The sequence below is a fragment of the Camellia sinensis genome, unplaced genomic scaffold, assembly GCF_055761805.1.
Source record: "Camellia sinensis isolate YWXY unplaced genomic scaffold, ASM5576180v1 Unanchor3, whole genome shotgun sequence".
NCBI classification, from domain to species: Eukaryota; Viridiplantae; Streptophyta; class Magnoliopsida; order Ericales; family Theaceae; genus Camellia; species Camellia sinensis.
This window is the reverse complement of record NW_028129178.1, coordinates 12,013,543-12,085,631: the sequence shown is the minus strand read 5'-3', so window position 1 is coordinate 12,085,631 and position 72,089 is coordinate 12,013,543. Positions and strand designations below refer to the sequence as shown.

At 33.3% G+C, this 72,089-nt stretch overlaps 3 protein-coding genes, 2 long non-coding RNA genes and 1 pseudogene across 20 annotated transcripts in view; all 6 read left to right on the top strand.

Annotated features, from left to right (window-relative positions):
* The window catches only part of LOC114292688 (delta-1-pyrroline-5-carboxylate synthase), a 9,692-nt gene extending 6,459 nt beyond the window's left edge, over nt 1–3,233 (top strand). For 6 of the 10 annotated variants that reach the window (XM_082912429.1, XM_082912427.1, XM_082912426.1 and 3 more), the window contains 6 exons: nt 533–580; nt 1,453–1,536; nt 1,672–1,836; nt 2,114–2,191; nt 2,581–2,670; nt 3,042–3,233. In XM_082912429.1, the coding sequence (XP_082768555.1) occupies nt 533–580; nt 1,453–1,536; nt 1,672–1,836; nt 2,114–2,191; nt 2,581–2,646 (441 nt within the window). In that variant the 3' untranslated portion in view covers nt 2,647–2,670; nt 3,042–3,233. Of the gene's footprint in view, nt 1–532; nt 581–1,452; nt 1,537–1,671; nt 1,837–2,113; nt 2,192–2,580; nt 2,803–3,041 lie in introns of all 10 variants that reach the window. The other 4 variants (XR_014358606.1, XR_014358605.1, XR_003639823.2 and 1 more) reach the window with 1 other exon arrangement.
* Nucleotides 3,234–16,380: 13,147 nt separating this feature from the next.
* On the top strand, nt 16,381–38,641 carry LOC114292700 (uncharacterized). Of its 3 annotated transcripts, XR_014358601.1 has the most exons (5): nt 16,381–17,068; nt 17,707–17,878; nt 20,537–20,633; nt 29,238–29,448; nt 38,409–38,641. It is a non-coding gene; the product is annotated as an uncharacterized LOC114292700 (long non-coding RNA). The 3 variants fall into 3 exon arrangements; XR_014358603.1 differs by lacking the exons at nt 20,537–20,633; nt 29,238–29,448; nt 38,409–38,641 and adding an exon at nt 20,307–20,530 and having other exon boundaries at nt 16,393–17,068; XR_014358602.1 differs by lacking the exons at nt 20,537–20,633; nt 29,238–29,448; nt 38,409–38,641 and adding an exon at nt 19,063–19,339 and having other exon boundaries at nt 16,393–17,068.
* Nucleotides 23,752–25,599, top strand: LOC145816166 (plastidic glucose transporter 4 pseudogene; annotated as a pseudogene).
* Nucleotides 38,642–45,193: 6,552 nt separating the features above from the next.
* On the top strand, nt 45,194–48,089 carry LOC145816137 (uncharacterized). 2 transcript variants are annotated; one of them, XR_014358558.1, is made up of 3 exons: nt 45,194–45,998; nt 47,586–47,800; nt 47,914–48,089. It is a non-coding gene; the product is annotated as an uncharacterized LOC145816137 (long non-coding RNA). The 2 variants fall into 2 exon arrangements; XR_014358557.1 differs by having other exon boundaries at nt 45,201–45,998; nt 47,586–47,754.
* A 3-nt stretch (nt 48,090–48,092) lies between these two features.
* On the top strand, nt 48,093–51,879 carry LOC114305001 (LIMR family protein At5g01460). Its single transcript, XM_082912386.1, has 10 exons — nt 48,093–48,157; nt 48,261–48,371; nt 48,886–48,984; nt 49,106–49,228; nt 49,719–49,781; nt 50,085–50,149; nt 50,632–50,741; nt 50,839–50,953; nt 51,053–51,118; nt 51,513–51,879. The coding sequence occupies exons 2-10, from the start codon at nt 48,306–48,308 to the stop codon at nt 51,679–51,681; spliced, it is 876 nt and encodes a 291-aa protein (XP_082768512.1). The 5' UTR covers nt 48,093–48,157; nt 48,261–48,305; the 3' UTR covers nt 51,682–51,879.
* A 12,944-nt stretch (nt 51,880–64,823) lies between these two features.
* LOC114292697 (uncharacterized) lies at nt 64,824–70,599 on the top strand. Of its 4 annotated transcripts, XM_082912383.1 has the most exons (5): nt 64,824–65,544; nt 66,876–67,116; nt 69,071–69,296; nt 70,110–70,155; nt 70,432–70,599. In XM_082912383.1, the coding sequence occupies exons 2-4, from the start codon at nt 66,954–66,956 to the stop codon at nt 70,132–70,134; spliced, it is 414 nt and encodes a 137-aa protein (XP_082768509.1). In that variant the 5' UTR covers nt 64,824–65,544; nt 66,876–66,953; the 3' UTR covers nt 70,135–70,155; nt 70,432–70,599. The 4 variants fall into 4 exon arrangements, 2 of the variants coding, with proteins under 2 accessions (XP_082768509.1, XP_082768510.1); XR_014358556.1 differs by lacking the exon at nt 64,824–65,544 and having other exon boundaries at nt 66,120–67,116; nt 69,071–70,008; nt 70,110–70,170; XM_082912384.1 differs by lacking the exon at nt 64,824–65,544 and having other exon boundaries at nt 66,121–67,116; nt 70,110–70,170.
* Nucleotides 70,600–72,089: the final 1,490 nt, after the last annotated feature.

Here is a 72,089-nt window from a genome sequence, read left to right as displayed (position 1 = left end):
AAATTAAGTAGATCCATATATCTATTTACAACGCTAGCCAACGTTAATCTAGGCCTATCCCGTCTCCTAACACTCTCATCTACCGTTACAGTATCGCATCTCTTCACTACTGCCTCCGTTGGTCTCTGTTGAACATGACCAAACTATCTCAATCGATTCGCTCTCAACTTATCTTCTATCGGTACTACTCCTACCCATTCCCGAATACACTCATTCCTAATTCTGTCTTGTCTAGTCTTGCCACACATCCACCTTAACATCATCATCTTAGCCACACTCATCTTATCTACATGTTGTTTCTTGATTGCCCAACACTCTATCTCATACAACATCGTTGGTTTAATAGCCGTTCTATAGAACTTACCTTTTAGTCTAGTGGATATTCGTTTATTGCACAGTATCCTAGACGCACTTCTCCACTTACACCATCTCGTCTTAATCCTATGGGCCACATCCGCATCAATCTCTCCCGCTATTGTGATAACCACTGGAATTCTTAGCATGACACTTAAGTGCTAGTGATATTCTGCAGGTACTGAACTGCAATACAGGATTGGACAGGACTTGCAATTTTGTGAAGGTGAGCAGTTTAATTTTAAATACAAAGTTCATGGTTTTGTGAGACTGATTGGAGGTCTGAAGTTACTAAAAACGTTAAAAAGCCTATAACCTATACCAAAAAGTCAAAGATTCTCTTTTTTCTCTACTTTTTGCACATCTTTTCGTAAAAAGTTAAAAAATCACCCCCAAACATACTAGTTTTTTTTATCTCATATTTTAGCCAAAAAGTCAAAAAGTTACTAAAATAGCCTATTCCCAAACGAGGCTGTGTTTTTACTAAGAAGGTATATAATTTTGTTTAGCTAGCTTCAATTAACCACTTGATATGGCTACTGGTTTTCTTTATTGTCATGGAAAATGTATTATAGTTGGATTGGATCTATACATACATAGGTGCTATGATCTCAAAGGTTCATCACAAAGCAGAGCAGAAGACCATGAGAGAGCCACATTTAAGGATCTGGATTCTGGATCTTGATTTTATGTTTTACCCTGACCCCTTGACCCGTCATCGATTTTTAGCGTAAGTTCATCACTCTGTTGGTCTCACTAATCATTACCCTCATTGCAAAGTAAATACTTTGTCAGTTTGGTCAGGGAGGAAATTATTTGGAAAGTGAGATTGATATGGAGAATAAGGAGAGATTCTTGGCTAAATTTTTGGAGTTCTAATGTTTTAGATTGGAAAAAATATTCTATTTATCTCCATAACCCCCTTCACTCTGGCAATGGAAGTGTTTGCTATACCTTGTGACATGTGTAGGCTTCTGCTGCTATTTTTCTGAAGCACACTATGTTGTTTTTTTTAAATAATTTTTTTGAAATGGCTATGCTACTGATAATATCATAAAAGTACTTCAACAAGAGCGTATTGGTATTCTCTTTCATCAGGATGCGCACCAGTGGGTCCCACTTGGAGAAGTTGGTGCACGTGAGATGACAGTTGCAGCAAGGGAGGGTTGCAGACAACTACGGGTAAAAATCACGAAGATTTGATATCCTTGTATATATGAGTTGAAGCTCTCTTTGCCAGAAAAACTTGTGTATGGATTTATATTCTTGTTTGGAAGCATGACTTTTGTGAGTATTGTGATATGCTTTGCCCTGCAGGCCATGTCTCCACAAGACAGGAGTAAAATTTTGCTGAGCATAGCTGATGCCCTGGGAGAAAATGAAAGACTGATCGCCATAGAAAATGAAGCTGACGTTGCTGTTGCATATCTGGCTGGCTATGAACAATCATTGATTGCTCGGCTGACTCTAAAGCCTGAAAAAGCAAGACTTTGGTCCATTTGTGTTTAGTTTTTCTTTCTTTCTTTTAATTTTGATTTAGATAGCAGGGCATATTATTGAGCTAGGCAAGACTGTTGATTTATGGAAGTTTGGTTAGATTGGATTCCAATTTTTGTTTTACTTCATGATTATTTCCCAGCTATATTTACTTACAGAAGTGGCATTCCTTCTGTTAAATGTTCTCATTGGGAAACCCCTCTCTTTCTTTCTCCAGGCATTCATGTATTATTGTTTCTAAATTCAATCTTATGATATGTAGATTTCAAGTTTCGCAAACTCAATTCGTGTGCTGGCAAACATGGAAGAGCCAATCGGTCGGGTTTTGAAGAAAACTAAGGTACTGAAATGGAATTTTGAGGATTTAATTTATTCTGACTTTGGGTATTTTGATAAGGGAAAGGTACAGAAAGAACATTAATATGTTTAAAAGGATTTAACTAGTAATATTTCGCTTTATCTACTCAAGGTATCTTTTGTTGCACAATCAAATTCTGACTTTTGCCCCTTGAGTTGGAAATGAAGAAACTAGGTTAGCTTCTTTGAAAAGAATGTGAATGCACGTCTACAATTTTTATCAACACAACAGACCATATTCTTTTTTTCCATTTTTTTTTTGTTTCTCATTTCTGGAAGAGGTTATTACTTTTTGATTTTCTATTCATGGCCTTTGATCATCATCATCATTGATCTCATGAACTGATATTTTTGGACTACTTTCTTATCCAGATTGCAGACAGGTTCATCTTAGAGAAGACATCATCTCCCTTGGGTGTTCTCCTGATTATTTTTTAGTCTTGTCCCGAGGCACTAGTTCAGGTAAACTGGGCTTGCAAGTTTTTGGACGAGGTTGAAGTTGAGCTGATAATAAATACATAACTAAAGACTGAAAATTGAGAATTTGCATGCGTCTCCACATATGAATGCTAGTCTGTCTATGAAGTCATGGAGGTGATATACTTGTTTTTAATTCAATTATCCTAGCTTACTTCTTTATTTTGTTTGTTTTGGTGGTGGTGAAGTGGCAAGTTTTTTTGTGTTAGCAAGAACAATGTATTGGGTATGATAAATGAGACACTTAATACATGCAATGTGTTAGATATGAATTTTTACTTAATTGTCCTACAAATAGTAAGTTTATTCATATGTTTTTAGCCATTTTTGAATTAATTTGTATTTTCATTTTTCAGGTCAGGAATTGCTTGGAGAGATGCAAAATATGGCCAAAGAATTCAAGAACTTTGTGCTTGAAGTTTTTTCATTTTTTAATATATGTAATCATAGTTAAAAACTTTTTATTAATTCTTTTGTATATACCTTTTGAACATTCAATAGTTATTACACATACAAAATGTGTGATGGAATCATCTTTTAATGATTAATGACACTCAAAACGTGTGATTAAAAATGATCTTTTTTAATTACTCTCCCAAATATTACACTTTGACAAAATTTAAAACGTGTGATTAAATAACATACATCACACATAAAAAGTGTGATCTGTTTATGATTTTGTAGTAGTTTAAATTTCAACAGCATAAGACATATTGTGATATCATTTGGATTTCAAGTGTGTAATAAGAACTAGATTTGGATATTATTCAAATTTCTGATTATATTGCATATGCGAAATTTTAATTTGCACTTCTAGTTATGTTATTTTCTTTTTTAGTTATGATTAAATTTTTTTTTTAGTTGTGACATTATTTTAGTTATAACTCACGAGTTCTTTAGTTATGACATTTTTACTTATGACATTTTTTTTTTAATTATGGCTTAGAAAATTAAAATATGCCCTATAGTGTTTCCCATTGCACATTGTCATAAGTTGTAACGAAGCCATCTAGCATTTTACACGTACAAGTGTTTTTTCATTTCCCTAAATGAAAGGAACTTTAAGGGTTCGCTTGGAAAGTGGGTTGGTTTTTTAGTTTTTTGGTTTTTTTGACTATTTTAATCTGGGGTTAAAAAGTCTGATTTGCACAGCGGTAGCAGCGGCGGCGAGACGAGACGACAGCGATCGGCAGCAGCAAAGCAACCGGCGATCGGTAACAACACAGCCCTATACGGTTCTCTCTCTCTCTCTCTTTTTCAATCGATTGATGGCTCTCTGTTTGATTTGGCAAGCTGATCTATTAGTATTTGTATTCGTTCACTTTTTTTTTTGTTTTGCTTGTTTCATTTTTAAGTATAGTTGCTAACAAGTGAGTAGAGACCCAATTTGAGTTTTTTGAAATTAGATGTTGAACCTCCACCCAAATATCTACATGATCGGTGCTTTAAATCTGCATATGATTTTTTTTCCCCCTTCTTATTGTTGATAGAAAGCACATATGAATTAAAATTGTGTTTGATTTGTTAGTTATAGTAATATAATTTGAGAACAAAAAACCAGTGATAAAAAAAATGTTATCAGTCAACACAACTTTTTACAAATATTTTGGACATTTAAAAATAAAAAATATAATAATTTAAAATTCTGCTATTAATTTCACTTTTTGTGTGTGTGTGTGTGTGTATTTCCACCTTTTTAAAATCTTGCATAATTATTTTTTAAAAATATATCATCACTCTTAACTTTTAAATTCATAATCACCATGTATTGTGTGGTGCCAACAGATTTTGTTGCCTTTTTTAGTGCATTATTATGAGACTTAAATCTTAGAATGACCTGTTGTGGCCTTTTTTATTTTTATTTTTTTTAATTTTAAATTATTTTACTTATTTATTATTTTCATGTTGAAAATAGCTGATGCTTTTGCTAGAAAGCAAACAAATGAAGGTGTATGAGTGAATGAATGACGTGATGAATGAGCAATATATTATTATTTTTGACCCTTTAGCCTATAAAAACAGTGATGAAGTTAGATATGTTATTTGACTATTTATCCATAAATTTAATCAAAATGGTATTGGTATGGTATTGTATATGGTTTAGATTCAATTATTATACCATCCATGACTTAATTGTTATCTCATACTTTTTTAATTTTTTATTACCAGTTTGAATGGATAAAGATAACAATGCTAGTTTTGAATCTACCGGAAGCCCTATTGTTCCACCAGAATCATCTAATTCTCAAACTAATGTTTCCCCATCTGAATCTAAGCCTCCTAAACCCCCGAACAAAAGAAAGAGTGAGAGTAGTGGTGGGAGAGCACCATCCTCGGTTTGGGACCATTTTGATAAGGTTATAGGAGAAGATGGGAAACGTAGAGTAGTGTGTAAGTATTGTTATAAAGAGTATATGGCCGATTCTAGGACTCATGGGACTAGTAATTTGAGAAGTCATACCCCTAATTGCAAACAATTTCCAAACAATGATAAAGATGGGCAACAAACATTGAGTTTTAAACCAAAACAAAATGCCGAAGAGGGTGCTGAGGTTGTGGCAACAAGTTTTAGTTTTGATGCTTGTAAAAGGCTCTTGCCGAGATGGTGATTATTAATGAGTTACCTTTTCGATTTGTGGAGGGAGTTGGGTTTAAAAGATTTTGTAATGTTGTCGTTCCTAAATTCACACCAATCCCATCTCGTCATACCATAGCAAGAGAGGTGACAAACATATTCAACAACGAGAGGGATAAATTGAAGAGGTTGATGAAGGGTCGTAGAATTTGCTTCACTATGGACACTTGCACTTCTATTCAAAATTTGTGTTACATGTGTCTAACGGCTCATTTCATTGATGATAATTGGAAACTAGAAAAAAGAATCATAAACTTCCAACAAGTTGAAGATCACAAGGGGGAAACTTTGGGTAGAAAAATTGAATTGTGCTTGCTTGAGTGGAACATCGATAGTATCTTCACTGTAACTGTTGATAATGCTAGTTCCAACAATCTTACCATTCAATATTTGAGAAGGAATACCAAAGATTGGAAGGGGACCATTTTGGAGCATGAGTTTTTGCATATGCGGTGTTGTGCACATATTCTAAACCTTGTTGTGAGTGATGGATTGAAGGAAATGGATGATTCTATTGCAAATATTAGACTTGCGGTTAGGTATGTGAGGTCTTCTCCTAATCGACAAGATGCTTTTAAGAAGTGTGCGGCCTATCTAAAACTTGTGACTACTGCTCTTGTATGCCTAGACGTACCAACAAGGTGGAATTCCACATATTTAATGTTGGAGGCCGCTGAAAAGTTTGAGAAGGCTTTTAACTGTTTGAAGTATGCAGACTCCAATTTTGAAACTTACTTCAAGGATGTTGATGGTGGGATTAGGAGGATTCCAAATGAGGAGGATTGGAAAAAATGTAGGTTGTTTGTGAGATTTTTAAAACTATTCTACCTTGCAACAAAGAAATTTTCCGGGTCCCTTTTTGTTACTTCCAATGCATTTTATAAAGAGATGTTTAAAATTGAAAGCACAATTGATCAATTAATTTTGGAGAATGATGATGTTTTGTGCACAATGGCTATGAGTATGAAGCAAAAGTTCAACAAATATTGGGGGGTGGAAATAAGATTATTTTGTTGTTGTATGTTGCTGTTGCTCTTGATCCTACAAAAAAGATAGCATACTTGGAGTTTTGTTTTACAAATATATTTCATGGAGATAAGAGGAAGGTGGATGAGATGGTGAACAAAATTATTTCTTGTTTAACTCGTTTGTACAACCATTATGCCACAATTTATTCATCAAATGAGAGTGTCTCGAGGGTGACTGAAGTGGAGACAATGGTGATTGATGAGGATGATTTGGATTCTCAAATGGAATCCCAATTTAATTCATATTTGGAAGGGCGCTTCACTGGTGGAAGCAAGTCGGAATTAGACAAGTACTTGGGCGAGGTTGAACATTTTGCAAAAAATCAGACATTTGAGATATTGGAATATTGGAAGAATAATGCAACAAAGTATAGAGTGTTATCTCAAATAGCAAAGGATGTGTTGGTCATGCCCATTTCTACCGTTGCTTTGGAGTTGGCTTTCAGTACCGGGGGACGTATCCTTGATCCATTCCGTAGTTCACTTGCCCCTTCCATGGTTGAAGCTCTTGTATGTACACAAAATTGGCTTAAAAGCAACCTTTCAATTTCTCTTCGAAAAGCAATGGATGATGTGGAGGAATTTGAGCAATACGACTCGGGTAATATGTGAATATCTCTTCATTTTTAATTCTATTATTATTTTTACTATGCAAGTTTATTTATCTTCTCTTGTTGACTCATGCTTTTAGGTACTTTGGAGCCATGTTCATCTTCAACCCCAAAGTCTAATGTAGATGCTATAATTGAACTTTAATGTTCATTTGGCTCATGTGTGAGGTTTTTCTAATTAGTTGAGATCAGATTAATATTTATTTATTTATATCTATTTATTTATATTTATTCATTTGGCTCATTGAAATTTTTTTTGGCAGATTGTTGGATGAGATTGGACATTGAACATTAGACCTAAAGAGTTTAGTGAAGCCTTGGATACCACCTTTTGAAATTATTTTGGATGAAGTTTGTAGACAATGTTATTTTAGTTTGTAACTAATTTTTATTATTATTTTTTTTATTTTGGATAAATGTAAAATTTATTGGAGCACTAAATTTTAGGTAAGCTTTAGATTTTGGATGGATGTATGGATGGATGGATGAAAACTAATTTATTTTAGTTTCTAACTAGTTATTATTATTATTTTTGCATTTTGGATTAATAGGTAAGCTTTGAATTATGGATGGATGGTGATAACTAGTTATTATTATTATTTTTACATTTTGAATGAATGTAAAATTTAGGTAAACTTTGGATTATGGATGGATGGAGATAACTAGTTATTATTATTATTTTTGCATTTTGGATGAATGTAAAATTTAGGTAAGCTTTGGATTATGGATGGATGGAGATTGATTTTAGTGTGAATTTTAATGTTGTTTTAGTTTGTAATTAGTTTTATCAATTATTTTTGTATTTTGGAAGAACGTAAAATTTATTATATCATTATATGGGCATTTATGTTATAATGAAATTTAATTTATAACTTTTCCATAAATAAAAAAAAAAAAAAAGTGCTTAAAAAGTAGCCCAACATGTCAAATTTGTTCAAATTAATATCATAACTAAGCCCAATTAAAAAAAAAAAACCCAAACTGCAAACCGAACTGCACCCGCCCGCACAACCGACTGACCCACACGCACAAATCGCCAACCGCACCGCAAGCGGTTGCGGGTTTGTTTTTTTCAACCCGCACGTGTGCTGGTCGGGTCGGTTTTGACACGCACCCGGCCAAAATCGACCCGCAACCAGCCCTAATATAATGTAAGAAAGATGCCGTTATAGTAATCTTTATAATTTATGAATGAAAATAAAAAAAGTAAGATTTTATGTTATTTGTATATATAATATGTATTCAATATGATTTAATAATATAAATTACTTTAATATCATGTAATGACCAATAATTTATATATATATTTAATATTTTTATATATCTATATATGTATAATTCGGGTTTCGGGTTGCTCGGGTTTTTGACGTTTTTGTCCAAGCCCATCCAAATTTAATTCAGGCTTCTGAATTTTTGCCCAAGCCCGTACCAGATTTAAAAATATCTTCTCCAAGCCCTAAAAAAATTCAAGCTGGGTTCGAGTTGCTCGGGTTAAGCCCGCCTAAGTTACGCCCCTAGTTTTGAGAAGAATTTTGAAAAGTAATGACTATGGTTTGAAAAAGAGAAAAAGTTGTTTGAAAATTATAAAAAGTAATGATTATGGTTTGAAAAACTTGTTTGCAAAATGAGAAAAAATATTAAAAATTAAAATATTAAATATATTCCGAAAATTAAAATATTAAAAATATTTTGAAAATTAAAATATTAAAATATTACGAAAATCAAAACATTAAAAAATATTAAGATTAAAATATTAAAAATATTCCGAAAATCAAAATATTTAAAATTACAATATCAAAATATTTAAATTAAAATATTAAAATATTTTTATGAAAATTAAAATATTAAAAATATTCCGATAAAATAAAATAAAATATTTAAAATAAAAAAAAATAAAAAATATTTAAAATAAAAATTAAGGCTCTGTTTGGAACGATTCTCAAAATCGTTTTCTACTACAGAGTTCGCATATGGTGCTTGGATAGAGCTGTGGAATTAATTTTCTACAACTTTGCAGAAAACTCTGTCAAACAGCGCGCAATTTTCAATTTTTTTTTTTCAAAATTTGGCCTAACCGGTCGTCCGGCTGGTTGACCAGCCGATTGACCGAAACAATGAATTTTTTTTTTTTTTTTTTGCAATTGATATGTTAATTTTTATATATTAGAAAAAAAAAATTATGTGCTTTAAAATAATTTTGAGTTGTATGTTTGGTTATGAGTTGTAAGTTTTTGTATCAAATATCAAATGTTACATCAAAAATTATCCATTCAATTCAAAACTCTTTTCAAAACTATTTTCAAAACTCTTTCACCAAACAAATTTTTCACACTCAAATCATAATTCCAATCCTCATAAATTCAAAATACAACTCATACTCTCAAATCATAGTTACAAAACTCTACCAAATGCAACCTAAGTTGTTTTTGAGTTTTGAAAAGAGTTTTGAGTTGAGTGTTTGCTTATGAGTTTTGAAAAGTAATGATTATAGTTTGAAATGAGTTTTGAGAAATGGGTGTATAATTATGATTTGAAAGCTGCAACCAAACACTACACTCAAATCAATGGTAAAACTATGTTTTGAAATCTAAACCAAACAGAGTCTAGAATTTTCTGAAAAGTATTTTTGAAAAAATAGAACCAAACAGATTACAAAAACATTTTTTACAACAAATAAATAAATAATTTTCGATAAAAAAAAATTATAAAATGCTTTTCATCAAAACAAACAAACCTTAGGCAGTTGGTTTTATGGCCTAATAAGTCACTAGCACCCACTGCTACCAGTAGCACTACCACCACCGCTACCATTAATACAACCACCTAGCATTACTTTTAAGATTGCAAAAAAAACCTTTTTTTTAGGGGTGGTTTGGAATGTTCTAAATAAGTGTATTTTTTGACTTTTTATAAAATATGGATTGAGTATGGGTTGGGTTTGAAGTGATGTGGTAGAAAGGTAATGTGACTTAAATAAGATAATGTGACTTAAATAAGATAGCGGCTTTTTTACTTTTTTAATATATGCCAAACAGAAATTAATTTTTTGACTTTTTTTATAAAAAAAAAATTCATAATTTTCATCAAGACAAACAGAAATTAATTCTATCTTTTCATTTTAGTTCTTTTCTTCTTCTTTTAACTTTCTCTTGTTACGTGCGGAAAAGGAGTTTTGTCTACTCAGATAATATGCGTGATTCGATTTTATGCTTGAATGACCCTTTTCTTAATTTATTAATTAATATGCTCATCTGAATTGCATGATTTGAAGTCCTATCATTTACTAAATTTTGAACCCATTTATTTCATCTGACATCACTTTGCTTGGTTTGTATTTTCTAAAAACACTTTTCAAAAAATTTTATTTTTTTATTTTTTATATTATTTTTATTTCTATTGAATTTTTTAATATTTTAAGTAATTTTTTAATTTTTAAACACACTTAACATAAATACACTTAAAAAGTATAATTTTCTCTAAAAAATTCACTAAATACCAAAAATACAAAAAAAAAAAAAAACGAAAATTCAATACATTTTTTTGTATTTTTGTGTATTTATTAATTTTTTGAAATATTTTACTTTTTAGATACATCTAAGTAAGATGCATCTAAAAAAGTAAAAAAAAAATGCTTAAAATTTTAAAAATATTTACTAAAAACAAAAAAAACACAAAAAATAAAAAAAAAAACTCAATTTTCAAAAAACTGAATTAAAAAAACTCAAACCAAACACACTATGTCATCCAAAAAAATGGCCAATGCGATCCAAAAAGATTTTCTTTCTTTCTTTTTTTTTTTTTTATATGGAATTTTGAAACGGAATAATGTGACTTTTATGCTCATTTCATTTTTAATTAATATATCTATTATTATATTTTACTATTTAAAAAAGGAATTTTTTTAGGATCCCTGATATTAAGATTTTATAGTATAAAAGACATCCAATATTTTCATAATGTCTAAGGTCCCTCAAATTAATTCAGGGAAATTGGATCCAGAGAAATTCTCTAGACTTCACAGAGAAATTCTTGCCAAAGAAATTCTTTCTCTGGACTCCCAAAATTTCTCTGGACTTTCCAGAGAAATTCTCCTAGACCTAGAGAAATTCCCAAAGAAATTCTCTTCAAAATCAGAGAAATTCCATGTTCTATGATTTCCAATGGCAACTCTCTACTCATCTCTCAGATCCACTTCATCTTCTTCACTATCTTCATCACAGACCTTTAACCTAAAATGGCAGCTCTCTACTCATCTCTCATACCCACTTCATCTTCTTCACCATCTTCATCACAGACCTTCAACCTAATAATATTCAAATTTTAAGTTTTTTCCCATTTTACACATTTTCTCAGCAACCAAACACGCAACCACTGATACAAAGTCTAGAGAAATTCTTCTCAAAATTTCTTTGGGCTCCCAGAATTTCTCTAGACTCCCCAACCCAAAGAAATTCTCTCAAAATCAGAGAAATTCTCAGACAAACATTTCCAAAGAAATTCTCTCAAACCCAGAGAAATTCTCTCCAAAATCAAAGAAATTTCATTGTCTGTGATTTCCAACATCTCTCAAACCCACTTCATCTTCTTCATTATCTTCATCACAGACCTTCAACCTAATAATATTCAAATTTTAAGTTTCTTTCCATTTCACACATTTTCTCAGCAACCAAACACGTAACCACTAATACAACAATCAACTAATCAATAAAGCATAAAGAACCCAATTGTGCAATTTTCACAATGACCATCATCATCATCTAAAATAGCACTTAAATTCATCAATCTTCATAGTTACATATATATATGTATAATTCACCTGAAAATAGGGCAGAGGAGGGAGGAGGATTGGTGGACCCAAAGCTAGGGATCAAACAAAATCGCTGCTAATTCACTTGCTGGAAGGGTCATCGTCGGAAAAGAACCCAACGGGTGGTTCTGGTGGGTCTAGGCTTGATACAGGGCCAACCTGAACAGGGCGTTGGCCTCTCAGACCCATTTCACCTTCATCATCATCTTCATCATAGAGCTTCACTTCGTTCGTCTATGCAAAGAAAGATTACAACCGACAGAGATGGAAGTTCTGGTGAGAAGAGCAGAGATCGGAGACGAGCATGGGCATGGGCATGGCAGTGGAAATAGGGACAACTTGGAAGATCAAGATTGTTGCTTTAGAGAGAGAACATTTTAGAGAGAGAAAGAGACGCAGAGATGAGAGAGAGAGGGAAAGAGAGAGAGGAGAATAGATGAATTTAGCAGAAGAGTTTCGAGTGAGTGAGTGAGAGAGAGAGAGAGAAAAAAAAAATGAGGTTTGATTTGAAAATTTTCTCTGTGATATATAAGTGTGGGGGTTGAAGGACTTTAGACAACATAAAATAATATTGTGGATCTCTTTTATTATTAAATATGGGAGAGGGACCTTAGACTAATTTTTCCTTTAAAAAACGTCACTTTCACATTATTTAGATCATATTTTTCTATAGAAAAAAATTATTTGTATATTATTTTTTAATTAAAAAAATGGATGAAAGAAGAATAAAACATCCCAAGTACAGACATGCATTAATTTGCTATTAAAATCGAAATACTGTGACAATGGCACAGAATTGACAAATCCACGCCATAATGTGATGGAATCAAAACCCCTCTCTCACATACTATCAATAAAATTTGGTGAACTACTTGGCAACTTATAAGGTGAATTTGGACATCTCTTCGAATTCAAATATGATATTGATTGTGTTGTCTAAACTCATGAGATCTATTACACATATATTATCAGTAATTTGAACTGTTTATTTTATAAAATTCTCAATTTATATCATTCATTAAAAAATTTATATTGATTTAATAATCGTAACTTTTTTTAATTTTATATAGAAAGTTTTTTCATTAACCTCTTTATCTCGATGTGCTCTTATTTAATAAAATTTTCATTTTACTAATCTTAAAAAACAAGTATTGTGCTTTGTATGTAACTTTGGCAATTCAACACGAGCAGCCACCAGCATTTCCACGAGCTTGGATTGTAAATTGGTTTGATGAGCACATTGTCAAGATCTCATACTAATTATCGATATCATTACAACTTGTTTGAATTTTTGACTTGAAAAAAATAAAAATAAAACTGAAGAAGAAAAGAAAAGAAAGAAGATAAGAGGAACCCAAACGAACTAGGAAATTATTATTTTATATATATATATATATATATATTGATAACGAGAGATATATGGCGCAGGGGAGGGTTCACAACAATTAAAGCTAACCATGCAAAGAAAAACGCAAAATCTAATTAGCACAAATCTTGTTAATTATGTATATATTAATAATAGCTACCACTCTCACTTACATAACGTAACAAATTCAATAGCAACCAACATGTGACATGACACCTTAATTGTGATGTCCCGGGTATCGGACTTAAATAGCATTGTGTAGTAAAGTAGTGTACATTGCTTTCGGCGTTTTGTTTATCATATTGAGTTGTGTAATTTCCTTTCCTACTCTTATTTAACCTATCGTAACGTTTCCGGGTTGAAAACCTTCATCTTTGAGCATTGAAGCTTGTTTTGGATTGAAAAATCAAACTTTGGGTTCTGGGCAAAAACCACTCGTGTGGAATTGGTTACTGCCTAAGCGGATCAACACAGGGTTTTTTGGGTTTTTGGGTAGAAAACTACTCGAGCGGATTTTGGGTCCCACTTAAGCGGATTTTAGTGAATTTTCTAGGCAGCTTTTTGGAGCAAACCACCCGTGAAGGAAAAAATTTCGTTCGTGCGGATTGGAAATTCCACTTGTGCGGAATTGAAACCGCTTATACGAATTTCAGTGCATCTGTCTCGAAATTCGTACTCTTTTCCTCAAAACTGATGTCAAAAGCGAGATTTGCATAGATTTTCATTGCTCCCTCTCTCTATATTCATCTTTTCTCTCCCTTCTCTCTATAAACACATCCAAATCCAACTTCTCTCTAAGATTTAGCTCAAATCTTCAAGAGTTTTAGGGGACTTTTTATACCAAATCGAAGAGGGCGATGAGGGCTACGTTTATAATCAATTGGATCGTGTTTTCGTCAACTTTGATTTCTAGGATTTTCTTCCTCTTCATCTCCCAAGCTTGAGGTAGGAATAATCTTTGAGTTATATATATATATATATATATCATGTTTAAGTTATGATTTTGGGTTGTTGAATCCTAGATGATGTTAGAGGATGATTTTATCTATTTTTTCCAAAATTTTGAAAATATGAGCTATGTTTTAAGGTGTGGGAGTTGTTTGGGAAGAATCTTTTCAAAATGGAACAAAAACCTTATAGTGGTGAAAACCCTAGAATTTGGAGATTTTGAGAAAAAGTTGAGGTATTGTGAAATTTATGCTTGGTAAATTGTTATGTGAAGAAATGATGAAGAAATTCCTATGGTCGTATCAAATGAGGGAATTTCATGAAGGAAATAAGAATAGTTGATTTTAAAAACTTATCATTGGTTTGTCTTGAAAAATAGAGTTTAGAAAATGACGTTTAACATGCAGAGGATACATGAATGTTGATATTGTTACATTATCTCTTGGGAATATATATTATGTTGTTATATTGATAAGAGATATGTAATTTGATCACAATGGAAGATTGTGTGAATGAATTGAGAAATTGAGAAATTTCAAAGCATTGATATAGAAATACTTTGAATTGGCACTATTGAGATTATTAAATGGAACTTTAGTATTTCATTGGACATTTGCATTGTCATTCCATTTTATCATTGATGCAATTGATTTTAAATATTGCATTAGAAAAGTATTGTTTTGAGAAAGGAAATTGTTTCGTAAAACAAGATCATATTGATTTGTTTTGGGAGTAAATACATCGGTAAGTCAGATAGAGGGTGCAGTTGGTATTGGTTAGGTTAGCCTGAGTGTCCATGGTGAAAGATCGAAAACACGCGCGGAGGAGGTACCACGTGCCATCTGGTTAGCTACCGGTAAAGTGGAGATTTAGTAGTGCTAGTTATGCCTACTTGCAGACACCAACATAGGGATTACCTATGTTGTATTTATCACCCCTTTGAACTACATTGAAATCATTGAATTGTTAAATTCTCAAATTTGCATTGTGTACAAAAGTTTCAAAGATATAGATATATGTTTTGAACATGGCATAGCATTTGCATTCACATCAGGAGATTGTATAAAATGTATATGCTTTATTAAGATTTTTTTACTGGGCTTTGTGCTCACCCTATGAGATTTTGTGCAGGAAAAGATGCGGTGATCCCGCCGAGTTAGAGGCATGGAGTATATTTTGAGAGCACAAGGCTTTTCTCTTTTGTTGTAATTATTTTGACAAGCCAAGAGCTTTATATGTATGGGTTTAAGAAACCACTTTTGTGTAATCGGGCATAAGTCTTGGAATTTGTGGCCCTTGAGGGCGTTTGATTATGTTTGACTTATTGTGTTACATGCTATAGATTCATGTTCTAGAAATGTTGAATATATACTCGCATGTGGAATATGTTTTTGTAAATCTCTGGAGTTAAATGAATACACAAGATAGAGATTGATGATGATTTTTACGTTGAGACTTTATTTTTTTCCTTATACATGTTAAGCATTGGAATGGTTGATTTGAAAACAAGATAATGTAATTAAAAATTGAGGGATTTATATTGTGTAAATTATTCAAGGCGTGACATTAATGGCTACCGCCGGCACCAAATCCAGCTCCTCCAAAAAAACCAGTACCGTTGCTTACTCCATCACCTCTACCAAAGCCACCACCTCCATTACCTCCAACTCCTCCCTCTACTCCGAAACCTGCACCTACTCCAAACCCTACTCCTGCACCGCCACCTAAACCACCTCGGCCTCTACCACCACCAGGACCTCCACTAGCACCTGCACCCCCGCCAACACCACCACCTAAGCCTCCATCACCTCCGCCACCAAGGCTACCACCAAGTCCACCTCCACCACCAGCTCCTCCACTTGCACCACCACCCAACCCACTGCCGACATCTCCTCTAAGTCCTCCATGATGACCTGCACCACCACCTATACTACCTCATATTCCTTCACCATGACCTAAACCACCATTTACGCCACCTCCAAGTCCACCAACACCTCCTACGCCACCACCAACACCACCTCCACCTCTACCTCTACCTCTTAAGCCACCACCACCTTCTATGCCACCTCTATCTCCTAAACCACCACCTCCACCTCCCAAACCACCCCCTACACCACCTTCACCTCCTAAGCCTCCATCAGCACCACCTCCACCTTCTAAACCACCGCCAGCACCACCTCCTAGACCACCTCCACCTCCTACGCCACCACCTCCACCTCCTACGCCACCACTAGCACCACATCCTAGACCACTCCTACCTCCTATACCACCACCAACACCACCTCCTAGACCTCCCCCACCTCCTAAACCACCCCTAGCACCACCCCTTAAACCCCTCCACCTCTTAAACCACCACTAGCACCATCCCCTAGACCACCTCTGCCACCCAAACCACCACCTCCTATACCGCCATCAAGCCTATCGCCTTTACCAAACCCATGTTGAAACCCCTTCTTGTATATCCCATGCCCTAAACCTCCTCCAAGATGGTCAAGCAAGTGTTTATCATCTTTAACTCCATTAACATCTGTAACAACAACTCCACCACATATGACTAATACAAGAAACAAACCAACCACAACACTCATTGTACGTTAAACAAAAGAAAACCCACAAAGCAAGAGGAGCTCTCTAACAAAGAAAACCCTAGCTAGCAATACTAAGTGCAGTGCAGTGCAGTGCCATGAAGTTGTGAAGTATATCTATAACCTATATAAAAAGCATGTAATAGTGGTATAACGCTGCTGTTTGCAGTGGTGCAACGCTGTTGCTTGCTTCATTTCTAACGTTTTGCAACAGACAAATTGAACCGCTTGACCTCTGTTTGCGGGCTCAATGGTTTCTCTAAGAATTCTAAATGTGCTACAAACAAAAGCGGTGGAGACTTTAGCTTTTACATGTGGTTATTGCCTCTTCTCTGCCTTCTACCTTGTCTGAAAGAAATTGCATAGATATGTGTATGTATTCCACGTGATTGTAAGAGAAGAGGTAAAATTGATCTCTAAGATGTGGCTATGGTTTTGCCCCAAAATCTATAGATATAATACAGATTCCAGATTGCAGGAATTGGTTAGACCTCCAGATTGGACAAGTAGTGTGTCCATGTGCTTTATGTGCTTTGTATAAGATGCTCAAATGTAGAAAATTTTATATATACAGCTTTTCATTCTACAGTTAGGTGTCATCTGTAGCAAACCAAAAAATATAGTATGTTCTCCTCTGTCTCATCCTATCTTCAATGATGGGTTTATAACAAGGGCAAATTGAAGTTTTAAGTAGCCGAATTGTAGGAATAGAGACTAAGAACAACAGTTGCATGTTATTTTCTCATTCTCTGATGAATGGCTTTCTTACATCTGAATTTTGTTTTGTTTTGTTTGTGTAACTCGAAAAACGACGAGCGATGAAATTGTTGTCTTTTATTCCCTAGCTTGACTATTATTGCATTAGAATTGAAAGCTAATGTGATTCAAGATTTAGTGATTCTTGGTAATCAACAAACACTATGGCATAGTTCTGAGTGATCCTGCTGGAGTGGCACTGTGAACTATATATAGTTTTTATTGACATAGTGAGCAGATAATTTCTTAAACCACTTCACTAACCATTATTCTTCAAATGTCCAGGGTGTAGGAGGGCTCACCACATGGGTTCTAATTCTAAATTAGTTGTTGATTTCATAGAAGGTTCATCAGGGGTTCATTTTTCCTGGATTTCACTTGGATGGATTGGAGCTAAGAAATTCAGAGGTGGAGCAATCAGCACCTAAACATGCACATAAGCAACCTTTTGTCATTGGTGAGTTTAGGCACATCATAGAAGATCTTTTTTTCTTTTTTTTGATAAATATCATAGGAGATCATTTTAATCATTCCCTCATATTGTCTTGTTCATTGCACTACATAATGAATTTTTTTTTTGGATTTTGAAAATTGAGATGTTAGTCTGTTCTCTTATATGATTTGCACCCCCTTGGTGCCTCTTTTAGCATAATCTATTCTGTTGATTCTGGAGATCTCTCTCCCACCATTGGTACACCTCGTTCCCACTCTTTCCCTCTCTATACACATATATACAAACAAACACATGCGTGTGTGTGTGTGACTTGATTCTTCTTGGTTTATGAATATTTGTAGTTGGTTCTTCAATAAACATAGTTTAAATTATGGGTTTATAACAATTTTGAGTAGAACCTTTGGAAGATTTGATTGAAGGTTTGTGGGTTTAGTTGCAAATTTCTATGTTGGTAGTTTTAAGGTGAATTTAATGACATAAATAGGGGAATCAAATTTGATTGCTCTGTTTTTGGTTAGGCTAATAATGGAAGTACACCTTATGCTTGTGTAATGGGTCTCAAGCATTTTTTCATGATGGTGCTGAGGATCTTCGCTGGCTTCTTTATGATTTCAAACTTGTGCTCTTTGAATTGTCCATTTGGGAATCATAGCTTTTTGTAAGGGTTTCTCATACTGGGATAATTCATACTTTCTCGATTTTGTTTGTTTTTTTTTTATTTCAATTAAAATACCAAAAGGAAAACTCTTTCAGAAATTAGTTTTTTTTTTTTTTTCTTTGGGGGGGGGGGTGTGAAAATGATACATATTCACTTAACTCAACCTTTCAAAATATTTGAATGGGTGATTAGGGGGATAGATGGAATTAATATTGTTGTTAATAGCAACTCCTAAAAAGAAAAGAAAAGAGCCGAAAAGAATGGAAAGGAAAGAATAATGTATGTCATATTTCTATCGCTTGACATAATTGTTGGGGCATATATTATGCAGAGACTTCATACGACTTAGTATGTTATTACAATTTGTAAATTCCATTTTGGTGATTTGGTTTGGATGATCTAGATGTTGAACATTAGCAATGCAAAGCTCATGTACACTCAGAGTTGCATTTTCCTAATTTGCAGAACAATAGCTTTCAAGGGGCTTTTAGCATTGGTATCAGTAACAATATGCTTTCTAATTGTGTAGGAAGGCTTTGCTATCTTAATGGGCACTTTACTGATATAGAATATGCAATACATCCTTGATATACTTGGCATTCTCTAGATGTTACCTTTTATTGGATCAGTAGTCTCAGCAGTGAACATCCCCCATGCCTCACAATTTTTTATCCACTTGTGTTTTTTGGACTTCCACGCAACAATTTGGCTTAGAAATGTAGTTTTTGCTTGTTTAGTTAATATAGTTTTCATGTGAAGAATGAAAATGATATAAACTGAAAGATCAATGTGCATCTTATTTTTCTTTTGATGAGCTTTACTCATTTTTTATTTGAATTCATTAATTATTGAGCTTAAAGTCCTCAAGTTGCTAACAGTTGGTGGAAAAAGACTATAACTTATGATTTGGGACACAAGTAATTAACATAAATGACTTGTTATTTGGAACTCTTTTGTTTATTCAATGTGGAAAATTTCTTGGATCCCAATAGTATTTCCCCCTCATACATGTAACAGATTTTTTAGTTTTTTCTTGGATTTTTTTGTTATATATCTCCGACTCAAGGCAGGAATGTTTCTTTTTTAATATTGATTTTCATTTTCACAGTAACCTGGCTTGTTAAGCCTATTTAAGCTATTTTTGGGCTTGAAACGAAAAAAGCCTATAAATGGTGGTTTTTCAACTTTCTTACACAATACTTCAATGAATTTTTGAATTTCACAAATTGTCCTTGAGCAATATAATAAAAAATGCGGTTGGGTAATCTAATGTTCCATAAACGATTTTTTGTGCAGTTTTTTACACCTCGTGAAAATGGCTAAAATAGTTGCTAAAATAGCTACTTTCCAATACCAAAACCCTACGGCTGCCTTTATGAAAAATTGAGATAAAAAATAACTGCTGAAGTGTTTGTGCAAGTTTGAGTGGTTTTGGAGTTGTGGAAGGAAAAATTAGATATTGTTAGTAATGGGCGCCCATGTGGCATGACCATTTGAATTTGAATTTGAACCTTATCCAAATAGGTTTTAATTGAATTCAAACCTATTTAGGATAACCACTCAGGATATAGATATTATCTCCATTAACTGATATGGATAGATAATAATAACACATTATATATCTGGTATATGGGTTATGGGTGAAAAAGGGAGAAACAACATATGATCTGAGTTTTACCCATATACTGACTCTCTCCCAAAAACAACGATCAAGTCATTTGCACTGTGATTTGTGTGGGTGATATTCATTCTGTAATATCACTTCACTGCTAGGTTGGTTTATCAGATTCTGGAAGCATGTGATTTACCCACGAGGTTCTATAATCTAAGGTATGATCTAAATATTTTATCCGCTGCATTTTTTATACTTCGATTTACTGATATTGACATGTATCTATCCTTCAAAACAGAAACAAAACCAAAAACAACAATTTAGAAAAACTTTTTTCTGGACAAGCTTTACTGAACTTATTTTATTCAAACATATATTATTCAATATTCAGGTATGAGGCTATTAAAGTTTTTGGTTTGCAGCTGGACATGAGAGGTTTGGAACATTGATAAGCTCTTAGTATAGAGGTGCACATGGAATTATTCTTGGTAAGCTATTTACAAATGCAGAAAATTTGCATTCCAGTGTCATTTACATGATAGTTATGTTTTTTATGGTATATTTTTGGCAGTATTTCACATGGAATAGTTCTCTAATTTTTTTTTGGGGTAACACATGAGCTCTTTTGAAAATTTCTGCTCGGTCACATGCTTCTTCTTACCATTTCAATCAATTTAAATAGTTTTAATTATTGATGCTTTGCTGTCATCTTTCCTACCTAATGTTTAAGCATCACATGCTTCTTCTTACCATTTCAATCAATTTAAATAGTTTTAATTATTGATGCTCTGTTGTCTAGGGGTGAGCATGGTCCGGATTGGATCGGATTGGGATAAAACCAGGACCAATCCGTTATTTACGGTTCTTAAAAAATTGGAACCAATCCAATCCGTTTAAATCATGGAACCAATCCGAACCAATCCATTTAAATACGGATTGGATCGGTTTAGGACCACGAACTTACATAATTAAATAACAAAAATATATATAACACTTTAATTTTATAAAAATATAAACATAGCGCTATATTAGTTCCACAATAGCAACATATTTTTCTATAATAGCGACATACTGTTCTAAAATTTAAACAACCATAAGAAAACTGGTTTCACTATAAGTATTTAAACTATTACAAATTAAAACTAAAAACCAACAAATAAAAGTAATAAAACAAGATATTATACGGTTTTAGGTTTGAGTTTAGATTTTATATAGAATTAAGAGAAGATACTGTGGGGAGGATGTATAATAAAAATATAGACTATTTGTATACGATCCGGATCAGTTCCAATTCGGAACCGTGGGGTTCAATCCGGAACCAATCCATAGACTATGGATTTTTAATTCTTCAATCCGGAAACGAACCGTGGATTCAAAAATCCAATCCAAACCTATCGGATTGGACTGGACTGGATCGGATTACAGATTTCACGGATTACTTGCTCAGCCCTACTGTTGTCATCTGTCCTCCACCTAATGTTTAACCAACCACTTTTGTATTTACCTTTTGTTTTAGTTTATGATGTACCGGTGATGCCACCTTCTCATCGGTAAATGAGTTCTGTACTGTGATTGGCCAAGTACTAATTTTCCAACTGTCCCTCCAACGTACTCACAAATGAAGCCACTGTTTTTGCATGCAACAATGATAGAGACCACTAATTTTGGAACTCTAAAAAGACCACTAATGACATGGCACTCAATAAAAAAAGAAAAAAAATACAACACCAAGGCCAAAACATCAAATCATTCCTGGTGGGACCCATTGCCACATCATTAGTGATAGCACTAATTAGTGCTCTCACTCATTTTCCTTTTGCATGATACTTTTCTCTGGATTTGACTCCCGAGGAGGGGCACTTGAGGAAAATTATGAATTTTTATACAAAATGAATGATATAATGGTGGTATTTTTATAATTTTGAACAATATTGCTAGGTGTTTTGCTTTGAAATAAGACTATCACATGAGAATTTTGATCATCTCCAATATTTTCACTACATATTTAGGCTTAATTTGAGAACTTTACTTTTAATCTATTTTGAATCATATCATTTTTCTTTTTCTTTTTTTTACATATTTTTTTAAAAAAAGCTAAAAAAATCAAAAAGTCAATTTTTAACCAACTTCCCAAAATAACCTTTAATGGCTAAAAATATAAAATTATAATTATTTTAAATTAAAAGATATAATTGTACTCATCCTTAGATGATATAATGAAATTTCTCTATTACAAATATGTAATAGAAAGGATCACAATCCATCACGTGATGCCCATATTAATCTCTATAAATTTATTTATACAACATTACTGGAAAAGTAATTTATTTTTGAAACATGTACATTAACTTGTATTTTATTAGCTAAAATAATGAGACTTATAACTTTTATAATTCTTTACGAAAGACAAGCAGACAGGTCTTTCATTTGAGGATTGATTTTTTTTAATAATTTTTTATTTTTAAATTTTTATGAGGTAGAAAAAAAAAGTAATGTGTTTATAAATATTTTTTTTTTTGTTTTATTAAAAGTTATAAATTATTAAGATATTTGATTTTTATAAAAAAAAATTAACGTTTTAACTTTCCAAACAAACTAATGTGAAACATTCAAAATCAGCCAATAAGTTTTCACTTCAATTTAATTTCCCAAACAAGAAAAGGGTCAACTTGATCTCCTGTCTGAACTTGGTTGGCCTACTAGCCAAAGACAGTTCGAAAGCTCCAATCAATCTCCATAGCGGGAAATTGTTCAATACTTTTAAAATATCACGCCATCATACTCTAAGCTAATTATTAATTACTTACCCTCATATTATTTTTCTATTCTTAATATTAAATATGAGACTTTACGCCTCTCTACCAATCAAAATCTTATACAACACTATATATCCATACTCCAAAAATACTAAATAATCAATCCACTGTGACTTCTGATCCGTCTTTAATGTGATCATTTATTGTCCGTCTTGATTTTGATCAATGGAGCAACCAATCCCTGTCCTCGCAACAGTAACATCTATAATTTTACAAAAATGCTAGAGGTCCCAAAAATTCTATCAAAAATTTTACCAAATGTCTCACAATGTGGGTCCCACACCCATGTGAGACATTTGGTAAAATTTTTGGTAGAATATTTGGGATCTCTAGTATTGCTCATAATTTAATCTAATTATATTAAGGAGTCTTTTAAGGATTGGTTTGGGAAGTGGGTTAACTTTTCGATTTTTTGGCTTTTTTGGCTATTTTAGTCTAGGCTAAAAAGTTTGGTTTGGGAAGGATTTTTTGATTTTTTGACTTTTTGGACTTTTTTTGTAAGAGAAGAATGCAATGATTATGGGTTGGATGTGATGTTTTGTTTGTTGTGACTAAAATAGTCTATTTTATCTTTTGTGACTAAAATAACCAAAAAAATCCACAAAATTACTTCCCAAACGGTACTTAAGACTTTTTACTTAAAAATTCGATTTATAAATATTATAATAACTCAAGTTTTATTTAAGGTTTTTTGCTTCTGACCCATCTTTAATGTGACCATTTATTGTCCGTCTTGATTTTGATCAATGAAGCAACCAAACCCTGTCCTCGCAACAGCAACATCTATAATTTTATTGTTAAAACCTATCACCTACTTCACCCACTTAAACCTACTCCACTAAACCTAACCCACTACACCACTACCACCTCACCTACTCCACTAAACCTAACCCACTACACCACTACCACCTCCACTTCACCTACTCCTTACCTACTACACACTCACCCTCTTCTATATATAGGAATCATGAATCATTGTAATAAATATAACATTATATCAATCAATAATACAATCAATATCTATACAATTCTCTATTTCTCTTTATACATTAAAATTTCTACATGGTATCAGAGCAAGGTTGAGCCTAGCATTTTCGCTTCACCGGCGGGCGGCAGCCTTGCCTTGGCCGCCCGCCGGACCTCTCATCTCTCAACTGTTTCTGCATCACTTCCACTACGCCGCGAAGCACCGGATTCAGCTCCTGGATTCGGTTCAGGTAGAAGTCAACGAGCTGTCTTGATGTGAGCTTCTTGCCGTTTACTTGCTGGAATTGGAATTGGCATCTCATCTGCTATTGTGCCACTTTACATATCTGAGATCTCACCAACTGAAATTCGTGGCACACTTGGATCTGTCAACCAACTGTTTATCTGTATTGGGATTCTTGCAGCATTGGTGGCTGGGTTGCCCTTAGCAGGAAACCCTTTATGGTGGAGGTCAATGTTTGGTATTGCAATGATACCCTCTGTTCTATTGGCATTGGGAATGGCATTTTCTCCAGAAAACCCTCGGTGGCTTTATCAGCAAGGAAAAATTTCTCAAGCTGAAATGTCTATAAAAACTCTATTTGGAAAAGAAAAAGTTGCTGAGATTATGAATGACTTAAGTGCAGCTAGTCAAGGTTCTTCAGAACCAGAAGCTGGTTGGTTTGATCTTTTTAGTAGCCGCTATTGGAAAGTTGTCAGTGTTGGTGCAGCACTTTTCTTGTTTCAACAGTTGACTGGAATAAATGCTGTTGTATATTATTCTACGTCTGTATTTCGCAGTGTTGGAATCGCATCTGATGTTGCAGCCAGTGCTCTCGTTGGGGCATCAAATGTTTTTGGTACAACAATAGCAACCTCTTTGATGGACAAACAAGGAAGGAAAAGTCTTTTAATGACAAGCTTTGCTGGAATGGCAGCTTCAATGCTATTGCTTTCCTTGTCACTCACTTGGACGGTCAGTGTGTGAGAAGTAAAAACAGAGAGCAGTGAGTCAAGCCTGAAGAAGTGTAAGACAGTAACCTGCACAGTTTCTATTTCAGCACAGAAAGCAAAGTCTCTCTCTCTTCCTTTTTAATTAAGTGTTTAAACACCCTACACACCACCTCCACCCACATGGGTTGGTTCCCACTTTTCATCGTCAATATGTTCACACTCTCCTCCATTTGATTCCAAAATTCATTATTTTTATTTATTTTCTCCAAACCACTTTCCTTATTTCCCCCATCTTTCATTTTGATTTCAAATATATTTTTATTATTTCTTTCTTTATTTTTCTTTCACATTATTTTTAATCGTTTTCAAATTCCATTCATACCATCTAGCTTTGCACACCAAACCATATTTTATTCTTCTCAGGGATAAACCCCGATCACATTTTTACACACAAAAAAAAAAACAAAAAAAAAAAAAACACAAAACGATTTGTTTTCTTTTCTGCAGACGGTCACCCACCGACCTCACTTCCTCTATTCTGCCGCCGGTCTTTTCTTCTTGCCTCCGTCCTGGGCGGCCCTTGCCGGTGTTGCCTCCGTATTTCCCACTCCACTGGGCATGATCACTACTCCCTGCTCCTCCACTGCAGAATATGGCGGACCTCCAAAACGGAACATCACGGTGGCCTTCCGCTTCAGCTCCTTGTTTTCTGTCTTTAGCACACTTATCTCTGCTCGCGCATCCTTATACATGCGTTGGAGCAGAGCCAACTGGGAGTTTAACTGTTGCACCTCATTTGTCCTGCTCTGCAGCCAGTGCGACAAGTTTGTGACCGCAGTCATGGTTTCCACACATGACTTCAGAGTATACTGATTGGCCTCAATATCAGTTTGCACCGCCATTTTTTGCTCCACCGACCGCATCGGAAAGTTCAACGGAGCAAAACCAGAGGTGTTTGGTTGAGGTTCACTGGCCACCGCCCCAGTTATTTCTCTTGTGGACTCGTTCAGTTCTGGAAAGAGCGTGAGCAGCCCACGGGACGAGGAGGCCATGTTTTGGGTAGCTGGACGGGAAGAAGAGGCCATGTTGCTGAGTGTTTCAGAGACGGGTTGGTTACAGAGTATTACAGAGTTTCTCTCTCAGCAAAGGAAGAGTTTTTTCAGAGGATTTTCAGAAGTTTTTTGTCTGCCTCAGCCTCAGCATCAACCTTGGTTAAATAGCCAAGGCAGCCACGCGCATCATGCGCCGCTCGGCGCTCGACGCCAACCTGGACACACCTTTTGATGGCACGCCTTTTGATGAATTGGGCACGCCTTTTGATGGCACGCCTTTTGATAGATTGGGCACACCTTTTGAGGGTGCGACTTTTTTATGGGTCCGACAAGACTCTGTAAACTGTCCCGACATTGATTCCGATTAGTTTCTACAAGGGTCCGACAAGACTCTGTAAACTGTCCCGACATTGATTCCGGTTAGTTTCTACAAGGGTCCGACAAGACTCTGTAAACTGTCCCGACATTGATTCCGGTTAGTTTCTACACGGGTCCGACAAGACTCTGTAAACTGTCCCGACATTGATTCCGATTAGCTCCTTTATGGGTCCGACAAGACTCTGTACACTGTCACAACAACTGTCACAACATTGTCTGCTACAACGGTCCGACATGACCCCATAAACTGTCTTCTACATCGGTCTGACACCGCCATCCAGTGTCCTATACACCGTTATGACACCACCATACAGTGTCCTCTACACCGTTATGACACCCCCATACAGTGTCCTCTACAACGTTATGACACCACCATCCAGTGTCTTCCCCAATGGTTTGACACGACCATACAGTGTCTCCTATCCTCTTTTATTTTTATGTCTTTTCTTGTTTTGTTACTATCTCCAAACTCAAGTTGGCTAGTTCCTATCCCCCTTGAGTTTGCGGGGGGCTGTTAAAACCTATCACCTACTTCACCCACTTAAACCTACTCCACTAAACCTAACCCACTACACCACTACCACCTCCACTTCACCTACTCCTTACCTACTACACACTCACCCTCTTCTATATATAGGAATCATGAATCATTGTAATAAATATAACATTATATCAATCAATAATACAATCAATATCTATACAATTCTCTATTTCTCTTTATACATTAAAATTTCTACATTTATCTAATTATATTAGGGGTCCATTTGACAAGTTAGTTTCGGGTTATTTTAAGCACAAAAGATAAAATAGGTTATTTTAGTCATAACAAATAAAACATCACATCTAACCCATAATTATTACACTATTCTCTCACAAAAAAAATCAAAAAAGCCAAAAAGCCCTTCTCAAGCCAAGCTTTTTAGCCTAGGCTAAAATAGTCAAAAAAAGTCAAAAAACCAACCCACTTCCCAAACGGAGGCTAAGGATTCTTTTAAGACTTTTTACTTAAAAATTCTATTTATAAATATTATAATAACTCAAGTTCTATTTAAGATTTTTTGAATTGATAAGTCTTTTTTAGTAAAACTGAAAATATTATCATTTTTTTTTAATTTTTAAAACAAAAATATTATCAATTTTGCATAATAATGTTTCTAATAATTGTTTCAGTAATTGATAAAAAAAAAAGTATGATATTAAACGTTTTTAGTTTGATTCAACTATCCAATAAAATCAAGAACATTATCAGTTTTTTTTTTCAATTTTAAAACTGAGAATATTATCAATTTTTTCATTTGTAATTTTTTTTTTCCAGTTTTACATATCAATGTTCTATCATCATGCTCCTTTATAGATAATTTTTTTTTTAATTTTGCACAAAAAAATTCAATTTTTTCAAAAAAAAAAAAACATTTTAGCTTGATTCGTTATAGTTTTCGGAAAATTCTATTTTTTATTTTCCGTATTTTAATGTTTTCAATGAATTTTTTTAATACTTTAAGTAATTTTTTTAAAAAAAAATTTAGACACACCTAACGTAAATACACGTAAAAAGTATTGTATATGTGAAAAAATCTTTAAAAAATACACTAAATACCAAAAATATAAATAAATAAAAAAATAAAAATTCAATACATTTTTCGTTATTTTGTGTATTTATTAATTTTTAAAAATATTTTTCATAAATATTTTACTATTTCGATATATCTAAAAAAATTAGTTAAAATTTTAAAAATATTTACTAAAAACAGAAAAACACGAAAAACAAAAAAAAATATAATTTTTAGAAAACTGAAACGAAACACACTATTTAGTTTTTTTTTTTTGGCACGTAATTTTTTTTTTTTTTGGTTTTTTCAATTTGAAAGTTGATATTTTAAAGTTTTGAAAATCAAAAGAAATGTCAAATCATCATATTCCTTTATCGGCTCTGATTCGTAGCTCGAATTCGGAGGCTCGAATTTGGCCCGAATTCGGAGAAAAGGAAGAAGAGAAGAAGAAGAAGGAAGAAGAAGAAGAAGAGAAGAAGGAGAAGAAGAACTGGACTGGAGGGGGCCATAAAAATCAGAGGTGGAGGCGGAGATGGAGGCAGAGGCGGCGACGGGCGGAGGCAGAGGCGGAGGCGGGGCTGAGCGACGAGCTGCGACGCCGACGAGCTGTGTCTGACGAGCTCTGTTTCTCTCTCGCCTCTGCTCTGCTCTCTCTCGCTTGTGTTCAACGAAGAAGAAGAAGAAAAGAAAGAAAGAAAGAAAAGGAAGAAAAAGAAGAAGGAAAAAAAAAGAAAAAAAAAGGGCAAAACGACGTCGTTTTGCCATTCGAGCCACGAATTTCGAGCTACCAGTCATTTTCCTTCCTTTATAGATAATCATAAATAATGAACAATTATTGTTTGAAAGACAATTCCGACTATTAAAAATTTAATGAAATTTGAAGATCTAAAAAATGTTAGTTAAGACTTAACAGAGTATAAGTTTATAAATTAAAACTTGTATATAAATATCTTTTTTTTAAAATATAGAACATAATGTGATAATTTGTAGTAATTTTTTTTTTGATTATTTTAATCTATTAACAAACTCCATCTAAAAAAAATCTTTTGACCAACTAGGCCTATGTATCAACAACTCAGAAACATAAAAAAATAATTTAAATAAATAAAAATTATTATGTAATTCAAATTTATTCATTTGAATCACACATTATGCAAAAATAATATTGAATTTAAACCACACGTTAATCAAACACATATATTAAGTCTAAATGCACAGAAAATCAAATACAAAATAGGACATAGATGTCTCCCGCTCTATATTTAATTTATGTGTTCCTAACATTGTTGTCAATAAATAAAAAAATTGAGACACCATATAAATTTGCTCCAAAATCACCTCATAATTTTTTCTATAATTCTCTATCCTCTCTGCAGACAGCTGTAAGACACATGACTCAGGCACCGAGCAAGAAAAGAAGCCAGATCTACCGGGGATTATGCTGATGCAAATGGTGAAAGTGAGCTGTATATCTTAAAGTTTCATGCCCTACTATTTGATATAAATGACAACATTCCAAATTAGGCCATACAACCGGCCAAAGGATGAATGCATATCCCACATTATAAAAAGGGTTAATTATTTGAGGTTAGACATTCTATTCTTTACAATTCAAAAATAGTTAATAGTCTTCAAATGATGTTAGGTTAGACACTGGCCCTAAGGCATGTGTATATATATTTATTTGTGGGATTGATTTAAAATATAATAAAATTAAAATTAGGTTAAAAGTTAAGAATTAAAATAAATAATTAAAATTTTATGATTTAGTTAAATTAATGTTGGTTAAATTAAAATTATGCATATAATAGAGAGAGAAGAAGAAAGACAAAAAAAAAAAAAGGCAATTGGCTTTAGAGGTATTAAAATCATATTACGTTTGGTTACACTAATCCAAAATCACTAATCCAAAATCACTTCACTTCGGGACTATCTAACTGAATTTAGATCATATGAGAAAAAGTATTTTAGCCTTAAATCAAAAGGGCAAATTTTCTAACTGTGACACGAATAACATTATTGTAATAATATAATATGTACAATTTTTTTGTAAGAATTTTTTAAATAAATTATGACAAGAAAGATCAAATATAGATTAAAAAAGATATTGACAGAATAAAATTTATTTTAAATATAAATCCCACCATAACTGAGTCTATTAGTAGATTTTATGTGGAATATTATAGCATTTGGCTAAAGAAAGAAAATATTAATGTGCATATCTATAGAGCTATCTATGCATTGGATCCTAATTTACTACTTTCCGCGTAAATATAAAACTCATCAGTAGCTGGCCTTGTTAAAGTTGAACTTGCCAATTGTCAAATATCATTATCATATTGCAAAACTCATCAACAACCATCTAAAAAGAATATTGTAGGTGTTGATTTTTAATCACACAATTAAAGGGGGAACTCAATTGGGGAGTACCGACAGAATAGATTAAGTCCAAACAACCTGTCATAGAAAGAATACTATAGGTGCTGATTTCAAAACTATTCAGTTCTACTGAAAACGGCATTCTCAGCTTGACAGGGGACGTGACCTCGGCATTTTGCTGCTTCCTCTGGAGGTAGTCCCTCAAATCCTCCTTAGTCTGACCAGGAGCTCGGCTCTCAACAGACTTCAGCCTTTTTGGTGCGCTACTCCCGGTGTCATTATGAGTCCTCTTGGATTTCTCTTCATTCACTGTGTCAAAACAAAGTTCCTTCCCTTGAATGTGCCGATATTTTTTGACATAAGTCCCCTTGGTATGAGGCGTCCTCTGAGACTCTCCTTTTATTGACTCCATTCGTCCAACATCCTGTAAAGGCCGATGTGAGTGTTCCTTTACCTTGTCATGCTGAGGGACTACTGTGATTGCTTTCTGCCTCCCTTTCTGGGTGTCGTTTTTGACCGCTGGAATTGGCATATCCTTCAATGGAAACAGTGGCTGCATGATGTTGTTCTGCATCATGAAGTTGACAACCGCTTACAGGTTTGGCAACTTGTTTGCCATTCCCTTCATCTCGCCGCCCCTCCTTAGGCATCTGTCTTTCCATACCTGGAGTCGCTTTCATTGTAATACTCGTCTCGGTCTGGTTTCTTCAATGCATCACGCTCATGGCTGACGTCCTTCTCTCTGGGAATCTGATCCCATACTCCTTCATTATGGTTTTCCTCTTCTATGTTAGGATCGGCTTATTTACCACCCCACTAGGGATGTCGTCTCCAATCTTCTCTTTTTGTCTGTCATTGGCCATCTATTCTCCTTACGTTCCCACAGACCGCGCCAAATTGTGGGTGTTGATTTCCCACCACACAACCAAAAGGGAAACTCAGCTAGGGAGCACCGGCAGAATAGATTAAACCCGAACAACCTGTCATAAAAAGATAAGAATCCGATGGTGGTTTGTCCACCCGGGGGGCACTCCGACAATCAACTCAGTAAATATCTCCAGAAGATAGAAAATTGTGCTTAACTCATAAGAATAACTATATATCACACATAAAAATAGCCTCCCTCAGACCCACGAGGGTGCCCTGCTTTTATAGCCAGCATTAACTTGATCCCTGTAGAAGCCTAACTTTAATGGACTTTGGTTCAATGCTCATCTTGGACTCCCCGCTAGATAGAGATAAACTCCCTAAGAGCTTTATCTTTATCTAGACTAAAGTCCTCTCCTATGCTAGGACTCTTGTCCCTTATTCGTTTCTCCTAGATTCCGGTATCTCCGCAGATAACCTCGGCCTAGCCGAGATCATCTCGGCACACGATCAAGCCACGTGGCACTCTGGCTGACACATCGGCGTGACCTCGGCCACATGCTATCATTCACAAAATATGCCCCCACAAATACTGTGCGAATGAAAAATTCTATTCACACATAAAATTTATATAAAAAATTAAAGAAATTATTATTTAGGAGGTAATTTTAAAAATTATTATACAATAATGAAATAATTTATGATTTTAATCATTAATATTTTTTTAATTTATTATTTTTTTGATTATTTGTTTGACACACTAGTTTGTGTAATTCCCCCTAAAAAATTTCACAAGAATGATGTGAAATATATTATTCTAGATAAATTCATCTTTAATGATATGTTATTTTGAAATGAAAAGTTCATAATGAGCCACATCATTATGTATGAAAATTATGTATGATTTTTTTGTTTGTATAACATTACTCCTGTACAAATATACTTGTTGGCTTCTTTAACTTTCAAAGATTAAGAATGTAATTAGAACGTGCCAGTAAGGATCAATAAATCCTTACAGAAATGATAAAGGCCAACCAATCAATTAGACAATTGCTTCGAAGTTCTTTTAGCCTCTATGAAGAAGACTTTTATTAGTGGCTTGTTTTAGGAAAAAATTTAGAAGAACTAATCACAGAAGTTATAGCGATCCCGGTTTTGACCCGACTCTTGTGGTATCTTGGACACAAGTTTAATGTTTTCATGTTGTTGTTTACCTCTTATTCCCCTTGTATCTCTTTAGAATTGGCTTTTGGGTTGTTGTGATTGTGTTTAGGCAGGTTGGTCGCTTGTTTTTCAAACCTTGTGTTATCCAGAATTTTGGTTCTCCGCTCGAACGGCCATTCTTGCGCTCGAGCGAGCATTGTTAATTTTGCTCCTCCGCTCGAGCGGCACTTATCGTGCTCGAGCGGGCTTTGCGAACTCTCAGTACTTTGCAGGTTTGCAAAATAACTAGGAAAGTATTTTCTACACTCGAGCGGTGTTTCCTACGCTCAAGTGGGTGGGTGCTCGAGTGGCCCTTTACTGCGCTCGAGCGTTGGTTTGTGGTTTGCAAAACTTCTAGATGTGTGTATTCTGCACTCAAGCGGGTCTCTTCTTGCGCTCGAGTGGAACAACTTATTGTGTCTAACGCTCGAGCGTCAACTCTTCTGCTCGAGCGGACTGTGTGTATATCAGATCGCGAAAATGACATTTTACATCACTTTTTGATATCTTTTCACTCACAAACCTTAGACCAACTCCCTCTCTCTCTCTAAAATTTGACTTCTCTCTACAAATACACCTAGATCTAGGGATCTCTCTACCCTACTCTCTTTGATAAAAAGGTTGAGCATTCAGTGGGCTCCCATTTGGTCGTAATAAAGTCGATTTTAGGCATATTTGAGGTTTCTCCACTTCTCCTTTGGGCTTCTACACTTGAGGTAAGGACTTTCTACACTTTGTTATGGTTTTTAACTTATTTATTTGTGGTTGTGTAACAATGATGGATTCTGAGAGTATTATGGACAAACCTAGGGTTTGGAATATAAAATCAAAAGAGGGGTTCTGAGAAATGTGAAATAGATAGTCATGGGGGATTAAATGTAAGGTTGTATTGTGAAAAATGCTTGATTTGAGTTATTTGGTTTGCTATCTAAAAAGGGAGAAGTTTTTCCCTAAATGGTTCGAATATTTATTTTGCGTAAATATATAAAATTGGTGTTACAAACATGAAATTGGATGGACATAGGTAAAAATGGTGGAATTAGATATGTATTATCTCATACCTATGGAAAATTGAATAATTTATCTATTTTGAGATTGAATATCTGTTTAGAAATAACTGTATTAGACTATCGGTGGAGAATAGTCATGATTGTTGTAGAAATTGCATGAGGATTAAGTAAATTGAAACTAATCTATTGTTGGATGTCATTGAATATGACTATGGTTTAATTACATTGTATATGTATGATAGTTTGGGAGGAGAAAGTGGATGTACTCTATTGTGTGAGAGGAGATATGGGATGGACTCCATTGAAATTAAATTGGTCGGAGGGTCCAGGGTGAAAGTCTCGAAATCTTGTTTATACATGGGTGCCGATCCCGCGGACGAAATTTTCGTAAAATGGCAGATTTGAAGTGTTTGTGTAGTAGTGTATAAAGTTGGAAAACCACTGAGTTGTGTCTCAGTTGGGTTATCGAAAAATGATGAAACTGACTCATTAATTGACTTCGTTGTGGGTCTTCCTAGAACTCAACGGGCAGTGATGCCATTTGGCTGGTAGTTGACCAGTTGACCAAATTGACGCATTTTATACCTATGCGTGTGAGTGATTCAGTAGAATTCCTTGCCGACTTGTACATTCGGGACATAGTGAGGTTGCACGGGGTCCCTGTGACGATCGTTTCGGATAGAGATTCACGTTTCATAGCTCAGTTGTGGTAAAGCTTGTAGAGTGCCTTGGGCACTAGATTGATCTTTAGCACTGCGTATCATCCTTAGACTGACGGGCAATCCGAGCGTATTATTTAGATTCTTGAGGACATGCTTCGAGGTTGTGTCCTTGACTTCAGGGTTTGTGGGAGAGACATTTGTCCTTAATGGAGTTTGCTATAATAACAGCTTCTAATCGAGGATTAGTATGGCACCGTTTGAGGCCTTGTATGGTCGACCGTGTAGATCTCCAATGTGTTGGGCCAAGGTGGGCGATGCACCTTTGTTGGGTCCGGAGTTGGTTCGAGAAATGACGGAGAAGGTGACACTTATCCGTAAGAGGTTGGTTACGGCGCAGAGTCATCAGAAAAGTTATGCCAACTGCAGGAGGAGAACCTTGTCTTTTGAGGTGGGAGACCATGTGTTCTTGAAGATATCACCTAGGCAGGGCTTGATGAGATTTGGGAAGAGTGAGAAGTTGTCCCTTCTATTCATTGGGCCTTTTGAGATCCTTGAGCGGGTTGGAAAAGGTTGTTTACTGTTTGGCGTTGCCACCACAACTTTTCGAGGTTCATGACGTATTTCACATTAGTATGCCCCGGAAGTATGAGCTAGATCCTTCGCACGTGTTGGATTAGACCAACTTAGAGATGGACAAGGATGCCTCGTATGAGAAGAGACCAGTGATAGTCTTGGATAGACGGGACTAAGTTTTGCAGGGCAAGACAATTCCCTTAGTAAAGGTATTGTGGAAACATCACGGGATTGAGGAAACGACTTAGGAACGTGAATTGGAAGTCCGAGAGAAATATCTGGACTTGTTTGTTAGTGCCTGAACATGTGTTGAGATTTTGATTATGTTAATGAAAAGTATAAACATTGTATATGTTATGGGTACTTTGAAATCATGAATTCAATAGAAGCATTGTATATGTTTTAAGAATATGGAATATTGTGTATTTTATCACTTTTGGGACACATGGTGTATATATTGAATAAAGTTTGGAAATGAACTTGGGTTTGATTTAAACATTGTAAATGTTTTGAAAATTGTAATTGGCACGCTTGAAACTAGAACTTGTATATCGAATTGATGAAAATGAATGACCGGAGAGTGGGTCATGGTGTTGAACTTGTTAGAATAATGTTGCTATGAATGGTTTAATAATGTTTTTGAAATGAGATTTGTAATTTCGGGGACGAAATTCTTTAAGGGGGAGAGGTTATAAGAATCCCGGTTTTGACCCGACTCTTGTGGTATCCTGGACTCAGGTTTAATGCTTTCATATTGTTATTTACCTCTTGTTCCCTTTGTATCTCTTTAGAATTGGCTTTTGGGTTGTCATGATTGCGTTTGGGTAGGTTAGTCGCTTGTTTTTCAAACCTTTTGCGCAGAATTTTGGTCCTTCACTCGAGCGGTCATTCTTGTGCTCGAGCGGGCTTTGTAAATTTTGCTCCTCCACTTGAGCGGCACTTATTGGGCTCAAGCGGGTTTTGCAAACTCTTAGTACTTTGTAGGTCTGCAAAACAATTGGGAGAGTGTTTTATACGCTCGAGCGGGCCTTTTCTGTGTTCGAGCGTTGGTTTGTGGTCTGCAAAACTTCTAGATGTGTGTATTCTGCACTCGAGCGGGTCTCTTCTTGCACTCGAGTTAAACAACTTATTGTGTTTGACGCTCAAGCGTCAACTCTTCCGCTCAAGCGGACTATACGTATATTAGATTGCGAAAATGACTTTTTACATCACTTTTTAATAAATTTTCACTCACAAACCCTAGACCAGCTCCCTCTCTCTAAAATCTGACTTCTCTCTACAAATACACCTAGATCTAGGGATCTCTTTACCCTACTCTCTTTGATAAAGAGGTAGAGCATTCCGTGGGCTTCCATTTGGTCCGAATAAAGTCGAGTTTGGGCATATTTGAGATTTCTCCACTTCTCCTTTGGGCTTTTACACATGAGGTAGGGACTTTCTACACTTTGTTATGATTTTTAACTTACTTATTTGTACTCGTGTAACAATGATGGGTTTTGGGAGTATTATGGACAAATCTAGAGTTTGGAATATAAAATCAAAAAAGGGTTTTTGAGAAATATGAAATAGATAGTCATGGGGGATTAAATGTAAGGTTGTATTGTAGCAAATGCTTGATTTGGGCTATTTGGATTACTATCTCAAATATAGCGATTCTGGTATTCCCTGTTGTTGTTTAACTGTAATCCGAACTCGGTTCTGTAGATTTGTTGTTGTCTTATTCTCATTTCTGTCCCTTACTCTTTGTTTTAGAGTTTTGGGTTGTGTTGGGCAAGTTGGAAATAAGTCAGTTGTGTTTTTAAAACTTAGAATTTTGCCCAGGTTTTGGTCTCTCCGCTCAAGCGGCGCTTCGACGCTCGAGTGGGCATTTGTTGTTGCCTCTCCGCTCGAGCGGTAGTTTGGACGCTCGAGCGTGAATTTTCTTTTTTCAGCATTTTGGTCGTCTGCAGAAAATTCTGGGAGGGTGCATCCGGCGCTCGAGCGGATCTTTGGACGCTCGAGCATGAACCTGTGTCTGACGCTCGAGCGGGGTGTTGTACGCTCGAGTGGACATGTTTTATATCAGTTCGTGAAATCACTTTTTGAATCACTTTTCACTTTTCTTTTCTCTCTCTTACTTTCCCAAAACCGATTTTTGAGAGCTCCTCACTCTAAAACCTAACTTCTCTCTAGGGTTTGATCTAGTAAGAGTGTTTTCCTCACCTTGGGCCTTTGCAAGAAGTGTGTTGATCGTCGAGGGCTTCGTTTTGATCTAAGAAATTTAGGATTTGGAGCACTTCCGAGTTTTGCTCTTCTTCTCCTTGGGTTCTACATTTGAGGTAGAGATTTCCTTGTTCTTTTTCAATACTTCGTCTATAGATAGACATGTGGTAGTTTTGTATTGCATGAAAATCATATCCACGTTGGATTTGTTTGAAATCATAAGAAGGAACCTAGGGTTGGTTGTTTGAAAACGGTTATTTTATCATTGATGGTTGTTTTGGGCTAATTGGAGTGTAAATTAGCATGTTATAGTTGAAAGAAGAAAAAGCCCTAAATTATATTTTGATTTGGTAAATTAAAATGGAGGGTAGTTAACCTATGTTGTAAATCTCTATTGTTAATGTGAGTTGGGTGAAGGTGTTAATGCCTAAGGGGTTAACTTTGGCTTTGGAATGGTTTTGAAATGAATGTAGTGGGCTAATGTGAGTTATGGCTTTATTATCACCAAAATTGGTTTTGTGGAAACAAAAAGGATGGAGTTGGTTTTGTGAAAACAAAAGGAAATGGAATTTGTTTCGTGAAATGAGAAAAGTATCTTTGACATAGGTATGAAAATTGGATTGTTGTTTCTTGAGTGTTAAATACACACACGTAGGGGTTGTATCTTTAACTACCGTGTTAGTGTTGTTGTTGGGTTTGTGGTCTCATAGTAATTGAGTCTTTAATAGATGTACTAAATACTTACATCTAGAGGTTTTGTCCTCGGTCATCGGTGGAGGATGACATGGTTGTGTTGAATTGCCGTGTATGCATTATACCATTGTTGATTGAACATTGTATGTAAGGAAGTGCTGAGATACATTATATATGTATACTTGCTCGGGAGGAATTAATTATGTGTTCATATACTTTAACACATTGCTTGTATCTTGATGGTTTATGTATATGTGTTATGCATGCTAGTTATGCCCTGTTGTGTTTTGGTTGGTGGTGTTATACCTTGCGCTAAAAATCAGAGGTACCGTGACCTTCCAGCTAGCGCCTGGAGAACTAATTGAGCTGAGAATCTAAGGTACCACACCCTTCCAGCTAGCGCCTGGTAAACTGGTATGTTGTTGTGAGAGGTGTATCTTTGGCTTACTACGCACATAGCTGGTAGAGCAAAGTTTTGTTGTTGTTGTTCCATTGTATCTGAGGATATCATGGATTTGGTTGGTTACAGTTTCGGAGGGCCAAGTTACCTTATTGGTTGATTATATACATGTTAGTGAGTTGTTATCTCCTTTTTTATAAAGGTATGCATGTATAGTTATAATTATATTGGGAACGAACCAAAATGTTAATTTGTCGTTTGGAAAATGGAAGAGAGTAATGGGCTTAGTGAGATTATTTCCTAAGTAATTGTTAATGTTATGAAGGATTGGAGTTAATGAAAGAAAAAGGAAAGATGAATCGCTTATAGCGTTGAATGATATGGCTGTTTTCGAGAAAGTTCATACTTATGTATATTTTGTATAAACCGTCACATTACTATTCTAGTATGAGATTGGGCATTCATGATCATAGCTATTTGTAAGTTGTTATTGTTGAGGGCCATGTTGAGATCCCTACTGGACTATATGTTCATCCCACGTTGTTGAATCTTTTTCAGGTGTTGAGCTGAATGTGCTGCAAGATTTGGATCTTCTTATTTGTTGACTACGGGGCCTCTCTTGTATTGGCGGAATGCCATATATGTAAAAGGGTTGCACCCTTCTTCTTGATTTGTTAATGATGTAAGCCCAAGGACAATTTATTTATTATACTCATGTTGTATTTACTTGCATACAAATGAGAGCAATGTTATTCATTTCTACGAGTTGAATATACGAGTTTATTTCCGCATGTTATCTCTGAAATGGAATTAAGTAAATGAAATTGGTAATACTTTGAGTAATAAAAAGTGGGGCGTGACATAAAAAATGGGAAGTTTTGCCCTAAATGGTTCGAATATTTAATTTGCGTAAACATATAAAATTGGTGTTGCAAACATGAAATTGGATGGACATTGGTAGAAATGATAGAATTAGATATGTATTATCTCATACCTATGGAAATTTGAATAAGTTATCCGTTTTGAGATTGAATATCTGTTTAGAAATAACTGTATTGGACTATCGGTGGAGGATAGTCATGATTGTTATAGAAATTGTATGAGGATTAGGTAAATTGAAACTAATCTATTGTTGGATGTTATTGAATACGACTATGGTTTATTACATTGTATATGTATGATAGTTTGGGAGGAGAAACGAGATGTACTCCATTGTGTGGGAGGAAATAGGGGATAGACTCCATTGAAATTAAGTTGGCCGGAGTTTTCAAATTTTATAGTTGGTGCATTTTTTCTTGAATAATATTATGCTTATTATATTTTTATATTATATTTTATTGTGTGATTAAGTTATTTGGTTGTAATTTTAAATTATAATTTATTTGATATTTTTATTGCTTATTTGGCTAAAAAATAGAGGTTTTTTAAATTACAATTTGTAAATTTTTTTTTAAAAAAAAAAAACTTATTTAAAACCCTTAAATACATATCAATATAAGAGTCTTATATTTTTCATCCTAGTAATAACTTTTGAGGCATAATGTATATTTACACAATAAAAATGTTATATAGATTATCAAAAGCTACACTGCACCAAATAAATTTAAAACTTATTTTAAGTTAATAATTTAAAAATTTTACTTACAATTTATAGCCATTATATGGGTCATGCCAAATATTAAACAAAATTTAAGAAATATAAGGTACATTTAGATTAGAGTCTAAGTTATATAAGTTTAATAATGACCGTGAGCATGTTGCACTAGCATGTGGATAGTTTTTCTAAATAAATATTTGCCAAAATTTTGAATGAGAGAATTTTGTTTAAAAAATAGGTTGATGATTAAATTTAGAGCATATTTGATAAAACTTAATTATTTATTTTGTAATGCTAAAAGTTTTAATGAAGTATAAAAAAATTTTATTACATAAATTTATTCATAAATTTTGAATGTGAAAAATGCTTGGAGTATTTGAAAATATTTGATTAAGTATAGAAGAACTATTTAATTAAGTATAGAAGAACTATTTGATTAAGTATAATTTTTTTTAATAAAAATAGTCTATTAATAAAGTTATTTCATACATATTTATAATGTATCATGTCCATTTTTTTATTTTTTTTTAAAGTTGGTGATTAACTCTTAAAAATTTATAAAATTCTTATTTGAAACGTGGATTATGCATAAATCTATTAACAAATGAGGAATTTTTTTTTTAAATGCACATATAGTACATTTATTATCTTTTATTTGAACCATGCTAACTACAAGTCAAGTAGTCATTTTGGCTCAAGTTACCAACTGAATATATATCGAGATTTAGATATTAGCCATTAAAATAGTCTAACGCATTTTCAATTAAATACACAATAAAAAACATAAGCATATGGGCTAAAGTTAAGTTGTTTTATATACATGTTCTGTGTTTAGTATATTAGTTCTATTTTTTTTAAATAAAACAACTTAAAAATATAAAAAATCAAAAATTAAAAATAATGTATAGCGTTGATCAAACTAAGAAAATGGTTTCAGGATTTGCAAAATGTTCAATTGATCTAACATCTAAAAATTAGTAAATATAATTAACTAATATTCAATGAGACTATTTTAGAGGTTATACCTAGCAGCCTAGCAGGGGCAAAATCATCAAAATCTTATTTGAGGAGTGGGTTGAAGATTGGGATTGCTGATACTCTATTTTTTTTTTTATTTATTCTTCAATTTTGATTGATTAAATTTTACAAAATAGATAAGGTAATTGATTTTACATAATAGATATGAGATAATTTGTAAATTAAAAAACTAAAATTACGAAATTCATCAAGACGAAATATATTTATATTTTATCGTAAATATAATTATTGTATGAGAACTAATTAATGTTAAATAAATTTTCTTTTATATTATAAATAAAGTTTTTTTTATAATTTAATTTTAAAAATAATTTTTAATTATTTATTTTAACCCGTGCACAACACAGATATTATGCTAATATAATATTATAATAAAACTTAATAAGTTACAATCACAATATTGAAGATCAAATACACGACATAATTTATACTAGCCTCCTAATGATATGTTGGTTTCTTTGTTGAGTTGGTTGTTGGGTTTATGTGGGCCCTTTATTAAGTTCGTTGTTAGATTATAATTATTCAAATATAATTCTTTTTATATTTTTAAATATTCTCTTATTAATAATCGACCAAATAAAAAAAATAAAAAAGACTCTTTAACAACCTGTACACCAAACAACTTGAGGATTCTTCCCCTCACCTTCATAACCTTTGCCTCACAATTTCACACACCTCCTCTCATCTCACTATTACAATAATGCTTAAAAATCACACATGAGAAATTAAAAAATCCCACTTTTACTAGAAGTGTGATTAAAAAAATTAAAATAATATTTTAATCACAATTAATCTAATTGAGTGAGATAATATTTATTTTTAATCTCACCTTTCAAATCAGTATGATTATATATCATTTTTTAATCACAATTTTTATATAAGTATGATTGTATATATTTTTTTAATTTTACTTTTATGTCTCTATAATGAAACAACACTGTTTTTAGAAGTGTTTATCTTTATAATTGGTTACAATGTCAAGATCAATCTATCATAGATTAATGGGTGGATTAACTTGGCCAATGTTTACCACCCAGGAAACTTCCTACTATTTTCTCCCAGCACAATTTGTGCCCCACCTTATATCTCTCTCTCTCTCTCACTTCTCCACCATGACCACAGCAGCAACGTTGCCTCTTCCTTTTCGTCGACACCCACACTCCTCGCCACCGTCGCTACTCCTCCCTCCGTAGCAACCCTTCATCTACATCTCAATCGCAACAACTGCGGTAACCCTACACCCCATCTTGACCATCGCAACAACTGTTGAAGCCACCATCTTAGCCACCGGTACCTAAACCTCGATATTTATACAACATGACTAGAAAAGATCACAATCCATCACGTGATGCCCACAAAAAAATTATTGTTCCTTTATATATCATTAATTATAGTATTGAAAGGCCACCAAACTGAGCAAATAATGTCCGTATTTTTTAAAAAGAAAACTGAGCAAAATTGCGGATCTCATACCCATGTAAGACATTTGGTCATTTATTTGGTAAAAAATTTGGTATCTCTAGCATTGCCCTTTTCTAAACTCATTTTTAGATGTATAAGTGATATATGATTGGTTGATAATTAGAGAAAATAAGATTGATTGTCATACCATTAAATTTGAAAAATAAATCTAATTTGTTATCTTGAATAGTAATGTTCAAACCGAAATAGGTGAACAGGAATAAAATTGATTGCTGTAATTCCCAAAATTGAGCATCTGGTGGTCTTTGTATAATTCATAAAAGACATATACATGGGAGCCCCGCCATTGATGGGCACTTGAGGTTTTATAATTACATATGGTGAGCATGGTTCGGATTGGATCGGATTGGGGTATAATTAGGACCAATCTGTTATTTACAGTTCTTGAAAAATTAGAATCAATCCAATCCGTTTAAATCATGGAATCAATCCGAACCAATCCATTTAAACACGGATTGGATCGGTTTAAGACCACGGATTTACATAATTAAATAACAAAAAAATATATATAACACTTTAATTTCATAAAAATATAAATATAACACCATATTAGTTTCACAATAGCAACATGTCTTTTCATAATAGCGACATATTGTTCTAGAATTTAAACGATCATAAGAAAATTGGTTCTACCATAAGTATTTAGACCATTACAAATTAACGCTAAAAACTAGCAAACAAAAGTAATAAAAAAAGATACTATGCGAGTTTAGGTTTGGATTTAAGTTTTATATGAAATAAGAGAAGATACTATGGAAGAGGGTGTATAATAAAAATATAAACTATTTGTATACGGTCCGAATCGGTTCAAATCCAGAACCGTGGGGTTCAATTCGGAACCAATTTGTGAACTACGGATTTTTAATTTTTCAATCTGGAACCAAACCACAGATTCAAAAAACCAATCCAAACCTACTGGATTGGACTTGACTGAATCGGATTACGGATTTCACGAATGCCTTACTCAGCCTTATATATATCATAAATATAGGGTTAATAGCAACGACCAGTCTTTGCCAACTCTGAAGAAGAAATTCCAGATTCGATAAATTGAAAGGAATGGATAACCAATGCACTTGTTTACTAGACTAGTACTATCTATTACCATATTTTCCAGCTGTGGTGATAAATATATGTTCTTTTAACAACACCAAAAGCTTAATTTGTATCCTTTGGGTTACACTACGAAATTAGCTTGGCCTGAAATAATGAAAATGTCTACATAATTGTATTTAAAATATATATATATATATATATATATTCAATATCAACATTCATTGCATTATTAGCTGTTGTGCATAATCAAAGACTAACCACCCACCAGAAAGAGTTCATAATGTGATATTTGTTAGATGTATCCGTTGTTATAAGTTTCTACTTTGAGTTAAACTTCAGCAATTAGGCTATATTTGAACTAAACTTGCCACTGTATTTCATTCATTGATTTCAAAACTTCAACGAATCTTTGATATGTGGGCACATGCAATTGATATTAGGAATCTTGATAGATAAGTTAACTCAATTACTTACAAAAACTAAAAGTTTCCCGGAAAATTGCCACCGTATTGCATTCATTGATTTCAAAACTTCAATGAATCTTTGATATGCTATAGTAATTGTAGTATATTAGCAGTCATGGGCGCATACAATTCATATTGGGAATATTGACAGATGAGTTAACTCAAGTACTTGCAAAAATTAATAGTTTTCCTGACAATTAATTGACACAGATTTTTCACTTGATAAAAAAATATTTTTTTAATGGCCAATGCTATGTATACTCCTTTGATTACTACAAATGTCATAATTAAATTTAAAAAAATAATTATAACCAAATATTAGAGAAGATATGACCAAAATAATGTCATAACTGATATCACAATGAGTCATAACTAACACTACGATGTGCATAATCAAACCGTAATCAAGTCATAATTAATACTCCAATATGTTATAACTAAAAACTACAAAGGTCATAATAGGGGTGTATAATACACATCCCCAAAAAATTCTCCTATTTAATATAATTATAGAATTAAAAAACTGTTACACACCTTCATTGAGTGTAAACCATTTGGATGCAATAACTTAAAATACCCGGGTTTATTTTGTTTATTTTTTGAAATTTGTTTTGATTATTAAATTGAGAATTTTGTTAACAAGTGTTTTAATGGTATTAATAAATAAATCTTAAAATAAGTATACATTGTTTATGGCATTCACTTTTATATAAAAATAAAAATAAAAATGTACAACTGTTATTATAGGGCTCTAATTTAAGTTTAAAAAATGTCAATTTATAACATTAGCGATTAGAGTCTATTTGAATTAGAGTTGCAAATACCAATTGGTTGTTGGCCGAGTGGTGATTGGAGCTCGGCTTGGAAGGACGGACTGCGGTTCGATTCCCCGCAATGCCAATTGGGAGGGGACTTGAGCCTATTAATCCAGAACTGCTCCCCGAATCCGGATTAGTCGGCCAGTGGGTCGGATACCGGGTGGTTGAACCAAAAAAAGAATTAGAGTTGCAAATGTATATCACTGATTGGTTACAAAACTTTATGTGAATCATAATCCCGCTCAACTAATTATAGTATTGAAAAGTCATCAAAGCTGAGTTTGTTGTTCCACTTAATTTGGTTATGAAGATATTTTTGAATGAATACAATGACTCTAGGATGTTTATGACCAATTCATTTATCTGTTGTCATGATTCATCATTTGAATCTAAGCTAAATATGAGTACAATGATGACTTGAGGATTTTGTATTTTATATCACTTTTACTTTTTTAAATCATGCAATTTACGGGACAAGTGAGTGTCGGTGCGTGAAATAGAGAAACTAGGCTAATTATTGAAGCAAACCGTAATAAATGAAAAGGAAAAGAAATGATAAATTACAAATATATTCTTGAGGTTTGTTTAAAGGATAAATTGTTCTCTATAATTTGGAAAGTTACAAATATTTTTTTATTAGAATTTTTTATTTAACATAATTAATTAAAAAAATAAAATTTATAATTATTCTCCTATACAATAATAAAATTACCTAAATTATGAATTGAAACATATTTCTAATAACATTAAAAATGGTTAATTAACTTGATAATTTATTAGTAAAATGTCGATTTGTTATGAAATTAGAAACTTCAAGGGGTACACTACAAGAAATAAGGGTTTTTGCGGCGTTTTTTTAACGACGTTTTTTAAAACGTCATTTTTATTAATATTTAACGACGTTTTAAAAACGTCGCATATTTTTTTAATTAAAACGACACAGTTTTGTAATTGAAGGCGTTTAAAAACGCCTCCAAATGCGGTAGGCCACACGCGCCTATTTTAAATCTGAGAATAAAGCTTTTGTAAGCCCTTAGGCCTTCAGACATAAACCAACATTGAATCCTCACATCGCCTCTCTCTCAACCCTCTCTAAAAACCCTTATTTTGAATCTCACCTTCAAATCTCACAGATTCACCGACTTCGAAGCTCCACCACCACCACCATCTGCACCGGCGAGGTAGCGAGATTCACCGATTCACCGATTCAAATCTCACAGATTCACCGATTTTAGATCAGTCTGCACTGCCACCGTGATTTCGATTCAGATCGGTTTGCACTGCCACCGCGATTTCAATTCTATCTCTAGATCTCTCTCTCTGAGATTTATCTTTGATTTCATCTCAGAGCGATTTCGATTTCTCTCTCTCTCTCTCTCTATTTCGAAGCTCCGCCGCCATCGCCATCTGCACCAGCGAGCTATCGATTTCTCTCTTGGCTCTGACGCTGGTTCCATTTATATTGTTAATTTTCATCGGCAATCGCTTCTTCTTCGTATTTTGTTTTGATTATCAATTTGCTATTTTGTTGATATCATGTGAGTTTCATTCTAATCTAATATTGAATCAACTTCTATCCTCTTTGGTATGCTTTTTTATGTGTCAAAGATTGCAGGGAGCAAAAGCGTTATGGAATGACACCCCTCAAGAAACCTGTGGATCTTCAGAGATTGAATGAATTGGTGTCAATTGGGTAAGTGGAACCAGAATAATGTATTTATTTTCCCAATCTCTGATTATTATTTTTTTCTTTTTCCTTCCTTTTTTCTGAAGTCAATTCTTGTTGTTAACTTTTGTCATGAGTATTATTTTCTCACTAGATGTCACCATTTAGTCTTAGGTCTTCAAAAGTGAAAATAAATATTAAAATATAGAAGACAGAAGGGTGAAATTAATGTAATTACATATGGCTCTGACTCTTGGAATTTTTTTCCCCCCTGAAATTTTAAATAAAAAGTGAACCAATGTTGTCATCTGCCTTGAATCCAATGCCTTAATGCAGTTCAACTTTCGTCCCACTTTTCCTGGGGCACAGTCCTACATTTCTGATACATTGATCGATAATGTTTTGGCTGTGTTTGATATCTGGATTAGGTTCACTATGATTATGAGTTCGGTGGGATTGAGTGATGGGATTACTAATATGGTGGTATTAGGTTGGAAATGTGAGATTAATTGCATTTTTTTGTTTACTATGGGAAATAGTTACCTGCTCGTGTTTGTTTTGCTTTAATTGGTTGAGATTAAATCTATGAAATTATTTAAAAGCTCTCATTACATAAAAGTCAGCTTTGTGCATTGAAAAAATAATAGTCAGCTTTGTTGTTTTTGTAAATTGGGGGCAAAATAGTCAGCTTTGATGTTTCAACATTAGATTACATATGGCTCTGACTCTTGGAATTTTTATTTATATTAAGTTGATTCACTGATTATTTATATTAAGTTGATTCACTTATGTGCTCTTGATCTATGATATTAGGCTCTTCATCTCAGGCACATTTTTCAAATCAATTAATTCTTTGGTAGTCAATTTTGTTTCAGATTATTGAACCTTAGCATGAATTATATAAATAAGTCTTTTATTTTGTCCCACTATTTGCTCAGCTGATTAAATGATCTAAGGCTTGTAATTCCACAGGGCATCATTTAGCCCTAGTTCTAACCTTTGCGTAAGGCTCCATTCTCTATAAGAAAAGGAATTTCTTTGTATATGACAGAAATAGTTGAAGTCACTTCAATGAAATTGTAGTTTTCTGTGCCTCCTTTCTGCATTTTGTCAGGACTGAACTGCACAAATATGGTTGTTTGAATGATCAATTTTTCTTAACTTCATCTGTATTTCCTTCTAAAATGCACCTCTTTTTCTATTTGATGGATTATTTTAAACTTTGTTCTGGCATTGTTCAACAATTATGCATATTCTGTCCTCTCATTGGTCATATATTTGAAAATAAGGGGTTGGAATTGATGTCTCATGTTGCATCTTCACTACTGAAGACAATGAGTAGCTGATGCCTTATGCCAAAACATGTTACTAAGGAAAATATGTTTGTGACCCCTAAAAAGCCTCCCCTAGTTTGACTCATAATGACATGGCATGTTATGTGTCAACTTTTGATTTGCCTCAAACTCAACCATAGAAGACCCAACTCCCTTCTCACGTTATTATGGGTGCATTTGAGGATTTGAATTGTGGGTCTCTATCATTTCTATGTTACTCAGTTTCTTAATTGAAAGATATATTCTTTTCTTTGATTCTTTGCTGTGTTAATAATTTCAGTCCGAGCATGATGGGTCAGATGTACAAGTGCACCTAAATGTTGAACATCATTATGAAGCAGATGTAATCCCCAACATGTCAAGGTCACCTAGGGTAAAGTACATAACCTATTATGAAGACTCTGACAGTCTTCCTGGAAAGAGAACAGTAGTTTGGGAGCTTGACAAGGGTATGTAAAATGTCTCACAAGGATCAAGTTTTGAAGAGCGACATAAGTAAAAATTTACATTTACATCCTTATCCCTATCCCTATCCCTATGGCCTTTGCATCACTAGTTCTTTTGCTTATGTTTTATTTATTTTTTTGTTGGTTCTTTCGTTGCTTTAGGGGTTTGATGTAGCGAACATACCTGGTGTCAATCAGTTCCATCAAATTCTTCCAATGGACATTACCTACAACACTAAACATTTCGAATGGTATTCGCAGCTTGCAGTTGATGAATACATGAGGCATTTAATTGATGATTGTATTTTATTTCAAGTTATAAACATAATACTACTTAGCTTATTTTCCCAGTACATGGGACTTCTCCAGCAGTCAACAATGTATTGGTGGAAGTGGCGTACACCAGGTGAAGAAAATAATTACATTTACTGGCTTTAGATTTTGCTTAGACTGCCTCAGCATGAATAACATATGATGAACATTCTCAAGATTATTCTCTTACTTTCCAGTGTTCTGCATATTCTGCAAGTGCTTCATCAGAGACAACATGGACTATGCGCACTACATTCCCAGAATATGTTGTTGCTCTTGCTACTATTGTTGGATCTGTTCTCTTCACTGTATGTCAATCTTGCAAATCTTTAAGCTGTTTTATAATGTTCAGAGTTTTATTTCATATTTAACTATTTTACAGAAGCAATTTGAAGGAAATTGAGCCTATATTTAAGTGCTATTTGGCATGGTTGTTTCTTCTCGTACTTACCTATATTGTAAAAGCAATGTGAAAGTGTGATTGCTGCCTTTTATATTAATTTATTGTAGAATCGTGATGGTAATATGGTAGCAATGGGTGTTGCTTCATGTTTGAATTATGTCTAATGGAGAATATATAAGATCAAAATGATCGTTCACCACATATTGGATTTTATGTCAGGTTTTACAAAAAATAAGACTATATTGTTATTATCCAAACCAAAATTTATGGAAATTAAGGCAATATGGTTCTAATGGAAAGATACAAGTTATCTTTCTGGTTCAAAATGACCTGTTAGATCTGGATACTATTGAACCAACAATATGTCTATTTTCCGAGAATATTGTATTTTACTATTGAGCTCTTGTTGTCCTACCCAGATATTTGGCGGTGTGGGCATTGCTTGTCTGCCATTGGGACTTATCTTTTCATTCTTTCGGCGTCCAAAAGCTGTTATCACTCGTTCACAGTATATTAAGGTACCTTTTGCGTTGTGTTTTATGTATCCATATGAAATTACCTACTTATGCCTTCTGTATCAACGTAATGGTTATTTGCATGTTCGAGTTGATTATAGGAAATTGACTCGATAATTTGTAGGAAGCAACTGAACTAGGTAAGAAGGCAAGAGAATTGAAGAAAGCAGCTGATGCGCTTCGTCAGGAGGAAAAGAGTGGCTCAAAGGGAAGGAAGTGGCGTAAAAATGTAAAGGCAGTAGAAAAGGTATTAACCTTGATCAGTATTGTTAGCTGAAGGGTGCCTTGCCATGGCTAAAAGGGAAGGTGCATGGTTTAAGTCCACCTTAAGACATAGCAAGAAAATTGGTACATCTTATAATTTGGTGTACTTCAGCCCAAAGTTGGTTTTACAGATGATGTAGGGTCTAAGATTCAATTTGTTGAATTTGAATATCATTTCTGAGATCTGTAAAAGCTTCTTTTCTTCCGTTAAAATGTTTACATCAGAAATTAATGTCATGAATCATGATCCAACTACAAAATTGTTTTCATTTAAGACATAACAATTGATAACTACAATTACAAGGTTTCCTGCTATTTTTCCAATTGCTATTATATGCTTAGGGGCCGTTTAGGGTTTGTAGAAATTACATCATTTTTTATGAAATTTGAAGTTTACATTGTTGGTTGACTTGTCTATGTATCCATGGTTAGATAGATTGGAATCGGGTGCTGACTTATTCTTAACCTTGTAGGAGTTGCTTCTTCTGGAAGAAGATGTAAAGGCTTTAGAAGAGATGTACCCTCAAGGTGAAAAGGTGATGGTTTGAAGTTTTTTTAATGTGCTGACTGCACATTTTTTCAAAAGCAGTTTTTGAGAATGTTTTCTGAAAAATTTTCAATAAAACTAAAAACTAATTTGATGAAAGAAATGAAAAAATAAAAAAACACTCATCATTTTTATATGGTTTTATCTTTTTTTTTGGTGTGGAAGTAATTTTTAAAAATCTGAAAATATTATTTTTGATGTTTCTTTTTGTCAAACTAATTTCTATTTGAAAAAAAAGAAAAAGAAGAGAGATATGATATTGTCTCCTGACTTTGCTGCTTGATTCATTCAGGCGGAGACTGCATGGGCCATGACTGTTCTTGGGTACTTGGCCAAACTAGTGTTGGGGGTTTTAGGGTAAGTGTGAATTTTATGCATATCATTAATTGTGACTTTGACAAACAAAATGTTATTTTGATTTCCTTGAAACTGTCATTTTTTGGGGTCTCTGCAGAAAATTTTAGATGAAAATTGTGTTATCACACCAAAAAAAAAAAAAAAAAGAAGTTAAAAACATTTCTTATGGATAACGTATGGATGATGTTTAGTCTCTAGTTATTTGTTCTGGCCTTTAATTTTAAATGCAATGTATTTGGGGATAGGGAGCTTGCTTTGATGTGTATGAAGTATTATATTTCTTATGGGGATATTATTGTTGGGTAAATATATGATGATCCACATCTCTTTCATGTCGATTGTATTTGCTTTCTCTATGTTTTATCATATGTGTTTCTCCTGTTCCTTACTTCACACTCCACTATTCTCGTGATATTTTTGTTTCTGTTCTCTGTCTATGGGGTATATTAAATCTGACTTCTTCTTGGCTGCTTGTTTGATAGGTTGATTGTTTCAGTGGCATGGATTGCACATATTGTGATATATCTATTGATTAACCCTCCTCTTTCTCCTTTCCTAAATGGGGTTTTCATCAAGTTGGATGACGTCTGGGGTATTATAAAAATTTTAAGCATATTTTTTTCTTTCATTTCCTTTTTGCTTCATGAGTCATAACATTAACTTGAGATACCTATTTGCCACTTCACCAGGTCTTCTGGGAACTGCAGCCTTTGCATTCTTCTGCTTCTACCTTCTACTTGCCGTGATTGCTGGGGCAATGATGCTTGGCATGAGATTAGTTTTCATAACAATCCATCCCATGAAGTAATGAACTTTGTCTTGTCTGCATATTTTTTCTCATCTTATTATTTCGTTGTGTTTCTGATGCTTCCTGTGATTGCTAATATTTGATCCATATCACAGGTGGGGAGCCACTCTGATGAACTCCTTTCTTTTTAATGTGGGACTCATTCTTCTTTGCTCCATCAGGTTGGAATCTTGGATTCTCGACACACTTTATTTACATATTGAAGTTGGTTTTTCTTTTTTTCATTCAAGTGGGAGCGTTGTGCTTGTGAGCAGGATTGATTAGCCTCAGTAATGCTCATGAAGAATCTTCAAGTTGGTGTATGCCCTAAGTGAACTACAAACTAAGCTTCAGAAGTGATTGAAGTAGCTAATTAATTCAATGAGTTTAAATATTTCAGTGCTCTATTCCTGTTTTGCATCTGCCTGCTATTCCCATCTCAAGCTAGTTCTTGAATTATTTTGTTGATGGTTTCCGACTCTGTCATCATTTATCTGATTTATTGCAATCTTTGCTTTTGTTTCTCCTTGGCAACAAAATCTCATTTATTTGATTTATTTTTTGTGTTTCTGTTAGGTATTGCTCTTTAAAAGAAGCAGCCTCAGCAGCTTATGCACAAGTTTGTGCACCATACCATACATGGGCAGTCAGGACAGCAGTTTATGCTGGAATGTGTGCTCTCCCAACGTGGGAACAACTGCTGCTGAAGCTAAATGAAAATGGTGAGATTGTGATCCCTTTATAGGCAGAAGTGATATGGTTTTGTGTCATAATTTGACCTGGACCATTGTTAAAGTTTTGAATTAAATTCCACAAATTAGGCCCTTTACTAGTACCGGAGCCGAAGTAAATGAGCACACCAAAACATGTTGACAGTATTAATAATCATTGATAAAGCATGCCACAGTAAATATGAATACTGTGTGTGGAAATTATTGACTAATGGGTCTATAGTTATTACTTTTAAATACTTAAGGAAGTTAAGATGGATGAAAACACTAATGAGATTGTGTTTGTTGAAGTGTTGTATAAACAACATCACTAATATCAAATTTTTCCTTTTCCCTTCCCCCTACATTTCGAAGCACCAAATGGGGCCGTTGAGAAAAATGAAAAGATGCTATCTAGAAGTTTATACCAGCATGTCGGAAAACTTGTGGTGTTTACAACATTCAAATTGATTATACTTATCAGATGAATAGTGTATTCTAAAATTATTGATGTTCTCAATTTCTCCATATGCTTGTTGACAGTTTTTATACATTTAAAATGATAATTGGGAAAAGAAATCAAAGATGATTTTTATCTTTCCAAAGAACTATTATTTCTTTTGACAGAAATACCCTGTGCATAGTATACAAAATGATTGTTCCGAGACTTAAACTCATAATCTCAAAGATTATTAGACTAAGATTTTATCATTGAATCAATGATCACTGCTTATGACTTTAAAAATATAAAAGCAAAAAAGAATATGAAAAAATATAAATTAAATTTTTGCTTAATTCAACCACTATAGTATGTGGAACACAGAATATGTTTTTGTTATTTTTCAGCTTTATTACAGGTATGTTTTTTAGTTAAATATAACAGATTTAGAATAATTTTTTTTTAAAACAAAGAGCTATAACGGCGTTTTTTCAAAACGCCACTACAGTGCCAACGGACATTTTTTTAAAATAAAAAAATCTATCACGGCGTTTTAAAAACGTTGCTAAATATAGGATGACGTCATTTTATCATTATTTATCGCATTTAGCGGCGTTTTTAAAAACGCCGCCTATACTAATTTTACGACGTTTTTAAAGCGTCATAAACTTATAGCGACGGCCGCGTCCTCGACGTTTGGTGATAAGCGTCACTAAAGGAATTAGCGGCGTTTTTCATACATATAGCGGCGTTTTTAAAACGCCGCTAAAAGTCATTTTTCCAGCAGTGGTAGAATGTAATTTCCAAAACAATAGGGAGTGATTCGTATTTTAATCAAATTTCAAAGAGTGTATTTGTAATTTACCTGAAAAGAAATCTCAAAGGGTGGAATGTAGTTTCCAAAATTATAGAAAATGATTCGTATTTTAATCCAATTTCAAAGAATGTATTTATAATTTACTCGAAAAAGAAATGTTTCCTGTCAATGTCATCATCTGGTGGCCTTTGTTTGATATACAAAAGAAATATACATGGGAAGCCCACCCCATTGATGGTTAATCAAAGTTTCATAATCATCGGTTGTTTTTTAGTATGGAATTTGAAAAAATGCTCCATTCTTTCAATTTTCACCCCTAAACTCCACTCAATAATGTGACAAATAATTTGAAAATCAACTCTCCTTAAATTATTTATTACATTATTAAAGGGAGTTTAGAGAAAAAAAATTGGACAAAGTAATATTGCTCATGAAATTAATGGGTACATAAATATAGTAATGTGTATATGTAGCTATGTGTGTATATAAATAATAAGCATATTACTCATATTACGCACGGTTTAAATAAATAATTGAAATTTAATTTTAAAATTAAATAATAACATAAATTTGTTTGACATATATAGGAAAATTTTTTTTGAATCAATTAAATTTTAACTATTTTTGTTGGAGATATTTTTATTTATTTATGGCATTAATTGTATGTTCTAGGTTTTTAATAAGAAATAAATGTCATAGTTTAATTGATACAAATGAAATAATAAAAAAAGAGAGTAAATTACAAAAATTACATTTATGATAAAATAAAAATACATTATTTTTATAAACTTTTAAATTTTAGTTTATCCTACGTCAAAATTCGTCCAATTATATATTAAATCATATTGCATAAAAATATAGTTTTTCTTATAACTTTCACGTAAGAATGGACAATAATTGGATTGAGTAATTAGAGTTGAGCTGGACATGGCATAGAATATGGTCAAATTGACTTTTACACTAATTTCGCTCTAACTTAATCATTAAAACATTATCGTATGAGATGTTTATGTGGAAGATGAAGATTTATTTCATTTATTTTTTCTACAACCACGATTACAGTAGAGAGATTATATTTATAACTGACTAACACTAACTAACTAATTCACTAACTAACACTTCTAACTAACTAACAAACTTTACAACTGTTACAGATATTATAATGAGGACTGCTATCAATACAGGACTGTGATAGACAATATATCAATGCTGACTCTGATGCAGTTGAGAGCTGCTGTGACTGATGCTTGGACTGAGTGAGCTGCTGTGACTGATGCTTGGACTGAGTTTGGACTGAGTGAACTGATGAAGCTTGGACTGAGTGTCAGTTACAGATTGAATCTTATCAGCCCCCTGCAAGCTGATGGGGCAAGGAAGCACAAGAAGCTTGTCTTTCAAATATTGAAATCGTGAGGTAGGAAGAGGTTTGGTGAAAATGTCAGCCACCTGATCTGTGGTAGGCACATACTGTAAATTAATGCGCTTGGCAACAACTTTATCACGAATAAAGTGACAATCAATTTCGATATGCTTAGACCGAGAGTGGAAAACAGGATTAGTAGCTAAGGCCATAGCAGATAGATTGTCACACCAGAGCTCAGGAATAGAAGGAACAGAGATGTGCATATCTTTGAGAAGTTGTTGCAACCATGTGAGTTCTGCAGTGGCATTAGCTAAAGCGCGATACTCCGCCTCAGTGGAAGATCGAGAAACAATAGATTGTTTCTTAGCACTCCAAGAAATCAAATTAGGACCCAAATAGACACAGTAGCTTGAAGTAGAGCGACGATCAACATTGTCACCAGCCCAGTTTGAATCTGAAAAAGCATGAAGAGAAAAGGGACCAGAAGTAAAATGAAGACCATGATGAAGAGTGCCCTTCACATATCTCAAGAGGCGTTTAACAGCCTGAAAATCAGCATTGGTGGGAAGATGCATGTGCTGGCAGGCCTGATTAACAGCTAGGGCCAAGTCAGGACGGGTAATGGTAAGATATTGTAAACCGCCAACAAGGCTACGGTAAAGAGAAGGATTGGAAAAGGAAAGATCATCACCTACAGAAAGTGAAGATTTAACAGCTAAAGGAGTAGAACAAGGTTTGCAATTAGTCAAACCAGCTTTATGAAGAAGTTCAGTGGCATACTTAACTTGAGACAAGAAATATCCATGAGGCAAAGATTGAACAGAGATGCCTAAGAAATAGGACACGGGACCTAACTCTTTCATGGAGAAAACAGTATGCATGTGATGAATAAACTTAGTAAGAAGGGAAGAATCACCACCAGTAACCAAGATGTCATCAACATAAACGACAAGAATGATAAGAGTAGTTTTGGTATGTTGAACAAATAGAGAAGAATCTGAGTGACTGTTAACAAATCCCTGAGAGAGAAGAAATTTAGAGAAGGTAGAAAACCAAGCTCGAGGAGCTTGTTTGAGGCCATATAAAGCTTTCTTAAGCTTGCATACTTGGTGAGAATTGTGAACAAAACCTGGAGGTTGAAGCATGTAAACCTCTTCATCTAAGGTGCCATGAAGGAAGGCATTAGAAATGTCTAACTGGTGAATAGGCCATTGAAAATGCAGAGCTAAACACAGAAAGATGCGAATGGTGGGTTGCTTTGCCACAGGACTGAATGTTTCATGAAAATCAACTCCTTCTTGCTGTAGGTACCCTTTAGCTACCAATCGGGCTTTGTATCTAGCCACAGAACCATCAGAATTACGTTTGATTCTATACACCCATTTACATCCAATTGCAGTTTTATGGGAAGGAAGGGACACAAGATCCCAAGTACATTGTTGTTGCAGAGCATGAAACTCCTCTTGCATAGCAGAAAACCAGACAGGAGAGGCTAAGGCAGCTGCAACAGTAGGAGGTTCAGAATGAAGATAAGAGGAATCAGATACAGCAGTAAGACAAACAGGAGGTTTTGTCTTGGATCTGGTAAGCATAGGGTGAATATTGGAAGAAGGGGGAGCAGAAGGTAGAGGAAGATCAATAGTAAGAGAGGTAATAGGAATAGCATGAGGAGAGGGAATGAAAGGATGAGGAGAAGATGAGGAAGCTTGAGACACAGATAAAAGGGAAGGAGATGGAGAAGAAAAATGAGAAAGAGAAGATTGAGAAGAAGAGGAAATCTGTGAGACAGAAGAAGTAGAAGAAGGCCAGAAAAATTTATGAAGATGTGGCAAAGAGAGAGAAGGAGAAGGAGATGAAGCAACAGTTGTTGCAAATGGAAAACAAGATTCATTGAAGATAACATGTCTAGAGAGATATAGTTTGCCAGTTAGAGGATCTAAGCATCTATACCCTTTAACAGTTGAATGATAGCCTAAGAAAACACAGGAGACAGACTTGGGTTGAAGCTTGTGAGTAGTATAAGGTTTCAACCAAGGGAAGCATTGACAACCAAAGACTTTGTAGAAGGAATAATCTGGAAGTGTGTGAAAAAGAACCTGAAATGGAGATGTATTGGACAAAATAGAACTAGGCATTCTATTTATTAAAAAAACAGCAGTAGCTACAGCATCAAACCAGTATTTTAAAGGAAGAGAAGATTGATGAAGAAGAGTAATAGCTGTTTCAGTTATATGCCTATGCTTCCTTTCAGCCACACCATTATGAGCTTGAGTATAAGGACAACTGGTTTGGTGAATAATACCATGGGAAGAGAAGAGGGCAGCTATTCTTTTGTTAACAAATTCAGTACCTCCATCAGTTCGTAGAATTTTAAGAGAAATATGAAATTGATTTTCTACATAGACTTTAAACTCAAGCAATTTGTCATAGACTTCACTCTTAAAGTGTAAAGGATAGATCCAAGTGAATCTAGTACAATCATCAACAAACAAAACATAAAATCGAAATGGGGCATGATCAACAGTCAAAGGTCCCCATACATCAGCATGAATAAGAGAAAAAGGACTATCAACAGATGAACAAGACAATTTGAAGGGAAGTCTATGGCTTTTAGACACATAGCAGTCAGTACAAGCTATGACTTTATTGAGACTATTTTTATTTGGAAGATGTGATGCCAAGTGCTGCAGCTTAACAGTTGAAGGATGCCCCAACCTTTTATGCCACAGCAGATCAGAAACTGAAGCAGTAAAACCAGTGGAAGTCTGAAAAACCTGTGGTTGCTTGGAACAGATGGAAGAAGGTGAAGACATTTGATAAAGGCCATTGACATTGTAGCCTTTATGCAGAACTTTATGTGTGTGTTTGTCCTGAATGATAAAAGAATCAGAATCAAAAATAACAAGACAGCTGTGATCCTTGGTTAATTGATGAACAGATAGAAGATTGGAAGATATAGAAGGAACATGTAAAAGATTGGAAAGAAGGAATGAAAAATGTGGTGTAGGAAGAATACCATTGCCAACATGTTGAATAGGCAAACCTGAGCCATTTCCAACTTGAACTTGATCTGATCCCTGATAATCTTGATATTGCTGAAAATTGGTCAAGTCAGGTGTGAGATGATTTGTAGCAGCTGAATCAATATACCAAGGGGGTACAGTAGAGTCTGATGATGGTGAAGGCACTGTTGCTGTATAGGCTTTTGGTGTAGTAGTGGTAGTAGATGGATAAGCATTATCATGCCTATACCAACAATCTAAAGCAATATGGCCTGATTTTCCACAGATCTGACACACAGATGCAGAAGATCCAGGATAAGATGCAGAAGATCCAGGATAAGATGATTTAAAACGATTTCCAGAAGAATATCGATTAGTTCTGTTTCCACCACGAAAATTAGTCTGATATCTACCACCTCGACTTCCTCTGTGCTGAGTTCTGCCTCTAAAATTATTAAAGCAAGGATTTGAACCAACATTAGAGGATGAAGTATCAAAAACAGAACCAGATGAAGAACCTTTTGTTGCTGAATAGGCAACATGCAAGTCTTGATTAGATGAATGCTTGATTTTACTTTCAATATGAATTTCTTCTGATCCAAGGAGAGAACACAGTTCTTCCATAGACACTGAAGTAGATCGAGTTCGAATGGATGTTTTGAATGCATCATATTCTTCTGGTAAGCCATTTAATATGAGAAGAATTAGGTCTTCATCATCAACCTTCGCACCAGACAAAGCTAACTGATCTGAAATAGCTTTGATTTGTGACAGATAACTGTCAATTGAGAAAGATTGCTTCCGTATGGTGTGAAGTTTGTTCTTTAGCTGATGAATATGAGATCGAGAGACAGATGTAAATCTCTGTTCCAGTGCTTTCCAGACTTGTGAGCAAGTTTGTAGATGGAGAACAGAAGAATATACAGAAGGAGAAAGAGTTGCAATGAGACATGTGAGAAGATTTGCATCAATAGCCTCCCATTGAGCATATGCAGGATTAAGAATTTGTTTACCAGAGGCATCAGTAATTTCGGATGAAGGACAAGGAATTGCTCCAGTGACATAGCCTAAAAAACCAGTGGCTCGAAGAATATTATGAAGTTGATTTCGCCATATAAGGAAATTGCTGACATCAAGTTTAACAGTGACAAGAGAACTAAAATTTGATAATAGAGAGGTAAGACTAGATGGAAGAGAAACAGGATCAGCCATGGATAAAGCTGCTTGTGAGAGCTCTCAAAGCTCTGATACCATGTGGAAGATGAAGATTTATTTCATTTATTTTTTCTGCAACCACGATTACAGTAGAGAGATTATATTTATAACTGACTAACACTAACTAACTAATTCACTAACTAACACTTCTAACTAACTAACAAACTTTACAACTGTTACAGATATTATAATGAGGACTGCTATCAATACAGGACTGTGATAGACAATATATCAATGCTGACTCTGATGCAGTTGAGAGCTGCTGTGACTGATGCTTGGACTGAGTGAGCTGCTGTGACTGATGCTTGGACTGAGTTTGGACTGAGTGAACTGATGAAGCTTGGACTGAGTGTCAGTTACAGATTGAATCTTATCAGTTTAATTACCTGATTCAGTATTTAGAACTAAATTTATTAAATGATAATCAATTAAGTTTATTTGATAATCATAATTGACATCGCTTGAAAATATAAGTTCCTCTTAAATGTATACTAAAACTTAAAATTTTTTTAAATCATATGAAACTTATTTAATTCTGATTAAATTTATAAATACTAAATATAAGTATCGATATACACTATTATAAACTCATTACCACCATCACATTTACTACCATCATGCCACCGTCACCACTTCCACCACCACCATCACTACCATCATGTCACTGTCATTGTCACCGCCACCACTATAACCACCATCACCGTTAGGCCACTGCTGTTACCACTATCACCACCACTATTATCATCACTTTCATTACCATTATCATTGTTGTTATATGACCCCTATCATTTTACTACTATTACCATCGCTACAGCCACGACGACCAGCACCACCATCAACGTTACGACTACCATCATTACCACCACTATGCCACCACCACCATACCATCACCACCACCACCACCATACCATCACCACCACTACAACAATATAAAAATTGAAATATATAATTTTAAAAGAATAAATTTTAAATTTAATCTCATACATATCAAATAACTTATTTTTAAATTAGCATTTAAATTTTTATCAAATAGCTTTTTAATTTAAAAAAATCAGCATTTAGTTTTCAATATTTAATTTTTAGTTTTCAGCTTTATCAAACACCACCTTAGTATATGCCTAACTCACACGAATCATTTAATCTATTGATTCATTTAGTTATTAAATTGGGGAATACACATATGTTAGTATTTGGTTTTTATAATAAAATGGGTTAATTACACCAAAACCCCATCAACTATTAACAATATTACTTTGTCTTCCCTCATCAATGAATTCGTACATATTGATCTCATTAACTATAAAATATAACACTTTCACCCCCTCCAGACCACCTCCAAAAGAAGTGTATTTGTATAATTTTCATAGTTGAAGGAGTCAATATGTACAGGTTCATACGTGGAAATGCAGTCGATGGCTAATTAAGGTGGTTGCTTTTTAAGTCAAAGTCTGTTGAAAGAAAAGTCAAAATCTACTGAGCGCTAATTTGAAAACATAGTTAAAAGCAAAATAATTTTGACTTTTAATTTATTTTAGGTCATATTATCTTTTTATTTTTTTACACATTTTTTTGAAAAAAGTAAAAAAAAAAAAAAAAAAGTAAAAAAATCAACTTTTAATCAACTTTTCAAAATAACTATGATTAGTATTTTTAGAAAATGAAAGGGAAACTTCTTGGAAAAATTACAAATCAATGTAATTTTTTAAAATTAATTACATATGAAAAAATATGATAATTTTTCCAATAATTTTATAGCCAGCTGATTGTAGTTGAGTGGCGGGCGAGTCTTCAAAGGAAATACAAACATTTCAGATATGGGACTACAGTCCCCACCTCATCACCAAGATGTGCCCAATTGTGTGGAAATGTGGTTGATGGCAAATTGGATGGTTGTTTTGTAAGTCAAAGGCCGTCGAAAAAGAAGTCAAAATCTAATGAGTGGTAAAATTACAAATCATGGTAAATTTTTAAAAATAATTACATATGAAAAATTATGGATTTTTCATTAAAATTCATAAATTTTACTATTAATCTGATTTTTTTTATTTTTTTAGACTTCAACCTTCAACCAATTTGTTGTTTCTCCAAACTTCTAAGCAACTCTGTAGCAATTATTAATATAGAGATATGAATCACATTTAATTAAGTGATTTTAAAATAAATATTTTAAGATAAATTATACTGATCTCTTTTAAAATTTGAATATATACAGAAAGTTGTATAATTTTGATATAATTATATTGATATATTTTTTAATAAAATTAAATAGACCAAAACTAATACAAATGATATGAAAACACAACGATACACAATATAAAACATATATTTCAATATAAAAGTAATGACTACATTATTATTTTTATTTATACGAGTAACAAATTTATGATAAAAAAGAAGCCAAATATTAGTTGAACTAAAACCTTAAAAAAACTCAGTATAATTAGATCAGATTTGAGAACTTATTATATATATTTTTTAAATCTCAAAAGAGGTGAATGTAATTTACATAATATTTTTAATTCAAATACTATTCGATTCGTTTGTTAAAAGTCTTGTCGGAAGACATGTTAACAATATTTAAAAATATTTGTTGAACTTATTCTTAAGAATTATATATACACGATATTATTTGTGACTCATGTTAACATGTGTCTCAATTCCACTAATTAGTTGTATTTTATTCTAGTGTTTTGAAATTTGTTAGATTATTATTTGGGACAATTTAAAAAAAAAGGAACAACTAAGGTTTTAGTCATGTAACGAAAGAAATTTTGAATTTTGAATTTTGTCAATTTAAAACATAATTTTTTAATTTGTTTCCAATCTAAATTATTAGTCTATTATTGTTAAATAAAACTAATGAAAAAAAAAGTATTTGAATAATTAAACTCAATGTAAGTTACATAAAATATGTAAAATACCATTTTTATTGAGTTTAATTATTAAAATATTTATTTATTTTTATTGATTTTATTTAACAAAAATAGAAACTTAGAAGAGATTCATAGTTTTCGATGGTGTTATTATCTCAGAGGAGATTAGCCTTATAAGAGTAAGTTTCTTGAAAAAAAATATCAAAAATAATAAAAATTGTTCGTCATTTTTTTAGGACTGAACTCCCGAATATATGACCAAAATTTGAGAATTTGTTCGGAAACAGGTTAACAAACCTCGTAATGAAATAGAAAAAAAATTTCTTAATCAATATAAATTTTTTCCATTGATTTTGGAGGGTTCCACCGTCGTGGATCTTGTTAGGGTTTATAAAAAAACATAAAAATAATATAATTTAAAAAAATTTGAAAATTAACTTTTAACAAGTTTTTAAAAATAAACGATTCTTACCTCTCAATCAAAAGAAAAAAATTTGAAATTAGTAACTGGTAACCGGCCGAACCCGTGTAGCCGGTGCAATGCCGTCCCCGACTAGCGGCTAAAAATCCACGTTGTTAATAAACTAGGTGGTCATTAAATACTAATAAATATCAATTAATTATTATTTCGGCAATTATTTTTTATTTCAGTTTTTGTTCTAAGCTTTAACTCGGGATCGTTGAATTGGAATGGTTTGAAACAGTAGTATAAAAAAAAAGTTTAGCTGGTGTTTGGTAAAATTTTAAAATTATGATTTGTGTATACATTGAATTTGTGGGTTTTAAAATTATGATTTGAGTGTGAAAAATTTATTTGGTTATGAATTTTAAAAAGATTTTGAATTAAATGATGCGACATATAATATTAAAAAATAAGTATTTTAAAAAGTATTTTGAAAAGTGGATGTGAAATTAATTTTCTAAAGTTATAACCAAACAATACACTCAAATTAAGCGGCAGAATTAAATTTCAACAAAGCCTTAGGCTCCGTTTGGTAAGACCTTCTAACTAAAATTTGAGAATATGAGTTGTATTTTGAGTTTGTGTGTTTTGAAATTATGATTTGAGTGTAGAAAATTTGTTTGGTTATAATTTTTGAATAGAATGTTAAAATGAGTGTGGAATTGAGTTTTGAAAGTTTGATTTGACATGACATGTGAAGTAAGAAAATTTGTTTGGTTATGAGTTTTGGAAAGAGTTTTCAAAACTTAATTCAAATTGTTATAACTCAGAACAAAACGCACTACTTTCACACTATTGAAAATTCCGATCAACACTCATAACCAACCTCTTTTTAAAATTCAATTAAAAAAATTTATTATTAACAGAAAATAACATTAATCAATTTTTTAATTGAAAATACTACAAAGGAAACAATTTTTTTTCAAAATAAATATTCAAAAAATTTAAATCATAAATATTTAAATAATTTAAATAATCTAAAAAATTTAATAAGTAAAAAATTAAAATAAATATTCAAAAAATTTAAATCGTAAAAATTTAAATAATTTAAATATTCAAAAAATTTTAAAAAATTAAAATTTTATTATTTTAAATTTAAAAACAACTCTACACTCAAATTGTAACCAAATACATAAAACAAAACTCAATTAAGAAATTATTTTTAAAATCTATAACCAAACACATAATTCGAAATTCTATATTAATTTCACAACTCTACACTCAAATCGTAACTAAATACATAATAAAAAAAATTAAAATATTTAAAAATATTTTTATAAAATAGAGTATGAATTTATTTTTATAAAATATTTTAAAATTTTAAAAATTAAAATCGTAATATTTAAAAATTAAAATATTTTAAAATATTCAAAAAAATTAAAAAAATCGTAACATATTTAAAATTTTAAAATCTTAACAAAATTAAAATATTTTTAAAATATTTAAATATTTAAAATATTTAAAAAATTAAAATATTGATTTGAATTGAGTTTTGAAAAGAATTTTGAGTTATGTGTTTGGTTATGAATTTTAAAAAATTATAATTATATTTTGAATTGAGTTTTAAGAAATAGATGTAAAATTATAATTTAAAAATTCAAAACAAATATTACACTTAGGATGTGTTTGATTGGACGGACTGGAAAATGGGGGATTAGAATCCATCGGACTTGAGTCCTGGGACTGTGAATCCCCCGGACTATTTGGTCGGATTGGATATGTATCCTGTGTTTGTTTTTTCATGGGATTAGATGTCTGGATAGGACTATTTTCAGTGAATCCAACGTTTGGTTGGACGGACTGGATAGGATAAATGAACAAAAGACTATTTTACCCTTTTCAATTGTTTACTAAGTAATAGCAATATTAAACATATCTTTAATATTTTAATTATTTTTAATTAAATAAATTCGTTTTTTTTTAATTAAATAAATAAATAAATAAAATATCAATAAAATTTGTTTTAAATCATTACTGTATAACAAATCATTATTTTTTTTACATGCAAAACTTTACTGTGTTTGTTTATTTACACAATTAAACATTAAACATACTAATGGTTAAATTTTGTTTAAAGATATTTAAACATACTAATATTGATAAAAAAATTTGACTGGTACAGATTATTTTTATTTAAACAAATAAAAATTTATTGTTGAAATTAAACATACTAATGGTTAAATGTTTAAATTTTTATTTAAACAATTAACATTGAAATTATTTTGATGTACAGATTATGTTTAAACAATTAACAATTAACAATTAAATAAATGTTGATGTACAGATTATGTTTAAACAATTAACAAATGTTGATGTAATTAACAATTAACAAATGTAGATGTAATCAAATGTTGACGTATTAAAACATAATTTAATAGATGTTAAATAAATATACACGTTGATGTACAGATGTTGAAATAATTTAATAAACATGTTGATGTACAAATGTTTAGATAAAACATAATTTAAATAAATGAAATTATTTATTGTTGAAATTAAACATTTAATTGTTTAAATAAAACATCTATTAAAACATGTATTAAATTTAAATAATGAAATTAAATAAAACATAAACAAAATTTTAAAATAAAACATCAATAAAATATCTATAAAAAATTATTTTAAAAAATTAAATAAATAAAAAATTAATAAAAAGTTAAATAAAATTATTTTATTTTTAAATTGAGACATTTAAATTTTATTAAATATAATACATAATTAAATAGTAGAGGGTCAAAATTGTCATTTTTGCATCTAATCCAAACAGTGATTAGTCCCCCCAAAACAATCCCACCCCCCCTAGGATAGGATAGTCCCCCATATGGGGGACATGGAGTCCGGCCGGACATGGAGTCCGCCGGACTAAAAAAAAATCAAACGACGGATAAGGAGGGAGGCCGGACATGGAGTCCAAACAGTGGATAGTCCCCCCTTATCCCCCAATCAAACACACCCTTAAATTAATGGGTAAAATTATAATTTGAAAAGTTTACCAAAGGAAATCTTAGGGTATGTTTGGTTTGTGTTTGAGAGATGTGTTTTAGAGATAAAAAGTACGAAAACATGTTTGGTTTGGTTTTTTTTAAAAGATGTTTTGGAAAATTATTTTGAGATAGAGTTTTGGAAAAAGTGATTGATTTGATATGTGTGAGAGAGAGATTTGTTTGGAAAACTTGTTTGGTTTACAAGTTTTGAGAAATTTTTTTGAGAAAATTTGTTTGGTTTGATTATTTTTGAAAACTTATTTGTAGAGAAAATTTCCCAAAATTTTTTCAGAAAATCAAACCAAACGAGCCCTTAATTTTCTATCTCATACAAGGAAAGAAAATGACGACCTGAGAAAGTTTGAAAGAGAGAAAAAAGTGATAGAATTTGGTGGTGGTGGCCTTTGAGCTGTGATTTAGCTGTCTCTCTCTCTCCTCTCTTTCTCACACGCTCCCCCAAAATCCCTAGAAAAATCCCTCCTCATTTTCTCTCTCCCCAAACACCCAACCCAAATCTCCTTCTCTCTCCTCAGATCTCCCTCCCATTAGAGCATTTCCAACCATTCTTCCTAAAATGACTCCTCAAAGTATACAGAGCAGCATTTATGGGCTATTGCTATTGATTTTTGTGGCTGAATGGTTAGTAAATACACGTGTTCTAAGGGCTGCAGCACGATATTAAAGTGGCGAGGGTTTGGGAGTAATTAAACAAGAAATAATGAAAGCGTAAGGGCTGTTCTGGGTGAGATAAACAGTACCCTGAATGTATCAATCTAAGGAATATGTTCTTGCTTTACAGATTGGACACTGCCTTACAAGGTGTTAGCCTTGAAATGTGAGTCCGGATTCTCGGCCGCCCTACCCGGCGGCCGTTTCCGGCAGCCCCCAAAACGACGTCGTTTTGGGGGTAAATTTTCAAAAAAAAAAAAAAACGCAGAGGAAGAGAGGGAGGAAGGAGAGGAAGAGGGAGGGAGGGAGGAAGGAGGAGGGAGGAGGAGGAGGAAGGGAAGGGCCGGACTGGAGGGGGCCATAACCAGTGGGGGAGGAGGAGGAGGCGGAGGCGACGGCGGTGTAGCTGCTGCGACGAGGTGACGGGCTGCGACGCGCCGGCGGCGAGGCGACGAGGCGGAGGCGGAGGCGGAGACGGCTGCGACGGCTGGCGGCGAGGCGACGGGCTGCGACGCGCAGCCTCCTCCCTCCCCTCCCCTCTGGTTATGGCAGCTCGTCGGAAAAAATGGAGAAGAAGGAAAGAACGAAGAAGAAGAAAAGAAAGAAAAAAAAAAAAAAAAAAAAAAAACCCCAAAACGACGTCGTTTTGGGGGGCCGCCGGGTAGGGCCGCCGGGTAGGGCGGCCGAGGATCCGAATTCTTGAAATGTGGAGTGAGTTCACTCTTACTTTCGGGTGCTTTGAGATAAAAGTTTTGTCTACTGTAAAAAGTCGCATAATTTACTCACCTTCCCTATCCAATTGTGTAGTTTCTCTATTCACTTTTTATTCATCAAAAAAGTAGTTTCTTTATTCACCAAGTGGCATGGGACTTGGAGGGACATACCTATGCCCCCATTTTTTTGTTATGTTGCTGTCAATATTGTCTTGAGAACATTATTACTTATTCAAAAAAAAAAAAAAAAGTCTTACCAAGTTTCCTACTAGTAAGATAGAATATTTGTAAATGTTGAGATAAGTAGCTGATTGTAGTCTCTTAGAATTTTGTTGCTTAATTCTGATGTTTACAATTATAGCTAGCTCCTGTTTGGTTCTATGATTGTAACAAAACTTCAAATATGATCTGTATTGCTTCTTTATTTGAATTTGTAATATTTTTTACCTGTAATTGCTCAAGGAATGAATGGAACTTGAGATGTGTAATTTATAATGTATTGATTGGTGCTAGAGGAAGACTTGGCGCTATATTTTTCAGGGGAATCAATCAGATATTTTTCACTGACTGGGGCTATATTTTTCATTTTTATGGCGTTCAAGTTTCTTCTTCTTTCTTTCTTCTTTTTTAGCCACTATTTGAATCATTTTCCTCCTTTTTTTTTTTTCTCCTTCTCTTGTCATTTATCCAGGAAACAGTCTTTTGCAAGTCTATCCTCCATGAATTTCCAGTCTTTTGCAAGTCTATCCTCTGTGAATATGCAGTCAAGATGCATCTGGAGAAACCCACTTACAACACAACTCGGTCAGTGGGGTTGCTTCCACTTCGTGTATCTGCTTTGGTATTCAACAGTGTTACTTACACTGGCGAGGCAGGCAAAAACAAGGAGGCTGAACAGTTGGCAGCACGGAAAGTTATCCTGTCAATTTTGGGTATTATCCCTTCTGCCCTTACATACAAAATCATTGCTCAGAATACATAGATATATGGATTGTCTATCTGTGAGCTTATCTTTCTCTTTGTATATGTATATTTTAGTACAGTATTGTGCATACTTCTGTTTACATATTAGCTTTATATATCAGTTATTTGTTTATTTGTTTTTTGGTTCACCTAATTGATTAACTTACATAAAATCCTGATGTAGAATGGGTAAGGACAGCAGTGACAGTGTGCTTTTGGGGCTGATTTTAATTGGTTTTTATGGCTGAAATTTGCAATAAGCACATAGGGGTTTAAAGGGTTTAGGGTAATAAAGGGGTAAGAGTTTGATTATGAAAAGATAAGATTATGGCACTATTTTGGAGGGTTGTGAAAGTATTTGGACTTTTGAAGTAACAAAGAAAGAAAGAAAAAAAGAAGATATTTTAAGAATCACTTCTAAAAACCTTAGGCATCACACCTAGGATAGGGTTGCATTATATAAACCCAAAAGAGATTTCAAAACTCTGAAAATTTTAGAAAATATTAACTCTATTAAATTATAAGTATTACATGGCTTTATATAGAGTTAGGAGGAGACTTTCTAAACCAACTAGAATTAAAAAAAGGAAATTAGTAAATTATTTTGACTTTCAAAGTCAATTTACGACCAAATAAGAAATATAAATAAAAATCAATTATAACTTGACTCACAATGTTAGGGATGTAAGAAAAATCGAAAAAAATCAATTGAACTGGACTAAATCGGTTATATTTGGTCTGTTGTTTAATAAGAATTGGTCTGTGTGGTTTTTAAGGAGTACAAATATTTCTTAGTAAGTTTTAAACAAATATATAATTTCAAACTATGAGTGTTGCATTTAAAAAAAAGTACACTAAGGAGTTTTTTTAGTGTTTTTGTGTGTTACATTGGAGTGTTACATTTGAGAAAAGTACACCAATGATTTTTTTAGTGTGTTGCATTGAAGTGTTACATTAGAGTTTAGGTTTTTGTTCGTAATGTGTGATTTGTTCTAGAATGAGAAAAAATTCAAAACTTTTATAGTGCAAATTGCCCAAATGTGTAATTTTATATTTTGAGAAAATTACTTTTATCTCTAAAAAATTAAACCCGAACATGTAAGTGATTATTTTTTTATTTAATTTTCACTTTAAGAGGATCTTTGGGTTTATAAGAAAAATGGGATGACTAAATCGTTCATAATATCATATTTTGAGATTTATTGATATTTCACCCCTACATCAATGAGGAGTATTTTTAAAAAAAATATTTTTTACTAAAAAAGCCAAAAAATATATATATATTTTTTTAAAATATAACTGTAGTTACATCAATGACTCTCTCTCTCTCTCTATATATATATATATATATTATGTATAGTTATATACACATTATTCAACAAAGCGACAACTTAATGTGCCACAATGCCATCTTAATATTACTGTGGTAAGGAAGCCTTTGAAGATGTCAAAATAGTGCAATAACTCTTGCACAATGTTTCCTGAGAAATTTCTTGAGGAAAAAAGGAACATGGTTTAATTCTAAGAGAAGTGAATATTAATTCCCTCAACAGTGCCTCGATTTTTTTTTTTTTTTTGGGGGGGGGGGTGTATGAGCATGTGTTACTCCTTTTATGTTTGTGAGGGGATACATGGAAATTTGTAACTTCTGCATAGACACTTGACTGGTCTACTTGCTTCTTCTTTTTTTCTTCCCCCCCCCCCCCCCCTCATTGAATGGACTACATACATGATACATTTATTGGTATTTGTTTATTTTCTTTTCTCCCTTTTGGGTGAGAAGGGTGTGCATAACTAAACTGAAATTTTTAGGGCAAGACTGGATTGTATATCACTTCCCTGGAGATAGGCCAACATAATCTCTTTTCATATAAGTCGATATAGTCCAAGTTGAGTGATTGACTTGCTGACACTATTGTGCAGATACTTCCGACTCAAGAACTGTCATCACTGAGATCATCAAGTCTATAGTGAAGGTTAATGAAGGAGACTCCACCCAGAGTGGCATTAATCCTGTGGCAGAGAGCACTACAGGAACTATTGTTTTTGTGTCTCCAGCGCAAGCCCTCGAACAACCCCTGGATGTTGGTTCAAGTTCTACCAAAAAACGACGTAAGAAGGCTAAAAAGAAATCTCGGGACGATGCTCAGTGAGTAATGTCTTTTATTGATCAAAACATTTTTTTTTTACCAAGGTCATTATTTCGGTTTATGATCCTTTGGTATGATGTTCCAACTTATATTTGAGCTTTTGAGTTTCATTGTCATGTTTAGCGACTTCTATGACCCCTGCTGCATCTTCTGTGCTCATTTTGCATTTGCATATGGTTTCACAATTGTAGCATTTGGTATGATGGAAAATGTTTTCCATTACGGAAAACAAGTTTATTTGGACGGAAAACTGTTTTTCATTTTTGAAAGATGGAAAACGTTTTTTGGACCATTACAAACACTATTCTACACCATACCACCCCACCCCTACACCACCTCTGCCACTGCCACACCTCCACCACTACCTCTGCAAATACAAAATGAGCACAGAAGATGCAGCAGGGGTCACAGAAGTCGCCAAACATGACAATGGAACTCAAAAGCACAAATATAAGTTGGAACATTATACCAGAAGATCATAAACCGAAATAATGACATTGGTAAAAAAAAATGTTTTGATCAATAAAAGACATTACTCACTGAGCATCGTCCTAAGATTTCTTTTTAGCCTTCTTACGTCATTTTTTGGTAGAACTTGAACCAACATCGAGGGATCTCCACCACCACTAGTACATTAGTTTTGAGGACGCAACCAAACATAAAAAAAATATTTTCAGTTGAAACAAATGGAGCAATAGTTTTTGCACTACCGTATGTGATTTCTTAGTTATTTCTGGTTTCTTCTTAAAAAACTTCATGAAGATTATTCTTTTATCTTGCTTAATTAAGTTTCATTCTTTCTGATTATGCAGGTTGCCAGTTGCTGTGGTGGCTTAAAGTCAAATTCCTTCTTGTTCAGTGAGTAGCTCAAATGTCTGTATTTTTTTGTTTGGAAAAACGAAACAACCTCATTTTTGTTTTTGGATGTCCAACGCTCTCATAACAAAATGATCTTTTAATCCGACAACATTCTCAATATCGCATTGTTGACTCTCCTGATTGAGTTTCCCCTAGTTTTCTACACACCACTAAAACATATGAATGTATAACATATATTCCCTTTTTCCTGGGTGCTTCGTGTAGCGTTTCTGATCTGGTCAAATTAATCGAAACTCTTTCTGGAAAAATTTGCAGGTTTCAAGTTGCTGTGCAATGTTGCTTTGAATGAAGACCATCCCTTGTCTTAAGTGTACTATTTCTTGTTTTTTTTTGAACCGTACTTTTTCTTGTTGGATGTTGAATTTTTTTCTAGTAATATATCAGATATGTATCAGATATTTGAGACAAATCTTACATTATCGATTAATGTGTTGTTGGTCATCTGTTGTAGTTTAAGGCTATGTTTGTCGGGATTGGATTTTTTTTTGGGGGGGGGGGGGGGGGGAATGCAAATCCCTGGATTGTCCCTGGACTAATATATAGTTCCACCTTTAGTGCTTGGAAATACAAATCACTGGTTTGAATTAATGCTTGAACTACGGGACACCGTAGGATTGGGTTAGAATCATTTGATAATCTAACAAAATTCTACAAAACTCGCCCCAAATTCATGCAATTCTAATGTTAATTTTTAGAACTGGATTGATAGCCTATGACAACCCCGGGATAGCATCGTCTAGAGTGTATTGATTGTCACTGTGTATATATATGTATGTAATTGGTTAGAGATTAATTGTATTTATCATTATGTATATGTAATCAGTCAGAGATTAATTGTATTTATCATTACATGTATGTAATTGGCTAGAGGTTAATTGATTGCATTGTTGTTGTGTATATATATATATATATGTATGAATAATATTAAAGATCATGAAAAAAATATTATGAAATGTATCATGAAAAAAAATTATGAAATGTATTATGAAATTTTTTCCTTTTGATTAATGTGTAGTGTTTTATTGTATGTGTAATCCAAATGTGGAGAATTTTTTATGATCATACATGCATATTTTTATGACTTTGAAGGAGAGGAATGGAGGTAGAGAGTGTTGGCAGCGAAGGTGAATGAGAGAGATTGAAAGGAAAAAGAGAGAAATGACTAATATGATACTAATATGATCAATACGATATAACATTCACCCCATATCGATTATTCTAAGCGTTTTTTTTTTTTTTTCGTAATCTCATCTTGAAGTTTATTGTGAATGTGCAATAATAGCAAATAATATTCACATACACTATAAAATATTTTGAGAGAGAGGTGTGCAAAATGAGACGAAATTGTTTTGTTGCTTACTTTATAGGATATAGTTTTGCCTATTGAATTAATCCACACACAATTTAATACACTTTTCAGATGATTAAATAGAATGTACATAAGTTCATCATTTCATTTGTGGAACATGTTTTGGCTGATTATAGTTTTTTATTAAATAGTTAAGAGATAAAAATTAAATCACTTATTATATATTATAATTTTTATTTATTTAAAATATTATGTAAATAATATCTCATAACATATTTTTAAAATATTTAATAAATTTTCAAAATTAATTGACCCATTTATCCCCAAATAATCAATTAAGGTTTGGTTTGGTAACTCTCTATTTTAGGGTTCATTTGGGAAGTGGGTTGATTTTTTAGTTATTTTAGCCTAGGGTTAAAAAATCTCATTTGGGAATGATTTTTTAGCTTTTTTGATTTTTTGTAAGAGAAAGAAGGTAATGATTACGAGTTGAATGTTATATTTTATATATTTATTTTTTTGACTATTTTAACTAAAAAAAAATCCCAAACCTCAACTTTCCAAATGAGCTATTAGTTTAAAAAAATACTAAATGCACTACAGA

Excerpts from the sequence above, each read along its gene's own strand:
- LOC114305001 (XM_082912386.1), top strand. The coding sequence starts at position 48,306 with ATGCGCACTACATTCCCAGAATATGTTGTTGCTCTTGCTACTATTGTT. Across the intron at positions 48,372-48,885 it reads TTGGATCTGTTCTCTTCACT|ATATTTGGCGGTGTGGGCAT; the intron begins GTATGTCAATCT and ends TGTCCTACCCAG. Across the intron at positions 50,150-50,631 it reads CTAGTGTTGGGGGTTTTAGG|GTTGATTGTTTCAGTGGCAT; the intron begins GTAAGTGTGAAT and ends CTTGTTTGATAG.
- LOC114292697 (XM_082912383.1), top strand. The coding sequence starts at position 66,954 with ATGCATCTGGAGAAACCCACTTACAACACAACTCGGTCAGTGGGGTTG. Across the intron at positions 67,117-69,070 it reads AGTTATCCTGTCAATTTTGG|ATACTTCCGACTCAAGAACT; the intron begins GTATTATCCCTT and ends ACTATTGTGCAG. Across the intron at positions 69,297-70,109 it reads AAATCTCGGGACGATGCTCA|GTTGCCAGTTGCTGTGGTGG; the intron begins GTGAGTAATGTC and ends CTGATTATGCAG.